This window comes from Coptis chinensis, chromosome 3 (genome assembly GCF_015680905.1).
Source record: "Coptis chinensis isolate HL-2020 chromosome 3, ASM1568090v1, whole genome shotgun sequence".
Taxonomy (NCBI): domain Eukaryota; kingdom Viridiplantae; phylum Streptophyta; class Magnoliopsida; order Ranunculales; family Ranunculaceae; genus Coptis; species Coptis chinensis.
Window position 1 is genome coordinate 88,519,468 of NC_141458.1, and position 70,126 is coordinate 88,589,593.

At 37.6% G+C, this 70,126-nt stretch overlaps 7 protein-coding genes, 3 long non-coding RNA genes and 1 pseudogene across 37 annotated transcripts; 8 read left to right on the top strand and 3 right to left on the bottom strand.

Moving 5' to 3' along the window:
* Positions 1–1,717: 1,717 nt before the first annotated feature.
* LOC147511460 (uncharacterized) lies at positions 1,718–3,537 on the top strand. The gene is made up of 3 exons (XM_086598470.1): positions 1,718–2,634; positions 2,729–3,220; positions 3,312–3,537. The coding sequence occupies exons 1-2, from the start codon at positions 1,718–1,720 to the stop codon at positions 3,039–3,041; spliced, it is 1,230 nt and encodes a 409-aa protein (XP_086454596.1). The 3' UTR covers positions 3,042–3,220; positions 3,312–3,537.
* Positions 3,538–5,005: 1,468 nt separating this feature from the next.
* LOC147511461 (uncharacterized) lies at positions 5,006–5,685 on the top strand. Its single transcript, XR_015216996.1, has 3 exons — positions 5,006–5,090; positions 5,193–5,478; positions 5,559–5,685. It is a non-coding gene; the product is annotated as an uncharacterized LOC147511461 (long non-coding RNA).
* Positions 5,686–9,702: 4,017 nt separating this feature from the next.
* On the top strand, positions 9,703–10,966 carry LOC147511462 (uncharacterized). Its single transcript, XR_015216997.1, has 3 exons — positions 9,703–9,836; positions 9,938–10,038; positions 10,685–10,966. It is a non-coding gene; the product is annotated as an uncharacterized LOC147511462 (long non-coding RNA).
* A 7,755-nt stretch (positions 10,967–18,721) lies between these two features.
* On the top strand, positions 18,722–21,994 carry LOC147511463 (uncharacterized). 3 transcript variants are annotated; one of them, XM_086603164.1, is made up of 3 exons: positions 18,728–18,939; positions 19,857–19,932; positions 20,034–21,994. In XM_086603164.1, exons 2-3 carry the CDS (start codon positions 19,904–19,906, stop codon positions 20,953–20,955), a joined length of 951 nt encoding a protein of 316 aa, XP_086459290.1. In that variant the 5' UTR covers positions 18,728–18,939; positions 19,857–19,903; the 3' UTR covers positions 20,956–21,994. The 3 variants fall into 3 exon arrangements, 2 of the variants coding, with proteins under 2 accessions (XP_086459290.1, XP_086459291.1); XM_086603165.1 differs by having other exon boundaries at positions 19,875–19,932; XR_015219384.1 differs by lacking the exons at positions 19,857–19,932; positions 20,034–21,994 and adding an exon at positions 19,270–19,605 and having other exon boundaries at positions 18,722–18,939.
* On the bottom strand, positions 19,629–24,774 carry LOC147511464 (reticulon-like protein B1). 10 transcript variants are annotated; one of them, XM_086603169.1, is made up of 8 exons: positions 23,529–24,549; positions 23,360–23,412; positions 23,052–23,127; positions 22,811–22,891; positions 22,634–22,732; positions 22,029–22,098; positions 21,888–21,929; positions 19,629–21,388 (listed from the first exon to the last, which is right to left on the bottom strand). In XM_086603169.1, exons 5-8 carry the CDS (start codon positions 22,720–22,722, stop codon positions 21,311–21,313), a joined length of 279 nt encoding a protein of 92 aa, XP_086459295.1. In that variant the 5' UTR covers positions 22,723–22,732; positions 22,811–22,891; positions 23,052–23,127; positions 23,360–23,412; positions 23,529–24,549; the 3' UTR covers positions 19,629–21,310. The 10 variants fall into 10 exon arrangements, 6 of the variants coding, with proteins under 6 accessions (XP_086459295.1, XP_086459293.1, XP_086459292.1 ...); XM_086603167.1 differs by having other exon boundaries at positions 22,634–22,722; positions 23,289–23,412; positions 23,529–24,535; XM_086603166.1 differs by having other exon boundaries at positions 23,289–23,412; positions 23,529–24,534.
* Positions 24,775–26,167: 1,393 nt separating this feature from the next.
* On the top strand, positions 26,168–26,743 carry LOC147511465 (uncharacterized). The gene has a single exon (XM_086598471.1). It carries the CDS (start codon positions 26,168–26,170, stop codon positions 26,741–26,743), a length of 576 nt encoding a protein of 191 aa, XP_086454597.1.
* Positions 26,744–26,864: 121 nt separating this feature from the next.
* LOC147511466 (uncharacterized) lies at positions 26,865–27,626 on the top strand. Its single transcript, XM_086598472.1, has one exon. The coding sequence runs from the start codon at positions 26,865–26,867 to the stop codon at positions 27,624–27,626; it is 762 nt and encodes a 253-aa protein (XP_086454598.1).
* A 1,748-nt stretch (positions 27,627–29,374) lies between these two features.
* On the top strand, positions 29,375–30,241 carry LOC147511467 (uncharacterized). The gene has a single exon (XM_086598473.1). The coding sequence runs from the start codon at positions 29,375–29,377 to the stop codon at positions 30,239–30,241; it is 867 nt and encodes a 288-aa protein (XP_086454599.1).
* Positions 30,242–34,460: 4,219 nt separating this feature from the next.
* Positions 34,461–35,131, bottom strand: LOC147511468 (uncharacterized). Its single transcript, XR_015216998.1, has 2 exons — positions 34,843–35,131; positions 34,461–34,743 (listed from the first exon to the last, which is right to left on the bottom strand). It is a non-coding gene; the product is annotated as an uncharacterized LOC147511468 (long non-coding RNA).
* A 1,623-nt stretch (positions 35,132–36,754) lies between these two features.
* Positions 36,755–43,897, bottom strand: LOC147511469 (sugar transporter ERD6-like 7). 17 transcript variants are annotated; one of them, XR_015219401.1, is made up of 14 exons: positions 43,641–43,897; positions 43,507–43,555; positions 43,331–43,392; positions 42,756–42,821; positions 42,409–42,486; positions 40,830–40,906; positions 40,304–40,413; positions 39,750–39,837; positions 38,878–38,978; positions 38,321–38,781; positions 38,153–38,208; positions 37,874–37,925; positions 37,636–37,753; positions 36,755–36,792 (listed from the first exon to the last, which is right to left on the bottom strand). XR_015219401.1 is itself a non-coding variant. In XM_086603173.1 (12 exons), exons 8-12 carry the CDS (start codon positions 38,388–38,390, stop codon positions 36,774–36,776), a joined length of 315 nt encoding a protein of 104 aa, XP_086459299.1. In that variant the 5' UTR covers positions 38,391–38,781; positions 38,878–38,978; positions 39,750–39,837; positions 40,304–40,413; positions 40,830–40,906; positions 42,409–42,486; positions 43,507–43,555; positions 43,641–43,897; the 3' UTR covers positions 36,755–36,773. The 17 variants fall into 17 exon arrangements, 2 of the variants coding, with proteins under 2 accessions (XP_086459299.1, XP_086459298.1); XR_015219405.1 differs by lacking the exons at positions 42,756–42,821; positions 43,331–43,392 and having other exon boundaries at positions 38,321–38,440; positions 38,617–38,781; XR_015219402.1 differs by lacking the exons at positions 42,756–42,821; positions 43,331–43,392 and having other exon boundaries at positions 38,321–38,457; positions 38,617–38,781.
* A 5,255-nt stretch (positions 43,898–49,152) lies between these two features.
* LOC147511470 (large ribosomal subunit protein eL6 pseudogene) lies at positions 49,153–50,003 on the top strand (annotated as a pseudogene).
* The last annotated feature ends 20,123 nt before the right edge of the window (positions 50,004–70,126 follow it).

Below are 70,126 nucleotides of genomic sequence, written 5' to 3' on the forward strand. Positions count from 1 at the left end.
TAATGCCTTCAAAGTAAAGCGTTTGAAATCAGTCCACACTTAATCCTTCAAATTGCCAAAGTAGTTCAGTATCTAATTGTGTTTACCAATTGAAGTACATCCGATCATGTTTAGCAATTTAATGGTTAAAATGTAGGCACCATTTAGCTTGTTTACCTAGATAGTTCAATATTTATAGAACGTTATGCATCAAATTTTCATAAACAGATAGTGCTAAAAGCCGGGCTAGTAGGAAATGACATCGACCCTATCACTTGTTCCTTTTGTTTACTTGATGTGCTACTTGCAGGATGTCTCAACCAATTCCAAAAGATTGGATGAATGAAAATGACAGACTTGGGAGTGTGTATAGGCAGGGGGTTTCCGATTTTATTCTATTCGCTAGTGGCAAAGATGAAACGTCGACCACGTGTCCTTGCCCATGTAACAAATGTCGAAATAGGAAAAGGTTTGCATATGATATAGTTAGAAAACATTTGATTCATAACGGTATAGAATCAACATATCGTGTATGGGTTTTACATGGTGAGAACCCATATAAGGATCAAATGGTAAACCGAGTTGAAGAAGAAAATAGTGAGGAAGGACTAGGGATAGGGAATTTTGTTGATGTTGCTTATGGCATGCATGAAGAATTAGTGGGTGATTTGAGTGGAGGCGATGGAAGTCAAGCCGAAGATGTTGAACCACCTATTGTTTTAGAACCTGATTTGGGTAAGAGGTACAATGAATATAAGAAAAAAGCAGAAGAAAAATTATACCCCTCATGTGAGGCTCTTGTCACAACCCTTTCAACAGCTGTGGACCTCCATCACTTGAAGAAACAATATAATTGGTCGGGAAATAGTGTGACCGCGCTTTTGTCTATGTTGAAAACATGGTTGCCAGATGGAAACACTTTACCTTCTAAATATCCTGCAATGAAGGCAATGTTGAAAGATCTTGGAATGAAAGCTGAGTGCATAGATGCGTGTGAAAATAAGCGTATGCTATATTATAGACTGAAGCTGATTTGACGGTGTGTCCTCAATGTGAAACTCCTAGGTACAAAGTAAAGGAGGGGAAATCGGGGAAGAAAGAAACAAAAGAGGCGAGAAAAGTATTGAGACATTTCCCTTTGATTCCTAGACTCAAAAGGTTGTACACTATACCATGGATAGCTTCGTGAAATGACATGGCACGAGAGAAGGCGACACCTTCTTGGAATTATATGAGGCATCCAATCGACTCGCTTCAGTGGAAGACATGTAAAGATGATTGGCCAGATTTTGCTAAGCAAGGGCGTAATGTTTGGCTTGGAATTGCAACTGATGGATTCAATCCACGTGGTGTTCAATCCACTGGTTATAGTTGTTGGCTTGTTTTCGTGGTGCCTTATAATCTACCACCGTCTTTGTGCATGAAATCTGAGTTCTATATGATGTCGTTGTTAATACCTGGGCCAAAGGCACCGAGTCAAAACATCGATGTATTCCTTAGACCACTAGTTGATGAGTTACAACAGTTATGGAAAGAAGGGGTGGCGACTTATGACATGCACAAACAGGAGCATTTTACTTTGAAGGCTATGTTGATGTGGGGCATTCATGATTTACCAGTGTATGGCAATTTATCAGGCTGTGTAACATATGGTTACAAAGCCTGTCCTATTTGTGGTGATTAAACTCCGTCTATGCATCTTCGGAACGTAAGGAAGATCGTCTATACAAATTACCGGATGTTTCTTAAATCTGATCACCCATTTAGGCAAGGCAAGTATTTAGGACTTAAGACAAAAGAGTTAAACCCTCCTCCGCCAAGGTTAAAGGGAGAAGTAATTGAGAAAATGTTAAGTCGTGTCCATTATGTACCTGGGAAAGTATTAAAAGGTACTAAACGGAGTATAGATGATGTGGATGTGGTTGCTATTGGAGATGATGAAGATGATGAAGATTATGAAGTTACTGAAGCATGGTATAAGAGGTCTATTTTCTTTGAACTGGAATATTGGCCGAAGCATGAAATTCGACATGTTATTGACGTGATGCACTATGAGAATAACGTGGCAGAACACATAATAAATGCGATTCTTGACAAGAAAGACAAAACAAAGGATGCAGTTCAGGCACAAGAGGATTTGAAGAAAATAGGGATTCATAGTGGTCAATGGATGCAAACAGACCCAATCACTGGGAGATCTGTTAAACCTAAAGCCCCATTTGTCTTGAATAAAGATGAGAAGCTTGAGTTCTGCACAATTTTGAAGAACTTGAAGCTTCCTACAGGTTTTTCATCGAACTTAAAAAACGTTGTCACTTTGAATCCTCCTGGTTTGCTTACAATGAAATCACATGACTATCACGTGATTATGTGTTACTTGCTTCCAGTTTTGCTTCAACACGCTTTTCCAAAACACCGCGATTTGCGTCTGACTATTCATCAGATTAGCTTATTTTTTAATCTTCTATGTTCGAAAGTCTTAATCCGAAAGGAAATCCAAGATGCCAAATACATGGTTGCAGAGGCATTGTGTGTATTGGAAAAGTATTTTCCAACTGCTTTCTTTGATATCAGCATCCACCTCTTGGTGCATTTGGCTGATGAAGGGCTGATTTGTGGACCTGTGTATCCTAGGTGGATGTATCCATTTGAACGGTATGTAAAATGCCTTTACTTTTATTTCTTATTTAGTGGCAATTATTACCGACAAAACTACAAAGTACAATTTTGGTTTTGTTTATTTTAATAGGGTAATAAAGGAGTGTAAAAATATTCCGAGCAATAAACGTTATGTTGAAGGCTCCATTGCGGAGTCCTATATTGTTTCCGAGTCTGTTAGGTATGCTATGGAGTACATGCCAAATTCTCGGGATGGAAATCACAAAGCTACTCGTGAGGCGTTTCTAGATGAAGATGGAGAGTATAGTGATGAAGGGCCTATACTTGAGGGTAAAACTGTGATCCTAGGCAAGGAACAATGGATACAAATCCGTAGGTGGGTTCTTTTTCGACTCGACATTGAAAAGCTTGATGAACATTACAGGTTTGATTTTTTTTTTTGATAGATTTGACTCAAACATTTACTAGTCTAAAAAGTTGTAATAAATAGTCGTGTCAAACTGCATAAACAAATTGTAGTAAATATCGTGCCTTGCAAGCAACTGCACGTGCCAGAAGAAAAGGGGTAGCAAAAATAGAAGTGGAGATACAGACTGAGTTTATTGTGTGGTTATATGACAAGGTATTGTTTTATATATAATTTAGTTTTGTAGGATATTACAATTAGTATTTTAATTTTATCTTTCTAATTGTCGTTTTTTTTTACTTCACAGTTGTTGGCTGCAAAAGACACAGATTGTGACTTATGGCGATTTGTCCAAGGACCATTGTTCAAAGCTAAAACATATAAAAAGTACCGTGTTAATGGTTTTGTGTTCTCTACTAGGTCGCATGACGAAACAGTTTCCACACAAGATAGTGGTGTTTGCATGAAAGCAATCACTACGTTTATGTCGAGTAGGAAAGACAAAAATCCCATTGATGCATCGACTAAGTGGTATGGGGTTATCGAACAGATAATTGAGTTGGACTATACGACCTTCCAGAATGTTGTCTTTTACTGCAATTGGGTGAGGGTGGAGGACAAGACCAATGGTTGTAAACTTTGTCCAGATTCTAATTTGGTGTTGGTTGATCTCAATAGGCTAAAGAGTGTTGATCAGTACTTTGATGAGCCGGTGATTCTTACTTCTGAGGCTAGTCAGGTGTTTTACTCGAAGGATTTGAGAAATCCTAACTGGTGGGTAGTCATAAATTCGCCTAGGCGATTGACAAGTCGAGTTGATGAACTAGATGCACCAACTGACTTCCAATCTATTCTTGATGACCAACCTAATTTGCAGCTGTTGATGAAAAGTCTAACCTGATTGTAATAGTTGCACTATTATATTGTGAGATTTTTAGTTGCATGCGAACTTCTCATTTTCTACTTTTAGATATATAAAATCTTTCTATTTTGAAGTTTGTTTGTGCAGTTGGGTGAAAGGTGTGTTTGAGTTGTTTTTTATCCTTTTTTTTTAATCAAGAATAGTCTCTATAAATGTATACTTTTGAACTTTGTCATTTTTTTGTGGTATCCTAATTTTACCTATTTGTTCTAACATTTTTTTTGTCATATAGTAGGCTATTTAATAATGGCACCAGGTCAATCTCAACCTATTGCTTCCCAGCCTTCGAGTTTAGTCCCACTTCCATCTCATAATTCAACTTCAGACTCTCACACATCTCAGCCTTTGGGAAACTCACCAACGATTACCAAGTTTCCTATAGAGTTCAATGAGGATGGCATTGCTGTGGGTCCTAACCATGCCAAATGGAATACCCAGGTTGGTATTTATGTTCGATCACATATTCCAATTCATTACAAGGATTGGAGGAAAATAGATGGAAGCTTCAAGGATAATGTCTAGAATAAATTAATGGTAAGGTTTACATGTACTTTAATTTCGATGATAGCATCCATTATTCTTGAATATTAGTATGTTTTTCAAATCCTATATCTACATGTTGTCCAGCCCTATGTATGGAAATTTACTTAATATGAAATGAACAAAAGTCACTTTGTTCATGTAGGAAGAATTTGAGCCTAATGTTCCCCAAGCAACGGCACGCCAAGAAGTTGAAAAGGACTTTCCCCAAAAGTTCAGATCAGCAAAGTATGCCCTGCGGAAAGAGATTTTGCGTAAGTGCGGGAGCGTGGAAGAAGCTATTGCAGCATGCCCAGATGGTAAGGACCCAAATCATTGGGCTGCGTTTGTTAGAAATGAGAGTACCGTTGAAGTAAGAGCTAGAAACGCAAAGAATGCAGAGAATGCCAAAAAGAACATATATCGACATACTAATGGGGGGGACACATATGCCCATAAACTGGATAAAATGGTAGGTGTCTATTCTTGCACTAATGATTTCTTATCACGTTATGCTAACAACTATTAATGATTTTTTTGTAGGATAAAGAAGATCCTAGCAGAAAACATGGATGGGTAGATAGTTGGAAAAAAGGACATGAGCGTCGTGATGGAACTATATTAGCGAGCGCTCGGACCCATTATGTAAGTTCTAATAACATTGAAGCTTAAACTTACCGGTGTGTTGGTATTGTATATAGACTATGTTGCATATTGTATTACTCATATCGGTGGTTAATATTGTAGGAACAAGTGGAGGCTTCTCATAAAAGAAGAAAAGAAGCAAGCGTGGGTGGTGAGGGCAGTGTAATGGAAGTAGACTTCGATAATGATGAGTTGTCTGAAGTCTTTGGGCCCGACAAAGGGAGTAGAACTCGTGGAATCAGCTCGAACAAGTCTAAGAAGCAATTGCAACGTCTGGTGTATTGCCAAGGCATTATTGCAGCAAGCAAGCTCTTCATCCAATTCTGAGTTGAAGGGGGAAATGAATGAGGTGAAGTCTTCCTTAGCTAATGTCATGGGCGTGTTAAAGGTGAGTTTGCAGTTTGCACTTGTGCTTTATTGCATACAATATCATTATGTATAACCAATTGTTACTATAAATTGTGTCAGGATGTACTTAAGGCTGTCAAAAACAATGGACCATCGATTGCTCAACCACCGTGCGGCCTAACAACACCAGAAACTGAAGTTGGTTCCAGTTCTGTTCGTCACTCGACTCAACAAAACTTGATGAATATGTTTGCTAATTTGAATCCTCCTTCTGGGACGCTTGGTTCTTCACCAAATGTATCTTTATTAGATAGGGATGGTGTAGTGATTGCTAAGGGGTATGTCATAATAGAGACAGCTGGAGATTGCAATGGCAGAAAAATTCTCGCAGGTGAGAAAAAGGTCTACATAGAGGAAGTCTTGGTTGGTGATGCTCTTATTTACGATGGGCCCCAAGATGGAGTTAGATTTTTGGATGGCTTTAGTGCAGGAGGTCCTTTAATTTGGCTCAAGTCAAGGATGCAGTTTTCTTAATAAGTTGTTTGGGATATGCAAACTTTCTGAACTTGGAATTTTTCAGTATGGTTTGGTTACTTTATGTTTTGAATGTCTGTTTTTTGTTTAATATGGATGTCATAGTGACTTGACAAACTTATGGTCTTTTTTTGGTATGGATGAGTATTGACGTTAATATGTTCATACTATATCTATTTATTAAATTTGATTGCAGTATTTGTATGCTTGTTTGCTTAGCAGGTTGAAGAAAGTACTAACCCATTTTTAACTCCGCCTGTGCAAATCAATATAATTGGTTTGCTTTTCGGCCGGTCCCAAGCCCGGATAAAGGAGGAGGGAGGATGGTGGAGCCTTGGACTGTTTTCCATTGAACATTGGGATTCTCGAACTAAAGGTGGAGTCAATAGAGCTGATGGAGATGAGGAGGTTACTGTTGAGTTTTGTTATTTTCCCTACCTTCTAGACTTTTTAGAAGCTTGTGTAGCATTTGAGCGATAAGCGTGTTTTCTGGCTATTTGATTTGTTTACTCTTATGGTACATTTTTCTATGTTAATATAAAACTTTATTTCATGATATTTTCCCTTTTTGTAGATTACTTTGGAGGCTACCCATCACGGACTTATAAATCGATTGCACCAACGATGTTTTTGGAGATTGGTAAGCCTCGCATATCTACTGAACAAGTTTATCGGCTATATGATTAGATACCATCCTTTATATGTGTTTTCACCTTCGTAATTTGAGGGACAGTAATATCGGTATATGGTTATCTTAAACTTTTCGATCATTAAAGTTTCACAAATCAAAGTAAACGCTGATAGTCAATTACTCAGTCAAGTTGGAGTTTGAGTTTTGAGCTATCACTATGGTATTTAGATACTTATACCGACTCATGTTCAATTTGTTTGAGGTAGTACAGAGGAGTATTGGAAGAGGCGGGGATCTTTGCTCAAGCAATGGCTCTAGTTGAGTGTCTATTAATTATTAGAATATTTGGTTGCTTTTCGTACAATTATCTCAGTCCGATCCTCTTTGTACATTTTCGATACCATGATAACATAGAGTACTAACCACAATCCCAGAACCAAGAGTAGCATATACAACCCATCTCTTTGTTTTTTTAAACTTAATATAGTCTTGATTTCGTTCTACATTGTAATATCTTTGAAAACTAGAAGTAGTAGGCTTACAAGTAGGAATAATAGTCTTACCATAAAGTTGAGTAGTTGAAGTGAGGTTGTGAAATGAGGTGATTCCAATCATTGCTCTCCTGTACCAACTCATGATTCTGATGTTTAAACTTAAAACCCTTTCTTTTGATGTAGGGTTTTACAAATATTTGTGGGTTGTTGGCTTGTTGCTGACTTGCTCTGTGTGTCTAAACAATGAAAACAACCTTTTCTTGTTAGACATCATAATGTGCATCTTGCTAAACCTGAATCTTGATTCGGAGGCACACATGACCTCTACATCCTCAAACGTCAGTCGAACATGCTGCTGCGTACTTGGATTAATTCATTAGCTCAACCCATTTCCAAATGCCAATGAACTACCCTGACAATATCATTTTACTTGTACATGTTAGTCCGTTATGGCACGAGGGCTGCCGGGTGCGTGCAACAACTCTTCAACGTGGTAATTTCGTACTTTTTAGCATTATAATATCACTTTTACCATCGCCAGAGAGGTACCTTTTATTGATAGAGTGCTTCTTTGAAAAAATTGTGATGGGGAAAATCCCGTGCAAATTATTGAATGCTTTTACATTATTGATTCTTTTATAGCTTCACTAAGCATTACATAAACCGTAAGTATAAAGAAGAGTTTGTTGCATTGTGCACCTGTAAATCTCATTGAAAGAATCTTGAAGCTAAATTTTATTTGGAAAATAGGCGAAAATGCCGAGAACGTTCTTGATGTTTATTGGAAGTTCAGGTATAAATGCGAGCTCATGTTGCTTGGCACTTTTAGTTAGAGCCAAAGAATTTGGAGATCAATCTTAGTTGGAAGAGCTGGAGGCACTACTCCGGGGAATCACTGCTTTCGGATGAAAAACAATCCAAAATGATCAACGTTAATTGGCATGGTCCTACTTGGTTGAAACTTGAAAATAAATACCGCCATTGCTCAACGTTAATTATCTCGATCCGATCCTCTTTAGTTTTTTTTTATATATTTGTTTTGTTTTTATGAACACTGGTTTTAAGGTTTCTAAACAGATTGCATAGTCTGTTATTCTTCATTTCAAAGGACATGGACCTCTAGTTCCCTGCATTTCACAACAGAGAGTTTATGAGGTATACATTTTACTTTTTCTGCATGTTTTGTATGCAATTTTTTCATTTGGCATCTGTTTTATATTGTTTACTTGTTAAATCTCAGGATTTTGTTAAGTTTCCGTGGCAAAATCAATCAAGGCAGAGTTCAAACACTGTACCTTCTTCGCCCCCGCTGCTTCTTACGGACTTTTCATGGGTTACGGTTTGTCTCGTGCGTATGGCCCTACCTCTGGACAGCTCAACTCAGGCATCTATTATGGTATAGCAATTCAGAAGGTGGGTGCTGTTCCCCTATGGTCTAGTATCTGAGGGTATGCGCAGGTTCAACTTAGGCATCTATTGTGAAGAGGACATCTTGATGCTTCTTGTTGTTACTTGACGCAGATCATGTTATGTATGTGCAGGTTCATCGGGCATGTATCGAAAGGGAAATAATATCACATCTAGATCATCCTTGATAACAGATTTCTGTCCTGGTGGGGAGCTCTTTGCGTTGCTTGACAAGCAACCTATGAAGATTTTCAAAGAGGAATCTGCGAGGTACCTTTAATCTTCAATTGATTTTTCCTCATCTCTATGAATGCCAGTAAACATTCATTTTGGAGGTATGCCCACAAATGATGGTCTTTGGCCATAGATTTAGTTAGCCGCGGAACTGCTCTGAGAAAGCAGATTTTACATTTTAAATGTAATAGGTGCATGAATGGTTCCAAACTTGCCTTTTTTTTAGGTTGGATTAGGAGAATGCGCAAGTTCACACAAAGCATGATCAGTTCACTGGAATTGATATAAGATAACTTCGTTCAGTAATATGTCCTGAAAACTTGAATATATAGTATCTAGTCTAAGGCTGTCTTGAATATGTGTGTAGGGTTGCGATTCTGCTACAACCAGTTAGCCATCTTTCCGTGTAAGTTGTTCATATAGAATGACTACTTGTTTGACGGGGATGTTTTCAGTAGAATACGACACCGTCACTGTTATAGCTGATTGCATCACTTGAAACCTTCTAGGTGTGCGTACTTGTACCTATGCTTTTAGTAATTGTTTGGTGGGGGAGAAGATATGTATCTGTGATCTTTACATAAGCTTGATGCTATTTTATGTGTTTGTGATTGTTTCACGTTGCATTTTATGCTACGCTTTCTGCATGTCTCGAAATATTTTTCTGCCTTTGAATCTCTGGACTCGTGCGGGTTATCTTGAATGATCCTTTCTTGGGAAAGCGTGTTGAAGAAGGCAACTTTACTACTGATTACCTTTGAGGGATGAGTTTCGAAAATGCCCGTCTTTTCATATTTGAAACTTAGTGCAAAACATCGATGCATTGATATAGGGTAATTAAAAATCGACTTGAAGAATCAGTTTTATATGTAAATTAGTTTCACTTTGTTAGATCTAGTAATTTGTGGCGTGCAGAAATTCGGTGTCCATTCATCCGTCTTTTCATTTATATCGGCGAGAACACTTGCGGAAAAGTTGAATATGACTTATGACGAAGGCTGAAAGATGGATAGTGAATCTTGTGCGAAATTCAAAGCTTGACGCAAAGATTGATTCCAAGTCGGGAACTGTTGTCATGGAACCCAATCATGTGAATGTGTAAGTGTTCAACTAGTGTTCCTCCTGCTAAGCATTCATTTGCATCTTTGTCGGCTAGCCCTTTCCAACTCACTCCCTTTCTTCTCTGATCTGACTTGCAGGTATGAACAAATTATTGAAAACACCAAGGCACTCTCTTTGCGTACTTACAAATACGCTAATCTCGTTCTAGAATCTGCTCAAGTACAAACTGCTGTATAAGGTGTCGTGTTTGCGAAAATTTCTTGAAAGCTCCAAAGAATTGTTGTGAATGATTTTGTTTGTTTTTGTTTACTTTGTTTAGCTATTTAACCTTAAAGAATTGTTGCAAATAGTATGATCATACCCGTAGATACACACTAGTAGTGGTGGTAATCTTGACATATAGCTTTTTGGACTCCATGAGCTTCTTTAGTAATAATCAATAGAACTGTTCTCTTACTCTTCCCATGGAATTAATAGAGTCTGTAGGGTTGTATATGAGACGAGAGAACACCTCCTTGCGTCAAATATTTTTCTGGAAGGCACAAAACAGTGTCAAAAGTAGGATCTTTGAAGACTGCTCAAGTGGAACGGTTTATTGGAGTTTGAATTGCTCATATTGTTAGGAGTATGAGACCCTGTTGCCACATTTTTTTGTGAGTTTGGTTGTTGGACCGGTGAAAATAAATCTTGAACTTTCCAATCTCTTGGAAGGGACAAAACATACTTTGCTATTTAAGAATTATGCTACCATACTGTTTTCTGAATTCCGTAGTTTGAGTATAAGGAGCTACTACTTAAGAATAGGATATAAGTATATATCTATATATACATATTTGTTTTCTCTTGCTTTCGACTCCTTTTTATTTATTTCTATTGGTGTATAGGATGAAAGGGACTTTTCTGATGATACCATCCCAAAGTCATCCCCTGATGCTTACAACTACTGAAGGTGCTAGTTTTGTACAAATGATGTGAGAGCTTGAGTTTAAGGACAAGTCCCATTGATTTGGAAAACAGTGTGTATTTCATTCGTGGCAAGTCCTATTTATGAAAGACGTTTTGGTGATGTTATTTTAATAAAAGATTATGTGATTGGATGTACTTGTAAGATTTATTGTTTATATTATGGACGATTGTAAAATACCCAATAAGTGGGGGCATCTTTATGCAGGTTAAGTAGTCTCCCAAAAAGGGAGGGGGGGTGGTTTTGGGGATTTTTTTTTTTACATATGAAATAGTTTTGTAACGGTTCTTCACCGTTACTAAGCTTTGCAATAAGTAACACAAAAAAGCGTTACTAACTTTATAAAAGCGTTACTAATGTTAGAAAAGAGTAACACAAAAAAGCGTTACTAACTTTATAAAAGCGTTACTAATGTTAGAAAAGAGTAACATAAAAAAGCGTTACTAACTTTATAAAACCGTTACTAATGTTAGAAAAGAGTAACACAAAAAAGCGTTACTATTTTTATAAAACCGTTATTGATGTTAAAAAAGAGTAACACAAAAAAGCGTTACTAATGTTATAAAACCGTTACTGATGTTAAAAAAGAGTAACACCAAAAAGCGTTACTAATTTTATAAAACCGTTGCTAAAGAGTAATACAATTGAGCAAAGAAAACCGTTAGTAAATATTTTAGTAACGGTTAGAAACCGTTACAATAAATAATTATGTAACGGTTATAAACCGTTACGAATATTAATAACGAATTAGCAACGCCCAAACTGTGACACATAAAAACCGTTACAAATATTTTTAGTAACGGTTTCTGACTGTTAGGGATGTCCTGTTTTGGTATAGTGGTTCATACCCCAAATAGGTATTGTTCATACTCCAATAAGTGTTCTCACTAATCATACATGCATTATGTTGAGATATATATGAAAAATGACTGTTCATTGCTCTTGTTGAGGTATGAACAATGATTATTCATAGCTCATGTTGATGTATGAACAGTGAGTCAATGATTGTTCATACTACATACGTCGGGTCGTTTTGGTTTGGCGGTGCCATTTTTTTTTATTTTGCATTAATGTTAAACTTGACTTTTTACCACCCCGGGCCATTTTTAATTTCGCGTCAGGGGTGTATACTTGACCATGAAACTACCCAGTCCTTGTGAGTGTTATAAAAAAAAAATGGTTTTGAGGGTCATTTCAGCGTCTCTTTTGTCCTTTTAAGTTTCTCTTTGTTTAAACAACATCACAAACATATTTCAATTAGCACGTTTACAAATTCAATTTCCACTGCCTCCTTTAACAACGTGTAACATTACATGGGGTTTTTTAGGTTTTGGTCTTGGGCGCTATTAGTTGGTTTATTAGGCTTTGACCTAGAAAAGCTAAAATATTATTAGTCTTTAGTCCTACTTTCGGTACTTGACCATCAATCTACTCAATTGACCATCAATGCATATAAAGACAACAACCAACTTGACCATAGTCAACTGTTGACGGTCAAATACTGGAAGTAGAACTAAAGACTAAAATTTAAGTTTTTCTAGACCAAAACCTAATAGACCAATTAATATTATTACCAAAACCTAAAAAGTTGGTACCTTTTATTTTTTACTAGATAAGATGGAATTTGTATTACTATAAAAGATTGTTTACATGGTCGGGTAGAGAAGCTCAGTGCACATGTAGTGTAAAAGCTTCTACTTTTCATTTTAAGTTCCTCTTAGCATGCATGAAAAAAAAATAGAAAAAACAAACACTTTAATATCCTATAAATGGCTATTTGACAAATATAATCCTGTTTTACATCACTTTTAACTTAAATATATTAATTTGAACCAAGCATATCATTTGATTTTTGGTTGGTTTCAAATCAATTTCGATAATTAGAATATCAGTTGTAGAAAATTACCATAATAGAACGGTGGTGGTGGTGGAGCACAACGGTGGTGGAACATCAGTTGAGTTATTTGGAGAGTGAGTGGTAGTTGGAGTTATTTGGAAAAGAAGATATTGAAAAGGGAAAAAGTGAGAACTGGGGCTAAGGGTATATATGGCAGGGGCATTTGAGTTATTTTTCAAGTTATAAGACTTATAAAATTGAAGTAGATCCAATTTTGGTGCTTATAGAATTATATTAGAGCCTTTTATGAGAATTTTATAGTAGCATGCCTCTCATAAGAGGCTAAAAATAAAAAAAAAAAAATGTCCAAAATCAATGGCCCATCTTATAAGAGGCTATAAGACATCAATACATAAGAGGCAACAACAAATGTCCCCTTAAATCGCTATAAGAGTACTTCATTAGAGAGAGCGCACACAATAACAATAGGGTCACGATATTTACACCCCACTTTATGGGATTGACACCCTTTTGACCAATTCCAAGGTATTGGCACCCATCTATTAATTATATAAAAAATCACTCATGGTAAGAAATTACCGCGAAAAGATAATGCCCACAACAAGGAGTTGCCACGAGATGGCAAATCCATGAAAAACTGTTAACGTGAGTATTTTTTTTTGTTTAAAATTTTTTTTAATAGCCACCGCAAAAAAAGTCAATTGCCACGAGATGGTTGTGTTCACCAAAATGGAGTCTTTACTTGTATTAATTATCAAAACTCTTATTCATCAATTTGATCATAAGTTTTTCTTAGAGCGTATGAAAAAATTTGCCGCGAGATAGTAAGACTATGCCTCGACTGTATTTTTTATTATTATTATTTTTCTATGGGTTTGGTATTGTTCTTGGAATGTATGAAGAAGCTCTAAAGAAGAAGATGAGGTATCCGTATGTCGTGTGTGTTCAAAATTTGAAATGAAAAAAAATAATAACAAAAAAAATCCTCTGCGGCAACTCGTTGCCGTGGAATGTTGGTCGCGCGGCAACCTGATGCCGTGGATTGTAGGATCTCTTGGTAACTTGATGCCGTGGAATGTGAGATCTCGCAGCAACTCACTGCTGTGGAACTATCGGGCATGTGGGGGGTGTAAAAGGATATATAGGGAATAACCATTATTCATGTATCCTTTTGCCAAAGGGGTGCCAATCTCATAAAGTGTGGTATAAATACCGCGACCCTAAAAATTACCCTTTAGCATAGAGGCCTTACAATTTAGATAACTGATCAAGCAACCCCGAAAAGGGAGCAAAACAAAACAAAAGCTAAGGAAGACATGGTCTAACCCACATCATAATCTCAACCCAGATCAATGGATAAAACCATCTCTCGTACCCGTAAAACCAAACTAGTAACAACTCGCGAGTTGCGGAATCGAAACCAACACCATTATAATCTTCAACCTTAAACATCGAACTAATGCCAAGCTTCAAACTTCATAACCCACACCTTAACCAATAAATCACACGTAGAGTGTGGATCCCTAGCAATGATAATAACAGTAATAATAACCATTAAGAAAGCATAATAATATTGAATTAATCACAATCAACCCAGAATAAGATTTTCTTGAAATAAAATCACATGCATTAGAGCATTGAAATTTGAATGATTCCAAAGTTGTTTATCCATAGGTACCCACTCCTTCCCCTTCACGGTTTTACTTGAAACAACCATTTGAAATATACTAGTTTTTGAACCCGTTCTACAAACGGGTGCCATTATATAAATTATTCTGAAAAATATTTGCTATTATGCAAAGCTATGAGATATGAATATTATATTGATTGCTTATTTAAATTTCTTGTAACGTGAAAACTCCACTCTCCATAAAAAGAAAAAACTCATCCATGAAAAAACCATTCAACTTCTTTTTGTTGTTGGAAAATAGAAGTTTTATTGAAATCTTATGTGAGCTACTCTAGACTCAACACTTAAGTTGGATATCATGTAGTCATGCTTAAGCACTGAATACCATTTTTTTTTTTTGCAATTTATCATACCTATGAACTTTAAGATAACAAATAAAATAACTTCCATCCTCATTTAATTTTCTATGTCTTGCATGCTTGAAGGGATAAATGCTCTTGCTCTTAGAACCTCTTTAAACATAAGGGTTAGACTTTAATCCCATCAAAACCTATAAACCAATAAACGCCTATGTTAATAAGTTTCAAAAATAGCATCTATATGATCCCATTTCATACACACTAATCTTACAAGTCTCCACTCCTCGATTTCTTACCGAAGATGAGAAATAATCGCAATTTGAATTGACCAGCTGAACCCATTTTGGTTGCCTACGTACCCCTTGAGCCCTTCTCGGAGGATCAAGCTGTGCTGTAGTTCTCCTTTCTCTTTTCACCTCTTGTCTCCCAAATCCGCCCCTTTTTCTCCTTTCTTCCTTCTTTCTCCTCCTTTAGGTCAATCCCGGACTGATATTGGGTCCATCTCTTTGGCCAATACCATACAAGGTCCATTTGTCTCTCTCTCACTCCTTGCTGGGTTATATTCTGGTGCTTTCATTTTCCCTCAGTGTTGTACTCTTGGGCCTCTTCTACATATGATGTCAGTGGTCATGAATATGGTTACTACAGATGCCCCATCTTATGTCAGCCGACAAAGATGGGGGCCTCGAGAAGACCTTGACCTCTCCCGTATTCGTACTTGAATTCTAAACCTTCACAGTGCCATATGACTTGATCTCACATTTTTTGAGTATTCCTTTGACACTAGCTGGATAGTGTGAAACATATCCGCGAAGGGTTCATCCCGCTCGCGGTCTTTGGCAGTTAGGGCCAGCTCAGTTTGCCCCCAAGTTGATTCCATGGAGGGCTCATCCCCCCGCATTTCAATGAAGGATTCATCCCCCCCACGGTCTTTGGCAGTTGGGGGTAGCTTAGTTTACCCCCAAGTTGATTAGGACAAATCAACCGCGAAGGGATCATCCCCACCGTTGTCTTTGATCAGCTGTGAAGCCTGATGGGGGCAGCTTAATTTGGCCCCAATTTTGATTCGGACCTCTCGTCCGAAGGCTCACCCCCGATGTCTTTAACCAGTTGTGAAGCCTGATGGGGGCAACTCAATTTGCCTCCAAGTTTGATACGGATCTCTCGTCTGTGAAGGGATCATCCCCCCTCCCCACCGTTGTCTTTGATCAGCTGTGAAGCCTGATGGGGGCATCTTAATTTGGCCCCAATTTTGATCCGGACCTCTCGTCCGTGAAGGGCTCATCCCCCCCGATGTCTTTAACCAGTTGTGAAGCTTGATGGGGGCAACTCAATTTGCCTCCAAGTTTGATACGGATCTCTCGTCTGCGAAGGGATCATCCCCCCTCCCCGCTATCATCATTGATAAGCTGTGAAGCCTGATGGTGGCAACTCAATTTTCCCCTAAGTTTTGATTTGGACATCTCGTCCGTGAATGGCTCATCCCCGCGAAAAAATTACTTAGAAATACGATGAACAGATATTACTATGACTGAGATTACTAATCAGAAAGCTATTACTACAATGAACAACTTATATGCAACTTTAAGAAGAACTGACAGGTAAAGCTTTCTATATTGCCATGTACAGAGATAAATATGTTTACACCCCAATTCAGTCTTCATAAATTCACGAAAACAAAAGAAAAATAAATTTTTCTGATTTTGCAACAGAGTTAGTCCAAAACTTGAGAGTACTTATTCATTAGCTGAAGAGACTGAGAGTATTGAAACGGTTAATTTGCAACTGTGGAAAAATAGTGAAAAGTGTCTCTTGAATGGGAGGCCTCTACAAAATGCAAATGCTTTCGAAGTTTTTTTTTTTTTTTTTTTTTGGATAAGTAATATTCATTAATATATGTTTTTGAAGTAGATATATGAAAGATAGAATAAAATAGTCTTTGTTATTCAGTAAACAAAACAATTAAGAGTTAAGGAGACCCCAACCTATATTAACTTGGTAGTCTTAAGATCTTAAGTACATTTTGCATCTGGCACCCGCTTCTACTAATACAGAAAGAATTTCCTTAAGTAAAGGTATGTTGAACAATAATACATTTTCGATCAGGTCAGCTGCTCTATTTACTTATCTAAATACATGAGAGAAGTGTGGATGTTATGGCAGTACCAATTGTATAACTCTCTTGGAATCTGAATTCACTAGAAATCACGTGTCTTGGACACGATCGAAGATGTTTCAAAGTTGGTGTTCTTCAGAATTTGTTATGCGTGTCAACAATGCCAACCAATTTTTTGAAAATTTTATATCGAATTATCTCCTTCGGGTCATTGCAAAATAGGTTAAATAACCATAGTCCCCTTCCATGTATTTATTTCTTTGCTTGTTTGGGGAAACCTATCAGTATTCGGCTAACTTTTCAGATTTTAATAGGGTGAATAATAAGTTTTAGTGTAGAACAACTATCTCAACTACTTCATTATTGACTCTTTAAGCTTGATGCAGAGATGTTACATATAATCAACATAGTGATAGCAATAAATAGGACCTGAGCACTATGACCAAACTATGCAATACTGCGAAATTTGAAACGATGCTTCACACCTTAGCTTCATGTCCATTTAGGTAGCTACCTAGCCAACACTGTTCCATATTTTCCAGCTTGCATTGTCCCGGTCATGTGCAAATGAGATTCCATCTCATGAGCGAATTGTGGATGTTTTGAACTTCTTGTCAATTTTGGCGGAGCTCATCAAGTTCTTTTGGAAACTGTATGATGCCATTCCAGCCAGTTCCTAAACATTGTAACTCATGAAGTTCTTTGAGTATCTAACATTAATGAATCCAATTTCCATATGGCCATATTGTCATTATATCCATAAATAATAAGACAAACTCACAGGCATGCTGAGAATAGTATAAGTGGTCAAAAATCACAGTGCATTATTGTAAGAATAAATTAAGATCTACATAGGGTTAGGGACCAACTTCAATTCTTTTCATTGAAAAATCAAGTGACAATATATGCAAGGTGGAGTAGCATAGTTTCCTGTTTTATCCCAAACACTACAATGATGTATGAGGTTATTGAGATAAGAAATCTGAAAATGAGAAAACCTAAAGCTATAATAGAATAATAGATGACAATAAGCTCAAATCTGATTGCAATTATGTGATAAGCTCCCAAATGTGTGTTTTATTATCTTTATATTACTGTATTATAATCCTTCTTACGCATAATGAAAAGACAACTCATAGCTTTTATTGCCTTTTTCAGGTTATAGAGTATTTCAGATCACTTACCATAAAAGCTACATTTTAGCTAGTGCCAAAAGGAGCCTAATTAACACTTATTATGAAGACTCAAAGCTGCTATAAAAAAATGTTGAAAAGATCAAAGTCAAAGTCAAAGATCAATTACTCAAAACTAGAGAACTGAAAGTCATGTCCTTAACTCAGAAGACTAGAGATGGATGGCCTTGCTACAAAAAAAGACTTGCTAAAAAACCTAACTTGCTTAAGGAGATATGAAAAAGCAAAAACAAAAGCAAAAGAAAAAGCATAAAACAATATAGTGAGGTGTCTTGATTGTAGAGGGAGAGGGCAAATCAGTCTTTGGCAAAAGGTGTAGTAAAAATGCCAAAAAGTTAGAGGAAAGAAAGCACCTAGACTTAATATATTTTAATTTCAAGTATTTATTTTGTAGGAGTAGAGTACATTTTAATTTCAACTCCTTTACATTTTCAAGTATTTATTTCTTGTTTACTTTTTGTTCTTCATTTCAACTTTTCATTTCAAGTTTGTTATTTAATCTTCAATACAAGTGTTTTTCAATATAAGTTACATTCAAGTTTGTCTTTCAATCTTCATTTCAAGTTCAATCTTCAATACAAGTCTTTCATTCAATGTTGTCCTGTTTTAATAGAAGGTTGTTTCAATTAAAAACAAGTCATGAACTTTAAGGATATACTACAAGAAAAACTACTTTCAATAGCATTTATATAATAGCATTAGAAAAATAATGCTATAAATGTTTTTCCAATAGCAATATACCATCCAACGTTATCAATTAATTGCGTTTAGGGCTATTTTGATATCATGTACCCCCTTACTATTTTTTTCAGTTGACCCGCCTATGAAATTGAAATCCCCAAATAACCAAATTACAATGGGCGCTTCTTTTTTCGTTTCCCTCTTTATTTTCCCCAAAATCTCTTATAAGAAATAGACGAACATTTCTTCTCTCCTCCATCAGCCACCTTTCTTCACATTTCTTATCTCCTACATCAACCACCTTTCACCATCAACAACCATTTGTTCTCCCCATCAAGGTATACAAAATTCTTTTTTCCCATTGATTGTTTGTGTTCTTTAAGTCGATTTAATTTTTTGAAGGCAAATTTTAATTGGGTTTAAATTTTCCGATGGATAAAGTTTTCAAAATTGGAACTTTTTACAGCAACTATAAAACTCCCGATTAAATTTTGAAACTTTTTGATTAAAATTTCTTTTGTCCGTTTATTTTGATAAATTTGTCCATAGAACAAGTGTTATGGTTCAACTCATGTGTATTCTTTTCGGGATGTATTGACCAAGGTTTAGTAATGGAATTGTTGAATCAAGGTTTAGTAATGGAATTTTGCTGTGAATTATCCTTGTAGGTTGCTTAGGGATTTTGCTAAAGACTAGACATATCCTTTTACACATGAACTTTCATTCTACCTATTTGAGCGTTACATATAGATTTATCAAATGTTATGTGTCATGCTATTGTATGATTTTGCTATATTTACTTGTTTACTTAGGAACATGTGATGGAAATAATAGTATGCCGTAATGTCTGCTTCATCATATCATGTATGATTGTATATACTTTCTATGCATTGTTTGGGGGTTTTGAAGTAAGAGATTTTAAGTGTGAACTTGTTACAAAATGGGTGTTGATGTCATGTTAATGACATTTACTTGTTTTGGTTGTAACCTTATTACTTCCTTTTGTTACTAGTGTTAGCTAGTATTCTTTTCTTTAATTTGTTTAATGTGGTTGTTTATTGCTTTTACTTTTGGTGGTTGATGTTTGTTAAATATTTGATTGAAGTGTTGGTGGTTCCTGTTTGTTCAAATATTGTTTCAACATGGTAGTATAGTGTAATATTATATGCACATGCAAGAACATGGAGTGAGAACTTGAAGCCTTTCCACCCTGAAACATGGGATTTTAATGTAGGATTGTTTTATGTTGTCTTAGTATCTTTGCTTTGGCCAGGATTGAGATTAAAAAGCGGTACCAATCTGATGGATAAAGCTTGGGTTCATTGGAAGAGGTTTTGAAAAATACCCTATAGTGCTTTTGTATAAATTTACCTGTACGACATGCTTAGGATATATATATATATATTTTTTTTTTCTTTTTGTTTTTTTATAGAAATACAGTAAACTATAGGAAAGCAGCCGAGAACTTCGTGCGAGTTGCGAAACATAAAACAGGAGAAGACAACTTGAGATGTCCTAGTAGGAACTGTCAAAACCTTCGCCGTGGAGATGGGAATTTGGTAGTAGAACACTTGGTCATAAAGGGTATGGACTTGACGTACACAAACTGGTTTTGGCATGGGGAGCCATTAGATTCAACAAAACCTAGTATAGAAACCGTAGAGACAGCTGAGTTATGCAAAGCTGCTTATAAGCAAGACGATGCATTTCAGCAGGGAATTACTGATGAACAACCAATTGATCCTGAGTTCCAAGAGTTCTTAGAGAACGCTGACCTCCCTCTGTACCTTGGTTGCACCAAATACACAAAGTTGGCAGCAACGGTAGTGTTATACAAGCATAAAGTAATGTATGGTCTTTTTGGTAGAGCTTTTGATGCACTTCTGAAAATATTGCATGATATGTTACCTGAGGGTAACACTATACCTGATTCTTCATACTCAGCAAATTCTCTAATCAAGGAGTTTCAGCTTGAAGAGAAAAAAATACATGCTTGTGTCAATTCTTGTTGCCTTTTTAGGGATGAGAAAAACGAGGTATGTCCAAAGTGCAAATCCTCGCGATGGTTAGTTGACGAGCATACTAATGAGATTAAGAAAGTCATTCCAGCTAAGGTGTTGAGATATTTTCCAATTATTCCTAGGTATAAAAGAATGTTTCAAACTCCACAGTTGGCAGAACTTTTAAGGTGGCATCACGATAATAAGAGTGAAGATGGAAACATGCGACACCCACCCCCATTGATTCTGAGGCATGGGCTACAATTGACAACAATTGGCCTTCATTTTCAGCTGAACCACGCAACCTTAGACTTGGTTTTGCTGCCGATGGAGTTAATCCATTTCGTAATCTGAGTTCAACACGTAGTTGCTGGCATGTTTTGCTGGCATGTATAATAAGTCTTTTATCCTAAAAAACCACGCACAAAAACTGTCGGATGGTGACCCGTTTATAAGCATGTCTTATATTTTAAACCACGCTCTACAAAGTGTCTTTTTCCTTGGAATACACACTTGCCACTTTACGAAAGAGAACCACTCCTAAGACAGCGTGGTTTTTTGAACAGTCACTTTTGGGGCGTGGTTTTTGGGTTTAAGTTTTTTTTTTTTAAAAAAAATGGACGTTTGACCTGGACATTCAGGCTCAGCAGAGCTTCCTGGTGTCACCCAACTGATGCCCTATTTGACCCCACTGAATATGCATCACAATTCAGCTGAGGGGGAGTAAAGAAAACAACCCTGGATGTTCAGCTCTGTGCACCTTCCTGGAATCCCTAGTAAAGAGAACCTACACTACCATTCAAACACAAAGCAAGAATAAGACAAGAATCCATGCAAAACTCAAAGTAAATAAAATATTTCATTATTTCAAAACAATTAATACATTCGATAGATTAAAACCAACAACAATAACAAAAGAAAATGACTTTTTCATCGCACAACTAGAAGATGAACATTGTTTTCTATGAATCATTCTTAGTAAAGTATCAATCTGCCTGTTACTACTACCCACATTAAAAAAAAAAAACTAAGTAGACGATTTCCACAACAAATAAGGTCCCACCAAGTCAATGACCTGCAACATTAAAAAAAACAGGAGAGAACAAATTGAGTAACATTCCAAGACATAACTGTATATGAACCATACATTAGAACAGAAGAATCACCACTCATGCCTATTGGTATAACTGGACTCTTACTATTAGTTAAACTAATCAGCTGATGTGTGGCCAAGTCTAATTGAGAGTCAAATATTCAAACAAGTCAAGATGAAACATCAATCATACCGCAATGTCGTCGTAGTGGTGAAGCTTCATCAAAATAGTACGCTGAAACACAAATCAATTTAACATTTTATCAACTACTCACACATATTCACAAAGCCTTCAATATCATTAGTGCAACAAAAATGAATTATTGGTTGTTACCCATGCAGCAGTTGCCCCTCCAAGCACTCCAGCAGAAATCTTCTTGTTCCTCCACAAGAAAACAATAGCACTGCATAAAAAACAGCAAAGTAAATAAAAGTCAAGTTCCCAAGCATACTATGACCCTTTGCTGGTGTCAAAGGACTCGGAGCTTATTCACAAAACCATTTACAGATTTGTATTCCATTAATATACTTGAAAGCTAGCTTACATCAAAAACATTAGCAACCATACAAACTCCATATACATCCATGTATTTTAATACACTACGAAATTTAAACACATACATTCTAATTACTAAAGCACTTTCTTCCTGCAACATATGACAAGGTAATATCTAAAGAACCGTGAAATATAATAATCAATTGCCTACTTGATAAGCTAATGTGTGCTTGGTTGTCATATTATAGGGTCAAATCTAAATGGTCGTGTACACATGTAACTGCTATGTCATTCTAAGGACTCAAAAAGTTTAAATTTCCTCAAATTTTACCTTGTATAATTAGTTATCCACGCATGGCAAGTAAATCTCCACGATATGGCAAACATCTTTCCATTCATTTTGTCAAATTGACAATAGATTAAATGGTTCTAAGTTTACTCACCCTAAGCAGTGAAAAGCTGCAAGCCTACATACGTGATGTGAGGACTCTGTAAAGGCGTGTATATATATAAACCCCCGAATATCCAGCATCTATGGTGTTCTACAAATAGTGAAACTTCCCTTAAAATTGATAACAAAAAAAGATTGAAATATCATGTAAAGCAACCCAAAAGCTTACCTGAAATGACGAGATGATCACAAGCAACCTAGATTGACTGAAACTGAGCTAAGAATTTTGCCAATATCACAAGAAATGAACCTATACAAAAAATCAGTGTATAAATGAGCATTACAGTGACAATTTCAAGAGAGCAAAATACATTATTTGACATTTTGACATAATAAGGCTTTATAGGAGGAAGTTTCTTCATTCTCATAAGACAACACTAGTTCTAAATTAAGACATTTATGCAAGATACCTGAGACTGAGAGAACATTGCCCACCTCATCCAATCCTCCTAGGTTTCTAGGACTGACAACCCATAGAGAAAATATCTGTAAAAGAAAATTTAGCCATCGGTGAACAAGAAAAGACAACTAAAATTGTAAAAAATCAAGGCTATCATTTTGAAAAGTACAGCTATGGTGCTGTTGTAAACAGCTAGCCAATGCAAGATATTAAAACAAGTGCGTGGAATAAGTTAACATGGAATTACCTTTGAGTAGGCCATATCATGAAGAGAGAAAACACGAAACTAAATCATCGCTGACATCAAAATGGCCTCACCTTGTGTTCATGTACAACAACAATGTAATAGAAAATACTGGATCCTGGCTACTCTGCACATCAACAAGTGACCCAATATAAAATGGGTACTCTGCTAATTCTATATCATTTCTCCACACACCCAACATCCCCAACAATAAGTGAACTAGATTTTGAGAAGAAAATTCACCTTTCTTCTCCATTGTCGATTCACTATTGAATAATCACGCTTTGCGAAATCTCCATTCTCGAATTTGAGGATCAACAAATCTCCATCCTCAATTTGGGTGGAATCGTCAGAGAGAGAGAGAGTGGTGGTTTTTTTTTTTCTGTTTTTGAGAAATGGGGACGAGAGTGGAGGAAATCTGGTTTTGGGCTTTTCTTATTTGGTTGTGGGCTTATTTTTTGTTTTAACGCAAAAATTGTTTTCAAACGAGGCGGCTTTTGTGATTGAAAACGGCGCCTTCTAAAGCGTCCGAAGTTTCCACACAGAACACGCGTATTTTATGGTGTCTTATGTTATCCATTTTGGTGTAGTGCTTGGCTATGTATGTGAAAAGAACATTTGATGATAGCGTTATTAATTCCTGGAAAAACACAACCTGGAAATGATATACATGTATTTTTGCAACCACTCATTGATGATTTGATGGAGTTATGGAGGAATGGAGTGGAGGTTTATGACGCATATACAAAAACCATATTCAACTTGAAGGCGGTATTAATGTGGAATGTAAATGATTTTCCCGCTCTTGGAAACCTAGCTGGTTGCACTACAAAGAGTAAAACAACATGCCCAATATATGGTGTTAATACAAGTTCAATATTGTTGCCATTTAGCGCGAAAACTGTTTACATGGACCACAGGTGTTACCTTCCACCAAATCACTCATTTCGAAAGAAAAGAAAATGGTTCAATGGAAAGCCTGAGTATTGGGAGAAACCAGAAATAAAGTCTGGTTCAGCTATATTTTCTGAGGTAAAGAACATTGTCAATGATTTTGGAAAATCAAAAGAAGACGTAAAGAGGAGAAAGAGGGAAGAAGCTACAAAGAAGAGAGAGAGGGAAGCATAACCAAATCTGATGTGGAAGAAGAGGTCAATATTTTTTGACCTGCCTTATTGGGAGGTATTTACTAGTTATCTTGCCTTTCATTTGGTACTATTTTTTTGTTTGTCCATAGCTAATTGTGTAATCAATGATTCTTTTCTTGTTTTCAGTATTTGACTTTACGTCACAATGTGGACGTAATGCACACAGAGAAGAATGTGTGCGGAAGCATAATTGGGACATTACTCAATGTGAAGTTCAAGACAAAATACCATCTTAACTCTCGCCAAGATTTAAAAGAAATGGGAATTAGACATGAGTTGCACCCAGAAGATAGAGGAAACAAAACTTAATTGCCACTAGGACCACACACACTATTGAAAAAGGAAAAAAAAAAAATTGTGCAAGAGGTTAAAAGATTTGAAACTACCTGATGGTTACAACTCAAATATAGGGAAACAAGTAGTTGGGGAAGAATTTAAGATAGCAAGTCTCAAGTCTCATGATTTCCATGTTTTAATGCAACAATTGTTATCTGTTGCATTAAAAGGACTTCTTCCTAAAGGACCAAGGACTGCAATTTTCCGACTATGTGCCTTTTTCAATGAGTTGTGCCAAAAAATCCTCAATAAGAAAAGACTAGAAAAACTTGAGGAAGAGTTGGCAGAGACTTTGTGCATGTTTGAGAGGTACTATCCTCCATCCTTCTTTGACATATGGTTCACTTAGTAGTTCATCTAGGACGAGAGGCACGACTTTGTGGATCAGTTCATTGTCGTTGGATGTATGTGTATCAGCCCTTTTTCGGATCAGTGAAGTGGGAGGTCGCCTGGCCCGGTGTAAGATAAGTAGAGGAAAGCGCGAAGTACGGTAGCACGGCTGCGGATCCCTAATGACGTGGCACCCGGCAGGACCCCTGAGTCAGCCAGGACGTGAGATAAAGAACGAAGGAGGGGAGTATGTGATCAAGGCCGCGGAACCCTAGAAGGACAGATGTCTCGGTAGCTGTCGTGGGATGACAAGGAGATCAACGGGGCGTAGAGAAGGAGGAGAGATATAAAAGGGAATAGTAGACTAGGAAGAAGGGGGAGGAGGAGAGAAAAGAAAAAGAGGAAAAACCAAGACCTAGGATCTTAGAGGTGAGAATTTCTGTTCATACATTTGGCGCCGTCTGTGGGGAAGAGATAGGTCTACAATTTGGGAAGAAGGGAAAATTGAGGAACATGGCTCCAGCTAAGAGAGGAAGAGGTAGAGGAATAGGGAGCGAACGAGGTAGAGGAAGACCGAGGAGGGAGGAGGCCGTTCCAAATGAAACGGCGAGTGTGGAAAACATAGAGGTGGGGGAAGAAGAGGTTGAAGATTCGGTGGATGAGGTGACTAGGTTGCTTCAGGTGGAGGTAGGTAGACTTAGGGAAGAGAATGATGAGTTGAGGAGAGAAAGAGAAGACACTCAGGGGGGAGCGAAAACAGCAGTACCTGCGGGTAGTGAAGTGGAAGTGAAAAGCAAGGAACTTCCTCATGCAACCGGGGCAAATCATGCAGGAGCCATTACCATGGAAATGGTGCAGGCGATGATCGAAAGAGACAGAGAGGCTAACCGCGCGGTGGAAAAGGAGAAACACGGCGCAGCTAAGAAGGTGGTGGATAACTTGAATCAAAATCCACTTGCTGACTCGGTATAGAATTCTGAGGTACCCAAGAGGTTCACGCAGCCGCGGTTTGAAAGGTACGATGGAAAAGGAGATCCGGCTGACCATTTGCATCACTTCAGGCAACAGATGCCGCTGTGGCAAGAGGCGAAGTATGACGGACTCCGTTGCATGATGTTCTCTGCTAGTCTGAAAGGGGGAGCATCCGATTGGTATTATCGGTTGGCGTCGTGGAGTATACAAAGGTTCGAGGAATTGGAACAAGCTTTTGTGAATCATTTCATCCATCAGAAGAAGAGGGTAGTTGATGTGGCGGATCTCTTATTTAATGTCAAGCAAAAGTCCGCCGAGACACTCAGAGACTTCTTGTGCAGATTTAAGGAAGAGACGCTGAGAGTGGAAAATTTGGATGAGCACACCGCGGTCATAGCATTCCAGCATGGATTGAAGCAGGGAACCCGGGTGCATGAATCAGTATCTAAGATTGAAGTTACCACCTTGCATGCTTTGTACTTGAAGGTAGAGAGATACATTAGATATGAGGACATTTTGCAGAGAAACAATAAGGAACACAAGAAACCTGATAAGTCAGTGAACGTCGTGGCCGCGGAGGACAGGAGAGACAGGGACAGGGCCGCGGCAAGAGATGGAGGAACCTACAGAGGGGAGACACAGAGAGCGGAGAGAGGCAGAGACCAAGCCTGAAGGGAGTACAGGGAGAGAAAGCCTTACTGCGAAAGACTTAACTCCACTGAACAAGCCGTTGGAGGAAATCCTGCTGCTGATCAAGGGACAGCGGCATTATGAAGAATCGCGGAGCTCGCCTATGGAGATAGAGGGAAAGCCGTTTTGTGCGTATCATCAGGTCAGAAATCATGCTACCAATGAGTGCTTTGCTTTACAATGGTTAGTAGAGAGAATGATTGGGAGAGGACAGCTGAAGGAGCATGTCAAGGAAGTGCAGCCGATTGAAAGGGTTCCTGCCGCGGCCCAAATCCTGGGCACGATAAATGCTATTTTCAGTGGTGAAACGCTAGGAAGGAACGCCCACCGAGATAAGGTGAGGAGGATAGCTAGTCTGCATCAGATAAATAAAGTTGTGAGCAGTCCGCGACCAGTTCCAGGAGGTAGCAAAAGGAATGACAGGATAAAATTCACTCTAAAGGATCTGGAGTCGGTGAGCTCGCCTCATGAGGATGCGCTGGTGATTACCATAGCGATGGGGAATTACATGGTGAAAAGGGTGCTGATAGATTGTGGGAGTTCAGTGGATTTGCTATTTCAGAGCGCGATGGAAGAAATGGGCATAGAAAGGAAGCAGATGAAGCCCCCTCAGACCAACTTGTTTGGGTTCAACGGCAGCATGACTGAGCCATTAGGAGAACTAGTACTGCCGGTGACCGCGGGGCCGGTGACCACTTTCACCCGATTCCTGGTAGTGGATACTAACTCACAATACAACGCGATCCTGGGAAGAAAATGGATTTATGAGATGAAGGCAGTCCCGTCTACTTATTACCAAGTGATCCGCTTCCCGACGAATGGAGGGATGTACGAGATAAGGGGCGATCAAGTTGTGGCAACGTAACATCCACCGGTGACAATAGGGTCCGGGCCGCGACACCTAGTAAAAGAGCCCGGAGACAGGGGACAAGCTAGCATAGCAATTACAGACCACGACCGGAGAGAAGAGGCCGCTCGTCGGGGGCAAGACAATGGACGAGATTTAGGTCGTGAACATCAGGGTAGCAGAGGAGGAGAAGTTTGTAAATGTAGGGACAAGTTTGTCAGAGGATTGGAAAAGGAAATTGATTGCCTTGTTAACTGAGAACAGCGATGTATTTGCATGGACGATCGAGGACTTGGCGGGGCCAGAGTTCGCATGTCACAGATTGTATATGCGGGAAGGTGCCTGCCCAGTCCAACAGAAAATGAGGAGTATGAAGCCTCAGTATGCACAGAGAATTCGAGAGGAGGTGAAGAAGTTGAAAGATGTTGGAATCATCTGCGAATGCAAGTTTACTGAATGGCTGTTGAACGTGGTAGCGGTATCGAAAAGGAATGGGAAAGTAAGAATGTGCGTGGATTGCACGGACGTTAACAAGGAATGTCCGAAGGATTGCTACCCAATGCCGCGGATAGATGAGTTGGTGGACCGGACCGTGGAGTATAAGTTCTTTTCATTTATGGACACGTCCATGGGCTACAATCAGGTGGTGATGTACGGCCCGGACCAAGAAAAGACAGTGTTCATAGTGGAAGGAGGAACATACTGTTACACTAGAATGCCTTTTGGTCTAAAGAATGCGGGGGCAACATTTCAGCGAGTAGGGGAGAAGATGTTTGAGACTAAAATCAGAAAAAAGATGGAGATCTATATAGATGACATGGTAGAAAAGTGTATGACTGAAGAGGAGCATTTGGAGGGTCTGAAAGAGACATTCTCTATATTGCTGAGACACAAGCTGATGTTGAACCCAGAGAAGTGTACATTTGGGGTAACATCCAGAAAGTTTATAGGGTATATAGTCACATACCGCAGCATAGAGGCGAACCTAGACCAGATTAGAGCCTTGTTGGAAATGCCATCTCCGCAGAACGTGAAGGAGGTTCAGAGGCTGGCTAGTAGGGTCGAGGCACTCAATAGGTTCATATCCAAGTCCTCGGATAAGTGCCGACCCTTGTACCTACTGTTAAGGAGGATGACTGACTTCCAGTGGACCGAGGCATATGAAAGGGCTTTTCAGGAATTGAAAGAAAATTTGGACAATGCCCCGATCTTGTCACGACCAAGGCAGGGGGAGAAGCTATATTTATACCTGGGGCTGTTAGAGTGTGCAATTAGTTCAGTGTTGATAAGGATGGTAGGTAAGGTAGAGAGGCCGGTGTACTTCCAGAGCAAAACAATGTTGGACGCCGAAACAAGGTATAATAGGATTGAAAAGTATGCCTTGGCTCTGATCTTCTCTGCACTCAAGTTGAAACCTTACTTCGATGCTCATTCGGTGGTAGTGAACTTGCCACTCAAAGCAGGCACGAGAAATCAGGGAGAATGTTGAAATGGGTTGTGCTGCTTAGTTCGTATGACATTGGGTACCAAGCCAGGACCGCGGAGAAGGCCCAGGCAATAGCGGAATTTCTGGCCGATTTTTTGGCCGAGGACCCCACCTGGGGGGAGGAGATGATCATGGAACCGGAAGCTGACCAAAACCACGACCCCCTGGACCCTTGGGACATGCAAAATGGATAGAGAGTCTTCGCAGACGGGTCTGCTACCGACATGGGTAATGGCATTGGGGTGGTGCTGGTCCAGAGAATACTCGCCTAGAGTTATCAATGAAATTGGGTTTTGTGGCTGCGAACAACGAATCTGAATATGAGGCAGTGATAGCGGGGATGGATTTGGCCAAGGACTTCGGTGTGCATGAACTAACAGTATATTCTGATTTGAATTTGGTAATATGTCAAGTCAATGGAGGATTCGCGGCGTGGTGCCCTAGGATGGCAAAGTATCTAGAGGTATTGCGGAGAAAGGTAGGAGAATTCGAGAAAGTCAGTTTTGCTCACCTAGGTAGAGGAGAGAATAGACGCGTCGACGCCTTGGCGTATGTTGCCATGGTACTCCCTGGGACAGAAGGTAGATCTATTGAAGTCAGGGTGCTGAGCAAACCAAGCACCGTGGAGGACGAGGGGGTGTGCCTGACTACTGAGCAAGAGCATGGATGGATGGAACCTATCAAGAGTTACCTATCGGGGATAGAGATAGAGGACAAAGGTGAAAGGAGGAGGATGGAACAGATGTCACTGAGATACGTTCTGTCAGATGGGGAGTTATATCGGCGGAGCGTCAGCGGACCGCTCTTAAAATGCCTAGGACCGCAGAAGGCGCGAGAGGTGTTGGGAGAAGTTCATGAAGGAGATTGTGGAAGCTACTCGGCGGGAAGGACGACTGCACACCGGTTACTATCACAGGGGTACTTCTGGCCCCACATGAAGAAAGATGCGACTAAGTATGCCAAGAGGTGCAAGAAATGCCAGACTTTCGCGCCGCTGATACACGCGCCCGCAGAACTATTGCACAAGGTCTTTAGCCCATGGCCATTCGCTATGTGGGCGTTGGATGTTGTTCGGACCTCTGCCTATGGCCAGTGGCAAAAGGAGGTTTATGCTAGCCGTGAAGGATTATTTTATAAAATGGGTTGAGGGTGTGGCTCTGTAGCAGGTGAAGGAGGAGCAAGTGAGAAAGTTCTTGTGGGAGAATATAATATGCCGATTCGGGCTACCGCACACCATCATCGCGGACAATGGTACTTAGTTCACTGGGGGAAATGTGAGAGCCTTCCTCCAAGCCTTCAAAGTGAAGCAAGGTTTTTCAGCCCCTTACAATCCAGAGGGGAATGAACAGGCAGAGTCTTCAAACAAAGTGATCATGTATAATCTAAAGAAAAAGCTGGAGGAATGCAAGGGATGTTGGGCAGATGAGTTATACCATGTATTGTGGGAATACCGCACAACACTGCGAACATCTACAAGAGAATCCCCGTTCGTGATGGCTATGGGGTAGAGGCCGTGATCCCTGTGGAAATGATGGCGTCAACAACTAGAACCAAAGCTGTGGAAGCAGGGGTTAATGAGAAAATATTGGTTGGGGAACTGAACCTTACAGAGGAAGGGAGAGACGCCGCGCGCATTAGACTGGAAGAGTACCACCGGAGGTTGTAGAGACAGTATAACAAGCGGGTGAAGGTGCGGAAGTTTAATGTTGGCGATCGGGTGCTTCGGAGGGTGACCCCAGCCACTAAGGAAGAGACAGACGGGAAGTTGGGACCTAACTGGGAGGGACCATACACCGTGGTGGAGGCTGGAACTTCCGAGACCTATAGGTTGCAGACGCCCCAAGGGGAGAGCATCAAGCGGCTGTGGAACATCAGGATGTTGAAGGAATTCTATGAGTAACTTTGTCATTAGTGTTTTTAATTAAAGAAGATTGTATTTGCTTCATTCAAGCCTTGTAATGGTATTTTGAGTTAGCTACTATGTTAATGGAAGCAATAGCAAATTTCCTCCATCTAATAAGTGTGCATCCGTTCATGTGTGGATTAGGCCAGGGGCAGCGTAACAGTGGGTTCCAAACTCAATAGCAACTCCTTAGTCAACTTGGGAGCAAGCTGGGTGGCCCGGGCATGCTCAGCGGCCCTCAACATCTCCACGATCAACTTGGGGGCAAGCTGAGTGGCCCGAGCATACTCAGCGGCCCTCAACCTCTCCTTAGTCAACTTAGGGGCAAGCTGAGTGGCCTAGGCATACTCAGTAGCCCTCAACATCTCCTTAGTCAACTTAGGGGCAAGCTGAGTGGCCTAGGCATACTCAGTAGCCCTCAACATCTCCACGGCCAACTTGGGGGCAAGCTGAGTGGCCCGGGCATACTCAGCAGCCCTCAACATCTCCACGGTTAACTTGGGGGCACGCTGAGTGGCCCGGGCATACTCAGCGGCCCTCGACATCTCCCCGGTCCACTTGGGGGCACGCTGAGTGGCCCGGGCATACTCAACGGCCCTCTACATCTCCACGGTCAACTGGAGGGCATGCTGAGTGGCCCAGGCATACTCAGCGGCCCCCAACATCGCCAAAGTAAACTTAGGGGCAAATCGAACGTCCCCAATCCTTTTACGAGAATGACAGCAGGACGCTTATGACATGTGCAAGTGCCAGTGTGGAACAAGGCAATAAGTAAATAGGGAGAGATTGCAACACAATTACAAAAGATGAATGTATTGATTGCAATGATTTTCCACCAAATGAGTGTTGAACAAGAAACTGAGGCCCACCGTGGTCTACTCGAACTACCAAGAAATCCAGACCCGGGGTTTATAACAAAAAGTCAGATCATCAAAGATCATATTTAAACTGTGCAGCAGGCTAAGCTAATAGACAAAGAGAAATCCAAGTATGCTTCATTTCAAATCGCTCGAGGCGTCCGCTTGCAGGCCACCCTCCTCCACTGCTTCGGTGGATTTGTCCACATCAATGGGAGACGTTGACACCCCAAGAGTAGCAGCGGCTTCCGTCTCAAGAGTAGGGGAGATGGCTGCGATGTCGGTGGGAGCCAAAGTAGGAGACTGTTAAGGGAGAAGACGTCCGGCGGCAATTAGAGCTTCCAGTTGTTGGTTCAGTTCTCGGGCGATCTTCTTGGCGGCCAGGGCCTTGAAGTGTTCAGCGACATCTTTCAACGACTGCTCCAGGTCAGCCTAAGCGGTGGCCCTATCGCCTTCCCTCTAATTCTCCAGCTATGAGGTGACGCCGACCACATAGTCCCTATGGACTTGCTCTGTGCGCTGGAGCTCCTGGTGATGATTGAGGGCCGCGAGACGGGCGTCATCTCTTTCCTTCTCCAGTTGAGCATATTTCGCTTTCCACCCCACCGGCTCGTGGATCTCAGCCTTCACGGATTCAAACGCGTCCAGGGTGTTGGTTAAACCGTGAATCACGTAACCCACGACCATGCTCAGCTGAAGATAAAGGCAAAGTTAGAAAAAAGTAAGCAGCAAAGAAGGAAAGGAAAAGAATGGGGAGCATACCCTTTCCTAGCCAATGTAGATCGCAGCCCGGTGGGAGGCGAAGGAGCCAGAATCCTCATAAACTTGATCCCTAGGGAGATGGGAACTGAAGAAGAGGGACGCAGCCATCGTTGGATTATCCAGTGCGGAGTCGCGAGTGGTGACATCGCGGTCTCTGGCCTTGAATTGAGGATGCCAGATTTCTGCAGGCCCTGCGAGCAAGGGACCAATGGGGACCGCCTCTTTGCCAGTATGGCGGGAGGATGGCCGCGGTGATGTTGGTCGGGAGGTAGGAGCGGGGGCACTAGGGACGGCGGTCTTGGCTTTCTTGGCAGGAGGGCCCTTAGCCGCTGTGTTGTTGGGCGCCTCACCATCAGAATCACTTTCCCAAAGCTTGAGTTTGGAAACATCCATATTGCCAGAAGTGCCTGCATGGGGGGCAAAATCGTCTTCCCAATCAGCTATGGAAGAAAAAGACCTGGGGATAGTATCAGGGGGGATTGAGGAAGAGCCAACTAAGGGCTTACAAGTCTGAGAGGCGGCGGCCTTCCGGGTGAGAGCTTGGCTATGGGAGATATTTGTGGTATACCCGAAAGACCGATGGATTGGGGCCTTTACTTTCCTTCTTTTGGGGGGAGATGGTTTGGGTTTCCTCTCTTTGGGCAGGGGTAGAAGGTATAGAGGGTTGGTTTGAATGGTTGATTGGTGACAAAACAACTCGGTAGGCTACCAACTGTTGAGTCTCGGCTCGTTAATCTGTGTAGATCCGCAGCCCGAGAGGGGGCATTTGTATCAGCCTTTTTTCGGATCAGTGAAGTGGGAGGTCGCCTGGCTCGGTGTAAGATAAGTAGAGAGAAGCGCGAAGTACGGTAGCACGGTTGCGGATCCCTAATGATGTGGCACCCGACAGGAACGTGAGATAAAGAACAAAGGAGGGGAGTATGTGATCGAGGCCGCGGAACCCTAGAGGGACAGATGTCTCAGTAGCTGTCGTGGGATGAAAAGGAGATCAAAGGGGCGTAGAGAAGGAGGAGAGATATAAAAGGGAACAGTAGACTAGGAAGAAGGGGGAGGAGGAGAGAAAAGAAAAAGAGGAAAAACCAAGACCTAGGATCTTAGAGGTGAGAATTTATGTTTATACAGTATGCTTTTGAAAAGGTGGTTATCTACTTATATTCATTTAATATTATTTATTTCAGGACAATCCCTTGTCCAACTTAATGTTATTTGGTGTCTTTAGATATATATATGTTTTGAAAGGGTATGTTAGGACCGGGCACGACCTGAGGGTTGCATTGCAAAGTGCTATCTTGCAAATGAGTGTATTAGATTATGTAGTGGATTCATGAAAGAAGCAGTTGAGATAAATAATCACCAAGGAAGAAATGAAGGCTATGCAAAAGATGCAATACTTGAGGGAAAGCCAGATTAGATTAAGCAAAGAAACACTACACCATATCAGTCTATTTGTAATGGATATACATCCGTTACAAAAATATTAGTAACGGTTATCTTGAGTTGACAAAAAAGTGACAAATATTAGTAACACTTAATATACGTTAGAAAATTTACTAACGGATATAAAGTGTCACTGAAATTAATTTTAGTAACAGATACATAACCATTAGAATGCATTAGTAACAGATACCAAAAATTTTAATTCTCCATCAGTAACGGATATAAGTGTCACTATGATTTTATAGTAACGGATTCTGTCTTAGTGTTAGAATGTTTGTAACGGTTTTCTATCCATTACTAATGATTCATTGTTTTTAAAAAAATTACATTTCCTATACTCTATTTTGCTGGCACACCACCTGCAGAATTTTTCTATTCATCCATAAATCTATCAATCTCTAACCCGAATACCATTTCCAACATAGTACAATCACAAATACATTACACGCCAAGATGCTAGTAACCGGCGTAACATTATAAAAGAAAACAGGAATAAGATATACTCATATCTATCTTAATTAACATATTTGAACTACTAAGAATTGACAATTTCCATTAAAGTTCATAAAATACAAGATAATAACATAACTACATAACTTCAATGGTAGATTTACATACTAATTAGCCACCAATTGCATATGAACTATACATTGGAACATAAGAATCACCACTCATGTTGTAGTTCCACATCTATTTCCAATAAAAAAACAAAAAACAAAATATTACACTACAAAAAAAACAAAATGGCCTTTGATATTGGAAGATTAAGATCAGGTTTGAAGACTTTACTCTATTAATCCTCATTTGTTGACTGCACAAGGATAAAGTGCAACTCCACCTATATTCCAATTAATCTCACTCGATGCTCTGCGATTCCCATTTCTAGCCCGGTCTTTCCTCGCATTTGCAAACCTCCTTCATAGATCATACAAAATATCAAAAACCCATATTCTTAATTAGGCTTTATAACTAAAATTAATATAATCAAGACCAAGTCTCAAAATTAGAGCAAACTTTTCTAACCCGAGTAAATTTACAATCAATGACCAAGAAACAAAAATATACATCAAACCAGTGTAGTAAAAGTTAAAAGCACCTAAAACTGCTAACCTAAGGAAAGTGGCACGCCTTTGATTGAAGTGAGGCGCGTAGTAATAAGAAAATAGATATATCAAATAAAAAATAAAATAAATATTAAATATGACATGAATTATCACTAATTTGCTTAGCCAAACTTTAAAATTAATTTAATGTGATTGTAAACATAAAACCATTGTAGTCATTTAAAAGAAAAATCTTAAACAATAAGTAAAGAGCAAAATAAAACTCGTATCTCTCAATACAATCTAGCTCAACTTCAATAAACTAAAATAATGAACCGATCGAATTGAGCCAAATGAGTTCTTCATAAAATAGAACACGTGATTCAATTTTAGAATCCCATAAACCTTTGTGTCTTCTCTCAATCCATACAACTTAACAAAAACTAGTCAAAATTAAATTTAAAGTGTACTCCACAATGAAACTTACTAAATTTGTACAATTTCTTATATCATACAACAATTGGATCGAGTGTAAATGTGTCACGTATAGCAAAAATTGTAAAAAAAAAATGAAAAAACTGTAAAAGTTGATAAATGGCCTTGTTAGCCTCGCTACCTCGACAAAAGCACAAAAACGCGCCTTTATATATTACCTCGCTACTTTAGTCAAGGCGAGACACTGCATCAAACTAAACTAACAAGAGACCACAAAGAGTTAAATGACAAAGCAAGTACTATGGAAATTAATACCAATCTATTTGAGTTCATGTTGATTCAGTAAATACATATATAGTGAAGTGTATGTGTTACAAAGATCAAGATCTCTTGTTTCATCGTCACACTTGATGACTATCACTTGCATTAGTGGAAACAACAGTTAAAAGAACACAAACTCCAAAACTACAATAAGAAAATAAAATAACAACAGTGATTACCATGCCAAACAAAAAAAATAGGCAGAAAAAATGTAACGCCTCCAAATCCAATTCATATGTCGAGGACATGGAGATGTATATCGAGGACTTACTCATATCCAAATCCAACTCATATCCCACTAATAAACTTGTGCGATGATTACTAACTAAGAAACTAGCTTTTAAAGTTCCTATGGTTCCAAACAATAATTCTAAAATGGTACAAAATACCCAAGCTTCACACTTCATGCAATTTCAAGTCCTAGGCTGCTATAGGCCACCTGTTGGGTTGTTGCAGGCTACCCTAGGCCAATTCTAGGCTCTGACAGGTCACTGCAGACCATATTTCTAGCTACTGCAAACCCATCCCTTGTTCCACTCTCAAGTCCCTAAAACTTATGCATGATTGTTTATGTATAGACCAATATGCATGTTGACATACCACTGAGCCACGCACTTTGTTATTAACACATTTACATCAATCCCTTAATGCGGCCAATGCTACTCTTGAATCACCGCTTTTTTTTTTTCTATCAATTATTAAGAATTGTTTTCCCTACTGACATCAAAAACTAAGTCGAAGTTTCTAATAAAAATTGCAATTCTAGTGAGCTTTGTCCCCTTACATATAATCTAAGGAAAACCAAAAACTAATCAAGAGAAGACTTCTTCCATTCTTTTTCATATAAAATACTAGAAAGTTGCACTTTCTCACCTTTTCGACAAAGATCGCACCTTCGCCCAGCCCATTTTCAGCTTTGCATCACCGGTCTGCATGAGCACTACAAAGTAGAGGGAGAAACAACACCAAAGTTCATTACAAGGAAACCGATTAAGTCTAAAAGAGGTTTTAAGTCTAAAGAGATTTTCAATGTGTACTCAGTAGCTATAGGATCAAGTCCCAACACTCTCGAATCGAATGAATGCTTATATAATCTATATCTTGTCCCTCAGATGTCGCCGCCACGGTTCCTTTATAATCTTGTTTATTCCCTCCATCTTCATTGAGTGAAAACGATTAACTTGAAAGTACTTCAACTTTTAAAATGCACTCATGCACATAACACTCCCTCTCGACGACAAAATCGTAATCATTGGGGACGCTTAGCATCTCTCCCCTTACGACATTATTACACAAATAAATTTGCTAACAGTGGACCGGTAAGAGGGTCCGGCTTATTGAGAAAACATTTAGACACAATCACACAAATTTACAACTTGTGTTGAAATCATGCTACTCACATTCAGCAGAAAACATTTAAAACTTTAAAAAAAAATAAAAAAATAAAAAAGAGAGGCAGAACTGGAGAAGAGAGTGGAGAGAGGCAGGAGAAGAATAGAGTGGAGAGAGGCAAAACTGAAGAAGAGAGTGGAGAGAGACAGGAGAAGAAGAGAGTGGAGAGAGGCAGAATTGAAGAAGACAGTGGAGAGAGGCAGGAGAAGAAGAAAAAAAGGTAGGAGAGGAGAAGTGAAGTGAAGAACAGAAGAAAAGAGTGGAGAGAGGTTGGTGAAGAAAAAGAAAAAAAAAAAGATGTAGGAGAGGACTAGAGGAGAAGTGAAGAACAGAAGAAGAGAGTGGAGAGAGGCTGGAGAAGAAAAAGAAAAAAATGAGTGTAGGAACATACCTTGAGAGTGGAGAGAAGACCTGGAGAGCTAGAGTGGATGCGTGAGATAGTTGAAAGTGAGGAACGATCACCAGTAGAGTTCCCTTAGACATTACAACCCAATGAACTGCTCCCATTCCTATTGAGAATGAACCAATATATAGAGCTACTGAGTTCAAAGAAAAGGTTTTCAGTGTACTATTAAGCTGAATTTTGACTTGTGGAAATGAACTTATCTAGCATAGTATAGTTCGATTACCAGTGCTAGTCACGGCAAGTGCAGGGACTGCTTCAAGTGATAACTCATGGCTCTGTTCCACATAATTATGATGCATTATATTAGGGATCTCAAAGGCAAAAAAGTAAGAACATAAATAACTTTAGCACCAACACCTACAAATAGAAGGAAAGAGTAGCTATCAAATAGCAAAGGACCACCCTGGTCTAGAAGTCTACAAGTACAAATCATCAGGCCTTATATTCATCAAAGAGTGATACTTTAAAATTCTGAGCTAGAGGCTATATTACTACCACATACCACAAGAAGGGATCGTCTTCCAGCTCTATCGACTAAACTTGCACCAATTGCAGTTACTACGACACGTAAATCAGTATTAGACGTACATCAACTTTGAAGATAAAGAATGGTATGGGTATTACAATGAAGGGATCTACTTATAACAAAGTTTAGGAGGTATATATTTACCTGCAGTAGCAAAAATTCCGCTCGTATAGAAACATACTCCATTTATTCCTCCAAATTGTTGGCAAACCATTAATATTCCAACTCCAAATAGAGTGTTACTGCACCTTATATGCTTAAGTCCTATACAATATCCAACCCTTTCACATCCATCAAACAAAAAGTCAGGGGCACAAAGCCACAAACAACTCTTTCACATCCATCCATCCAACAACCTTATATGCTTAGTAAAAAGAAATGTCGTAATGCAAGCACAAAGCCACAAACAGACACAAAGTTTTGGAAGAAAATAAACGTACAATGAGGCTTATTACAGCCTTGGGGTCCAGATGTAATCTAGCTTGTTTGATTTCTTCTTAAAGTTCGAGCGCATCTAACATTTGCCCACATGAAACAAGAGCGGATACACACGCGCTCTTAGCCTCATTCATGCTTTTAGTAGGTAGGCCTTTGTCCAAGACCACCTGTAAAAATAAAAAAACAATTTAGAAAGAGAAAATCAATTTAGGCAGGTTCACATGGATATATATATATGTACCTGAACCTTACTATTTTCTTACTTTTTAATCTATGTTGGGATCAAGGCAACTACTCTGATAATAGTAGAGTGTGATTGACCAGGAGAGCTTACATGCCTGCACACCTTTCGTACATATTACATCTGAATCCCCACAAATAACAATTTTACATACCATATTAATTTATATATAAAAAGTGGATAATAAGATCCTAATCTCCACAAGTCATGCTCTAAGCAGCCCAAGAAAACAACAACAACATCATGATGTAAAACAGCCTGGATTTAAATAACCTCAACACTAGAACCAAAATTTTAATTTGCTAAGGGATGATATGAAGAACTCGCAAGCAATTCGACGCGTAGAATCACAAGCATGCATACTTATGAATATGTGAATATACACAAGAATGTTACATTGGATGCAATGTTTTCTCCCCCTTGTACTTGTAATTACCTTAGCCAATTACATTTACTTATTACACATAAAATTGTTTCTGAAAACACAGTATGCAGAAATGGAATGGAAGTAGAAGGTCGTCAAGCTAATGAAATAAGAGTTGGTGGTGGGGAACTTGTGTGGGAGTGTTTAAATGGGTGTTTATTAGCAAAGACATAGTTTCCACTGCTTTTTCTGATGCTGAGGTGCCGAGGGAGAGCAAAGGAAATATGTCATAGTGCACTACAATTTTAGTTACTAGATAAGATTTTATATCCAAAATTCTACAGTGAACCTCAAATCGTCAGACTGTTGTGTTTTGTAATGGAGGTGCATCCTAGTACAAATCAACAACAAATTATAGCTTTCAATGCTATAATTCCACACAACAGTCCGCATTATATATAACCATGAACAAACAGGATGCATTATCTCCGAATATATGTTGATAATTAGTAGTATGCATTGTAGCTTACCATTTCCATGCCCGAAATATATGAAGAGATCATGGTTCTTCAAGTCTAAAACCAACTCTTCTATTGATGGTGGAGTTTCCGCTTTTCCCTATGCCATAAGACAATGATATGCACTTCAGCCTATGATAGATAGAGATATATAAAGCAAACTTTATTTAAAAAATTCGAAATTAAACAATAGATATGATTTGTGCCCATTTGAATGACTCAATCTTACTTGAAATTATCTACGTAGAGTTGGCTTTTGTAAGATATTCATGGTCTAAAGATAATGATTTGCGAAATTGACCAAGGATTTGAAACGGCTATTCTAGAATGCGTCGTAAATTTTTTGACGCTTACCAAAGTTACATCATAATTTGAGCACAACCGTCATAAACAATTTCTTAAGCTAGTGAAAACTCTCACCTAGTTTCAGTCTTTCAGATCATACTAAACAATTTCTTAAACTAGTGCAAACTCTCACCTAGTTTCAGACCAACAATTTTATTTTCGATAGATAATAAGACTTAAATTAACAATTTCCACAATGTTAGGGATACCTAGTAATATACCTAGTACATCAAGGACAACTTGGGATTAAATAACTTCCCCCCTACGATAGCCAGCTTGAGTCGCACCAATAAGTAAGTTCAGCAATTCAAAAAACCACAAACCGTCTCACCTAATGCAAAAGAATGAAAAAAAAGTATAAAAAACTATGACCAATGCTACAATTAGTAAAAAGAGCTAAAGAGCAAACAGGGTTCAATTACAATGATATACTAACTCAGGTGTAGAACCCAGTGTCGTGACAACTATAAGAATGACTATGATATTTCTACATGCTTCTAGTTGACATTAGTAGGAAAGAGCTTTAATATTGGCCCAAGTAAAAATTTAAAATGATAATGCTATCAGTAAAAAGAGAATGTTACAGACAAAACATCCCACACTTCACCCTTGATGGTTGGATCCACAAGCGTGAAATCCCCATAACTCAATTGAATGGCTACTCCAATAAAATGCCCTAAGCGGGTTGCAAATTTTGCATAGCAGTGTCTTTAGTGGACACCAAAACAAGCAAATTTTCTGCCTTACCAAAAGATAGTGTTGCTTGACCTGAATGAGGTGTCTGCATCCTGATGATTGACCACTTGATGCCACTAAAATATATCCTGCAAACAGTGTGAACTGAATGCATTAAGTAGGTATTGCATATTACATAAAGATCAATCCATCCAGTCTTTTAATTAGTTCATTCCCCTTGAGATGACACTTGCGTTCACTTTCAAATATTTAAGTTAATCAAGGAATTTATGACAACGAATAAGTAAATATGTTAACAAACACATGTAGAGGGAGGGGACATACGCGTATGCGTACCTAATGTCCAGTGTTCAGTGTTCAGTGTCCTGTATGTATACGATATAATAATATCTAGCCCTCAAGAACTTATATATTTTCTAGAACATGCTCCAAATACAATGTACATTATCTTTTCAAGTTGTGCTGATTTTTTACTCTTCCAAGTACAAGTGGACAGTTTTCTAGACTAGTGACAATCTTGCTTTATCATTCATAGATTTAAGATATGGTCAAAACTCAAAATTAAATTTCCAAGTCCTAAAATAATTTTATCTTTTAATCTTTTATGTGCCTACGCAAAGCTCAAGGCATTTATCAAGTTCCACCTAACTACTTTCGTTCACAACTCGTTACTCCTTATAAGATTTTGATTCATTCGTTTAACGAATTTGGTTGACATAAGTTTAGTGGGAAATACAAAGTCCAATTAGATTTATCTAACAATCTACAACCAGAGCGAGTTCTTACACTAGGGATGACAAAAGATTTGTCCCCCCAACTCTTTTTCCTTCCTTCCAATTCAAATCCGGTGCAACATAAAACAAAAGCTACCAACAAAGTAAATCCGATTTGCTACCATAGCTTAAAATTGTCCAAGTTACTTAAAAATCTACTCAAGTGTAATGGAAGATTTCTCAATATTAGTGCTGGTTACTAAAAAGCAATATTAAAAATGAGACACACCTCCATGAAACAAGTGACTATTGAGCAAGGTCAGGGTCAGGGTCACTCAAATTCATGGAAATTATATAACTAAAATTAAACCAACTTAAATAAAGATTTGATAAAAAAATACCAAAGCAATTGAGCATTCAAAATTCGGCAACTGACCGTAGAAAATTCCAATCAATTAATTTCATATCAATACTTTGCAAGAGAAGCTTGCCAAAATAAAAACATACCAAGGCAAAACTATTTTACACTATTTCACACATGGCAAATAACCAAGTTTCTGAAAACATACTAGTGTAACTGTTTGCTTAAACTTCCCATCGATTGTAAGCCTATTGTTTTCGAGCAGAACATGCAGAAAATTATCCAATATATAAGAACTTCAATAATTCTAGTAATGTGTAACACTTGCTGGATTAAAATTGTGTCATTTAACTCAATAGTGTGTATGTCCCTTCATCTGAAAAAACTAGAACAACATGGGACAAACTAGAACAACACACATGCCCTCTTCGATATCAGTCGGAGAGACTTTGTCACCAAGCCCGACAACAAACAGAACAATACCAAAGAAATATTCCCTTCTTTTCCCAAAAATTCCTCCAAACATACACACAATTAATAATTAAACATAAATTACCTTTCCAATTTGCTTAACATTCATAACATATTTGGCGTATTTAGTATTCGAGTTAATTTTCCTCGTGCATCTTGCAACCTGGTCGGAACACACACAAGTTGAGAGATAGGTACATAAAAGCACTTGAAATTGCACTAGAAAATATAGTAGAGACAAAAAACTTGAAGAGGCTGCTCCTCATGCATGTTCAAGTACATTCAATGAATTAACTCGGAGCAGCAAAACCAATGTCAGACTCCTTAATGCATGTTCAAATGAATCACCTTCATTACATGCTCAATGAATTAACTTTTAACAACCTTAATTAAATAAAGAAAAGAGACATATATACAAATCATATCATTGACCTTCTTGGCCATAACCTTCACTTCCTTCTTCGTTCTCTTAATGTTGGCCGAGTACGATCCAAGAGCCTAACATAAAAGAATACCAAACAAATTGACACACATAGTACTAACAAAATAACCAGTAAGCTCACACAAAGAATAAAGGAAAGCTTCCAAACAAGAATGGGTGCCTAAAGCCTCTTGGTTATTACAATAGTATGTATTATTCAGAATCAACCCCCACCCTCCAGTTAGTCATCCATCAGAATCAACCCCCACCCTCCAGTTAGTCGTCCATCAATAACACACAAGTACAGACCCTGTTAGATAGTGAGCTTTAATGTAATTTTAAGATCCAAATTTTGTCGATAAGAATGTTCATCGTCCTATATATTTTCTACTTGTTTACGCAACTTGAAATGAACAACCAAACAGTAACTGCGTCACAAACTCATATAGACCTGGTAAACTTGTCTAATAACACCATATTGCCTATTGGAAGCCCAATCTAGCATATCATCAAACAACTAGTACACACAAAACAGAACCCCCACATTAGCAAATAATTTCAAATAACTATTCAACGACTTAATTACCTGAGCAGGAGATGTTTTCCAGCAAATTAAGGTAAGAAGCAAGGCATGACACATATGAGTATCTACAATTTATCAGTGATAGTACAATGCTAAGAATCAACACTAAACATACTACAAAATTCCCCAACACAATAACACCAATTAAAGTTTGCATTTTTAGAGAGATAGAGAGTTACCTGAGAAGAAATTTAAAGCTTCAAACTTTGATTCAATCCCGACTTGAAACTAAACCAACAAGAACACAAAATTATTTCAAGGCTTCAAAGTTTAGATTCCTAACTTCAAACAAATTTAACTTGAAATATGATACCTGAATTGAAGAACGCGGTGGAGGTATTTCGGAACGAAGAGATGAGCGCCGGGGCTTTTTATTTTCTGTCCCTTTATGTTTTCTATTTTGCTTTTACAAAAGAGGAAGAAGGGAAAATGAAGAACAATGCCGGCGACGGTAGCGGTTTTCTCTTCACTTATCTCGCCGCCTTTTCTTTTTGTTACTGAAAAGGTGTGAGTCTGAGAGCTAAACGAGAGAATGAAAACATTCCCCCCAAAGTTTTCACCCACTTTCAATTGTTTTCAATTTTTATTTTATTTTTCTGCGTAGGTAACACTTTATTATCCGTTACTTAATATCAAGTAATTGTTACAAAAAATATCATCTTGAGAATATGTAACAGTTGGTAAGTGTGATAAATTTTGTAACGGATGAATAAGTGTTAGCAATCAATTTTACTATATATATGTTGCAAAATCAGTGTTATGGTGTAGTGAAAGGTTGCAAACTGCTCACTTTTATGTTTTATTCAATACTAGGGTATGCCCGTGACTACGGCCCGCGAGAACTCGAGACGCCTGCAGTACTACCCCGACAACTCATTGCGCCTTCGTCGCAAAGCGTACATGCATTTCAGGCGCAAAATATTCGGTGCAAGACCAGCGAAACAACTCAATTTATAAGTCCAACCCCAAAGCCATCCCAATTACCCATTATCTATAAGCCCAAATCAATTGTTAGGCCTCCAATTGATGGGCTAACCTAATAATTTATAAGCCCAGCCACAATTGTTGACTTTTTGTTGATTTTTGGACAGATCCCATAGTATTGATTACACTTAACCAAATTACACAAACTCTCCAAACATTTGGATCTGCCATGTCACAATTTACTAAAAGACAATGACAACCACTAGATGGAGACCCTACGACCCCACACCATTGCTTTTTATTATATAGATTGCTGAAGTTGAGCCATATCTAAAGTAAGTGGTGATTATTACTCAAGTTAGATATTTGTTTAATGTTATATTTTACCTTTCTTTTTTGTTTTTTTAGAATGCACTTGGCTGAATTACAGCAGTCAAACAAACAACTCTCAAGAAATAAAAATTTGTTGTGGAAGAGACATGTAGACAATTTTTCTGCATGGCTACACGACAAGGTGTGTACAAGTACTTTTGTATGTGTGGATTTGTATTAACCTTGTTAAATTTGTATATGTAAGTACAGTCCTAATACTTCACAATTTGGACAGATTGTGGCTATGGGTAGCAAAAAGGGTAGTAAAAAGGTCTCAAAGATTTTAAACTGGATTGCTCATGGACCTAGAACGATGGCAATGTCATATTCTTCTTATGTAGTCAATGGTCAACGCTACCACAGAAAAAGTGCTGAGAAATCTACCCAAAATAGTGGTGTTTCACTTAAGGCGTCAACCATGTGTAGATCTAGTTCAAAGGACACAAACCAAGTCATGAACACAGTTTCTTACTATGGGGTTATTAAAGATATAATTTTACTCAACTATCATGGGTTCCAAGTTCCTTTGTTTGACTGTGATTGGGAAAACGTAGGAATTGGTGTCAAGGTTGAACATGGATTCACTTTGGTTAACCTCCATCAAGGACAACATCAGTTTGAAAAAGAACCATTCATCTTTGCATCACAAGCGAAAAAGGTCTTTTATTCAAGGGAGAGCGTAGGTTCCAATTGGTATGTCGTATTTCAAGCACCACCAAGAAAGCTTCATGGCTTGGATATGTATGATGAGAGTGTTGATGCATTTTCAAGATCATTAGATGTGTCGAGACTTGACAAGAACATTGCTGATGAAGATGGCAGCTATGTTAGAAAGGATTGTGAGCAATGTCGGCTCGTCCTTTATAGAAAAAAGGCGACCGCCTAAGGCCTCACTTTGAAAAAGACCTCGTAAGTTGCATGGTTTGTTGGAAAATCCCCAAAGTTCACCTTAAAAATAGGCCTTAATTTCGCTTATATCATAAAACCCAAAAGAAATTTCTAAAACTAAGAATCTAACATGTAAATTCCTTCCTGAAAATTAGGCCTCCACACAGAATACGTGGGAAAAAAACTTCCCAAAATTTATAGGCCTCAATTCTTTGTTTCTTACTACTTATATACCATTTTTCTTTATTAAATTGTTGAGAAAAAAAGGCCTCAATATAACAATATTATGAAATCCGCCTTAGGCCACACTTTGGTTTGAGCCGGCCTTGATTGTGAGGGTGACTATGTGTAATACTTGCTTTTGGCAATATGTATAACTATGTGTAACACATGCTTTTGACTATGCATTAAAATGTTAGTTTTGTTATTATAGAAGCTTGTAGGTGCCTGGATAACAAGATTTTTGGACTTCGTAATGTTATATATTTTGTTATGTGTGGCACTTGCTTGTTTGTGCAATTCTGTTATGCTTTGGTTATCAAAAATCATTTTCAGGAAATGTTGATTACTGTTGGAAATGTTGATTATTTTCACTGTGAATGTAACACATTTCAAGATTTTGAGAAGGAATACTAGCCATTTGCATGAAAATGTCTCATAAAGCAGAGGTAAGAAAGTTACATCATTTATTTAGTTAGTACATTACATGTTCTGCATGTAATAATGTTTTCCCGTTTGTCAAATTTCTACAGAGTTCAAAGAATGCAGCTAAAAGAAATAGGAAGGAGAAAGCATCGATAGAAGCTGCTCTTAGGAATTCTCCAACTGCTGGGATACACATAACAGAGAGAAATGAGAATCATGGAGATTCACGTGAGGACGATGATGATGTGCCATACTCAACTTCTCAAGGTAATCAATTACACTTGTCAAAGAAAAAATTCGAGACATCAAAAAGTGCTAGGACTAAGAAGTAAGAAGAATATGTTTCGTACCAAGATTTTAATACTTTCTTTTTGGTTTTCCTTGGAGCATAAAGAAAACAACTAAAAGATCTAAGAAGAATATGTTGGGTAGCCGAGATCTTAGTGACTCAAATTCTACTAATGAGGACTTGAGCGAGGATGCTTCTGACCAAGTTTCTAGTGATGGAGATGATCTGGTCTCTAATCATCAGAACAGCAGAGATAAACCTTCTTCAAATGAATCTCGCAAATCCAAAAAGTCTATGGGATGCAGCAAGAATAAGGTATTATGATTAAGTCTTTGGGATTATGTTAACCACATTTTTTAAGATTTCTTGATCGGTGACTCAATTAAAAAACTTTGCACTTGGTGTCTGGGTGATAAGTTGCTAACTCACTAGCTTCCTTAGCTTGTTTTGTGATTGCTTAGTATACTTATTTTTCTGCCACCCTTTCTTTGTTTCGTATGTCTACAAAGTACAGTTAATCTTTGCCATTGATACTTTGTTTTCTTTTAAGTGTTGTTCTATCTTAGACTACCCAAAGCATGGCTAAAAGATCTAAAAAGAATATATATTCTTCTCAAGACTCTAGTAGTGAAGATTCTGATGGTGATGAGTTTAGTGACGACAACGGAAAAGTTACTAAAAAGTCAATGATGAAGGATCTGTTGATGGAAGATTTAATTGCAAGTGAGGATGATGATGATGTCGACACAAATGCCTTTGAAAGTAGTAATAATCCTTCACCCAAAGATTCTCACCAGTCAAGTAAGACTACTAGAGGACCTTCAAGACCCAAGGTAATAGCAACTGATAGTGGATGTAAGATAAAAGTGAAGTTTAATGAGAAAGATCAGCCTATTGAAGAGAATTAAGTTAGGTTTTCATCCTACTTGGGAGGTTTTGCCGCTGAAATGGTGCCAATTACTTACAACGATTGGAGGTCGATCAGGGATGAGTACAAAAATTTTATTTGGGAAACAGTCCTAGTAACCACAAAGTTTATTTTATTTGAAACTTTGATTATTTTGCTTTTTGATTGGCTGTAAAACTATATATTTGTGTACTTTTTCCTTTGTAGCAAAAATATATTTTGGATGAAGGGCGTAAGAAATATGTCCTCCAACAAATTGGAAAGTTGTGGCGGGCGTTGAAATCAAGATTGAGGGGACAGATAAGAGCCTGTAAAAGAAAGAAAGATATAGCGCGTCTCAAGCCAGAAGATGTCAAAGACAAAGAGTGGGAAATGTTTGTTAAGAATATGTCAAAGAAAAAGTTCATTGTGAGTGCATTTTGCTATTACCGTGATTTAGGAATGATATATAATTATTATAAAAATGTTTATGCTCTTGTATTATAGATGAGGAGTCAAAAGTTTCAAGAAATGAAAGCAAAGCAAGATCTTCAACACACATGCAGCCGACAAGGTTATGCACACTTGGAGGACAAAATGGTGATTCAACTCACTATCAATCAAATTTGTTAAATCTTTTTTACATCAAGTATCTTACTAAATTAAATTATATATTTTTTTTCTTGTGAAATTAAACTTTTTGTAGAGAAAGGAAAGTTCTAATCCCTCGTCTGTAACTAGAGTTGATGTTTGGTTAAAAGGACACACTAAGAAAAGTGGTGAATCATGTTGCCAAAAAAATGGTATGTATAAATCGTTACTGTAAGTTTCAGTCTTAGATATTCAGACAACAATCGAGCTAGGCTAAATCTTGGTAGTATAACAAATGAAATTATAGAAAAAAGATGCAAGAACTTAGAGATTCAACAGTAGCAGATTCATTTACCAACTCTCTGCAAGATGATGTGCTTTCACAAGTACTTGGTCCTGATCGTCATGGCTGTTTAAGAGGAGTGGGATCTGGAGTAACACCTTCCAGACTAGGAGTTGTATCACAAGACAAGGCGTTTGTGACCTAATTACAAGAGGAACTTGCTTTGGTCAAGAAGGATATGACTCAGATGAGCAATTTGGTGAATAGTCAAAATGAAATTATAAGAACATTAATGTCTACTTTAAAGGCAAGTGACTGATCAACACTATACAATAGCTAATTTTGATTGTTTTTCAGTCCATACTTAAAGTTGCATTGTTATTTTTTCTAGGGTCAATCCGAGCAAGTACAGCAGCCAACTAGTACTCCAACTACTTCGCTTCCACAGGTAAAATGAACGTATATATACTAAATAAATTTTATTTTCTTTTTCTTATGTCAGCATTTATGAATTCTAAAATTCTTGTTTTTTTTTGGGGATGGGGGTATTTAGGATCAAGGCACGACGAGTGAACAAGTGACACATACTACCACTCCAACTACTTCACTTCCATAGGTGAGATTTGCATATGAAGAACACTGATTTTGCTCTTATTAACTTCTGCACACTTAACTGACACTCGTTATGTACGTTGTCACATCTTCTCTTTGGTAATAATTTGATATTTGAAGAGTTGTATGGGTTACAAAATGGTATCAATTAAGGGTGTTTGCTGTTGAATTTAATTTGGTTTGTCATAAAACTTTAGCGCTAGCGGTTAATTTGGTTTTCTTAAACCTTGTGGTTTTGGTTGAACACGTACAACGTACCGCTAGAAATTTAGACAAAGTGGAACTTGGAAGACACTCCTCAAATCGCCACTCTAACACAAATTAGGGTTTCAAGCCTTTCCTCATCATAAATGGCACCAAATGCAGTGAAACCCCGAACTACACGAAACCCAGAGTTAGTTAGAGGAATGGGTAAGTTTTCAAGATCGAAAATGTACCACAAAAAAGGTCTTTGAGCTATCAAGGCCAAAAATGGTGGTGTCTTCCCTCGTCATGATGCCAAACCTGATGAACAGAAACCTACTGAAAAACCTCCCAAGTTCTACCCTGCTAATGATGTCAAGAAACCTTTCGTTAATAAATGCAAACACAAACCCACCAAGCTCAGGGCAAGTATTACCCCTGGAACTGTTTTGATTATTCTAGCTGAAAGGTTTAAGGGGAAGAGAGTTGTTTTTCTCAACCAACTTGCATCTGGCTTGCTTCTTGTTACTGGCCCATTTAAGATCAATGGTGTTCCCTTACGTCGTGTGAAACAATCCTACGTGATTGCGACTTCCACCAAGGTCGACATCACCGACTTAGATGTTACTAAATTTGATGACAAGTATTTTGCCAAGGACGTTGCAAGGAAGAAGAAGAAAGGAGAGGGCCAGTTTTATGAAGCAGAGAAAGAGGAGAAGAATGTGCTCCCTCAAGGGAAGAAAGATGATAAAAAAAAAAGCTGTAGATTCATCTTTGATAAATTCTATCGAGAGTGTATAGTACCTGAACTGAAGGCATACCTTGCTGCTAGATTCTCTCTCAAGTCGGGTATGAAACCACATGAGCTAGTCTTTTAGAATAGATATCGTCGAGGTGTTAGACCTGAGTTTTGTGCCTAGACTTTGTCTAATATTCTGCATTGGTATCTGTACTGCAGCTATTTCACTGTTGTTAAAGACTTTGATACTTGTTATTTTTATTACATTATGCAAGAATTTATTTTTAAATTAAAAACAAAAAATGAATATGAGCTTTGGCTTCATGATTTCTTTTTCATGGTAAATAGTGGACAGAAGTTAACACATTTTTGTGAGATGCCATCCAGGAATTTACTTTGTTTGTCATATTTAGGTGCCATGTAAAGGGAGTGTGGAAGTGATAGAATCAACTAAGGCTGCAAATACAATTAATCCAACTACTTTTGTACAGGTAAAGTCCATACAAACTATTATTTGTTTGTGTGTAAAGTGTTTCTTGAATACAAGTTCTTTTGTTTCAATTTTTGCGTTGCAAATGTAGCCACTTGGAAGTAAGGGTACCATAGGTAGGAGCTGCAAGTTAATGAATTGGATGGTGCCAAATGAGTGTTAGTTGCTGAAGGGCGTTGGGAGACAAATGATCCTAACGCGAAGGTGCATTGTTTGCCACTTGGAGACAATGCCTCCAAAGTTTGGGTAGATGTGGTTAAGAACTTGGAAGCGCGACTTTGGAGAGAGAGTTTTGAATTGGAAATTGTCGGAGATGCTAAAGGGTCAATAGTTGCATGGCTAACAAAGAATGTCATATTTACAGATGAAAGCAATTAAGGTAAACCATTGTTTTATTAATTTTCTATAAAACTTTTTTTGTAGTCATATTAATTCTTATCTTCTTTCAGGATCGTCAAAACAATCCGTATAAAATAGAATGACCTACTAAGTATGTTATTGATTCCATTGTTGAATGCACAATTGTCTGCATCCAAATAGTTTAGGAACTCTGATAAAACGTAAAAATGATATTTCTACCTACGAATACACGATGAAATTCAAATGCAACTAAAACTAAAACTATACGAAGACAGTGTTTATCAAATATTTCTACTATCGAATCTATCGAAATAGAGTGGAGTAAAAGATTTGTTCCACTCCTAGTTCTTGAGCATTCGATGTTTTCTATGACTATCAATCCTACTAAAGTCACTGAGAGTTTTACGAAGGGAATTATACTATGATGCAAATTCAAATAACAAGATACTAATTATAGTGATTCAACTACGAAATGCTATGGAATACTACGGTTTGAATCTAGAGTAAAAATTAGGGGGGATTGAATCCACCTTGAATCCAACTTAATAAACTAGCATAAATTGTTGTAATCCAATTCTTACGTTCTTACAATAAGAATTGGTCGTTCTATTCCCTAATCAATCATAGCAATCTCTACCAAATAATGGCTAGCATGTGAGGAAGTCCAACCCATTCTCATGGTGAATCAATGACCTTTTAGAGTGGAATAGACTCTTACAACGATTCTACACTACACAATCAAGTTTTCATCAAGGCTTCATCAAACCCTCTAATGGAGGTTTAGCCTTGATTAATCAAACTATCATTTCCATATGAAATTGAATAAAACATAATATAAAGATTATAACTTTACTATATCAATCTACTCAAGAATTCAATTCAAAATTAAACAACTAAGAAATGAATAACAAACAAGAATTGAAATTAGATCTAAGCAATTTTAAATAGCAAAATCGAAATTATCAAGAACTAACTATTTTATTTATCTAATGAATGATAAACAATGATTCAAATAACTAATCTAAAACAAGGTATGAAAAACTAATTAATTAACTAATAAAAATTCTCAAACTAGATCTAGATTATTCTCTAATGGCTACCTTATATCTAACCTAAGCTAATTCTTAAGAGCTAAGTCTTGTGTGTGGAAATGGAGGAGACCAGATCCACATTTTCGTGCATGGGCTGAGGAGCCATGTTTTGGGCCGGAAAATCGAGCCCAAAGCCCAATTTCTTCAGTCCACAGAGTCTTTTTCAGTTAGCTTTGACTTCAACAGACTTTTTGTCTACTTCTGCTCCTCTGATTGGGTCAAAGTTTGAACCATTGGAAAGCTCTTTCCGATCCGGTCGTTTTGACATAAGGTACGCCCAATTCTGAGGCCTGAGTCCAAAGATACGGTCTTCGGAAGTTCTCATCGACTTATGTGTCTTCAAATTTTACGCCCGCGTTGACTTTGACTTTTTAGCTTTTGACCGGGCTTTACAAAAGCTTTTTCTTCTTGAATCTTGGCCTTTAATCCCAGAACTTCTTAGTAACCAACCCTTGCTCTTTTATCTCGCCAAAGTGGCACAATTCTGCACATAATTGACTTTAATGCCTGAAATACATAAAAACACGTAATCAGCATTTACTCTTATTTATTACTCGCATAATTGGTCTAAAAGTATTATTGTTAAAGGGTTAAAACTACATTTTTGGGCTCTTATCAAACTCCATCTTCATATTAGTTAGTTGATAATAATGATATTGTTATGGCATTATGTCTAAATCATATATATTTACTATGGTCTTTTTGCAGGTGGTAGCAAGCTAGTTAGCTTGTGTGTGTGGGTCACGTGGATGCATATATAGCCTATTTTGGATTGATGTCGATAAGGAGCTAGAAGGAAACCGAGACATTAAGCAGCTAACTTTTAATTGTCTTGTTCAGAGAAACTATTGAGCAAACTTAACTGCTGCACTTTTGTATATTTTGTTTGGGAGATACAGTTGTCTTGGAAGACATACTTCTATTTTTTTGGCACACATTTACATTTATATATATGAATGAAGTAGGGTGTTATCCTATTTTAGGTAATTAAACAAGTAATGTGTTATCTGTTGTCAATATTTTGTGTTACTTAGATGTTTGATTAGTACAATATCAACAACTTTGTAAGTTTTCATGGTGTTTTTACAGGTTCAAAGTATGGAAACAAAATGATTAATATCTATTAATGTGCATTATAAATAAATTTTAAAAAAACCAAATAAAAAAAATTAAATGATGGCATTTATAACAATATTGCAATTGAAAGTATAGCATTGGCGGATGAACACAATGAAACAAGAATAGCGGAACTAAAACACAATTAAAATGATAGCATTTCACTAAACAACGCTATCAAATACAATAGCGCTAAAGAACATCCGCTATTAAATATCCTTAGCGTTCGCTTCCAACGCTATTAATAAAGATAGCAAAAACGTAAAAACGCTATAGAACAATTGCGTGTTTGGGAAAAACGCTATTGTCTAAAGGATAGCATACTAATAGATAGCGTTTGACAAAACGTTATGCCTCTTATTTCATAGTGTTTTTTGGAAGCTATCTATGATCTTTTGTGTTGTAGTGATACTACCTTCCCCTCTTCATAAACTCCTATCAATCAACCTCTAAAAATCAATGGTGAACCTCATCAAACTTAATCTTTGAATACTTACCACAATACACCTACTTCAAATGGCGCCTCCGTCATGGATTGGAAGAAGTAGATTCATGGTTAACCTTTAAGGAGGGAAGCAACATTCTATCCCTTCCATTTCTTGTTTTTCATTTTTTTTCGTCATTTCATTTCGTTTATTTTCAATACTGATATGTTTTGTTTCAAATCCAGGCACGTAGTTCGAATACTAGAGATGAGTTGGACCTGCTGACGGAAATCGATGAAACTTCGCCAGAATCGGAGGGGCGACCACCCGTTGACCAGGCTGCGACCTCCCGGTCACCAGCGCGTGACCGCCTAGTCACCTCCAGATACTTTGCTGTGGTGTTTTCACAGTTTGATCCTATTTGTCTTGTGGTTTCAACTACAGATCTAGAGTTTGTAATAGAGTAGTATAAATCAGTGAACTTTGTTGTGATAAATATAAAAGAAAAAAAAACAAAAAATATCAAAAATATTAGTTAATATTAGTTATGTTATGTTAGAACGAGTTGATCACTTGGTTAAAGTAGTGAAACTTACAAGGAATTAGAGTTTTCATTGCCTTGAGAAGTTCAAGTGTGCAAGGCGAGTTGTGAATCATACGCTCGCGCACTTTGAATCCACTTGGTAATCAACACTCTAATTATAATTAGCTCTAGTTAATCTATTAGTATTAGTATTAGTGCTAGCTTTACTTTTATGTTTTGGGCCCTTGAAGGCAAAGTTGTATAATTATTAAAAACCCGGATTGTGGGCTTTTTAAGTAGGATTTTTCGTAACCTAAAATAGGGAACGCTCAAACGGTTGGGCCTAATTCTTAGATCACGCGCCAACCAACGTCGCCTTCACCTTAAGCAGCGTGTAAGCATGGCTTGAGAGGTAAACTCTAAACCTCCTTGAAACCCATGTAAGAGGATACTTTGAGTGTTACAAGCATGCTTACATGATTGTTTGATTTAATTTTTCACACTGTAATTTCAATTCACGCATAAGGCTGAACCCGAGCCACATAACAACCATTGGGAGGTCATTACTCAATGTAGATAAACTGGATGTTGCTTGTTACTTGAGGCCCAACCAAACAAACAATTTAAAATCAATCAACTATAGCCTAAAGTAGTCACGCTCCTCTAGAAAAGGACAAAAATATAGCCACGAGGATTTAGAGTAATCAGTTACCAGATTCCGGTGGACCAACTACCTTCCTCACTCCCCTCCCCCAGATTCACCATGAGCGAGATTCTTGGTAGCACACCACTTAGTGAAGTGATTGCTTACTCTTCTGAGCCGTGTAGTAGATCCATCCTAGTTTCTAGCCCAATTGTTCGTTTGAACAGGGCATAGTAATCTATATACCAAGCAAACATTTTCAAAACTCTAATTTGCAAAAACGAATTTCGATTGTTTGAGCATCCACTGCATCGTTTGCGCATTTTTAGGTAGTATTGCTAAAGTGCATGATACTACGTTCAGGCACTACAAGGTTTAGCGAGCATAAAACTTACTCATGTAGGAGAGCACGTCGTCCTAGACAATCTCTGATTTCTCGTCCCCCACCTTCTAAGATGGTTGACGAAGTCGTGCAAGCTGAAGAGTCTCTCTTCAACTTCTACACACCGTTGCAAGATGGACCTTCATCTTGTATACAACTCACACCGCTCACGAGTGATTTTCGCATTTCACCAAACGTGTTCAATCTTCTAGATCTACCCATCTTCCATGGGTTTGAGCATGAGTTACCGTACGAACATCTACGCCGAATACATGAACTATGCAATACTTTCCACCATTCGGGTGTCACCGATGATCAAGTGAAACTACGAGTGTTTCCTTTCACTCTAGCTGGTAAAAGTCACACATGACTTCTTTCTCAAAGCCCGATTCCTTCAATACATGGGAAAAGGTTGGGTTCTCCTTCATGAAGAAGTATTTTCCACCGAAGAAAATAGAAGAGATAAGAAGTAAGATACAATTCTTCAGACAGAGTCCGAGTGAGACATTTTCCCAAGTATGAGATAGATTCTCTGACCTACTCTATTAATATCCTCACCATAAACTATAAAAATCAACTCATGTCCAATGTTTCTTCAAAGGTCTTCTCCAAGAACACAAAGTAACCCTCAACATCATGAGTAATGTTAATTTTTTGGAAAGAGGTGCAACCAAAGCTTTAACCTTTCTTAAAAACCAAATTGAAAAAAGTACCCATTGGGGCAATATAAACAATTCCAGAACAATCCAACCCAGTACATCTAAGGCTAGTGGAATTTTTGAGGTGAAATCCAAACCAGAAATAAAAACTTTAATTGAAGACCTCACAAGAAAGATAGATGCCCTCATAACCAAATAAAAAGACCAAACTCCTTATTCTGTCATGAACATAAATACCTCACCATGCAGTTTTTGTTTAAGCTTAAATCATATAGATACCACTTGTCCCTTGCTCACAAACATATCATCACTTCCACCAGAAGAAGTCTGTGCTTTCAATATACCAAATGCACCATGGAGACAACACCCCAATTTTGCATGGACTAATAATCCACAGACCTAACCACCTCCAGGTTCTCGACACATCAATAGTCATGTGATTTTCCAAAAACTAAACGGGCAATAGATTCTACAAAGACCAACCCTTAGAAAAATGCAATCTAGGGGTGGTTTGAGATCAGTCTTGCTTATTTTAAGGGTCAACTATATCACCACACTATTTGCATGGGTCAAGACATTCCATGTTTTGCGCAGTAAATCCCCCAACACGCATAGCTGAAGCTCTGTCTGTCTAGATTGGGTTCGCCCCAGATCCGACACGAAAGTTGCCTGAGATGACCTGTTATGGTTTGTTTTAAAAAATTAGCGTTTAGAGTCACGACTTTTGAGTACGAGTATCTTAAAATATCTGTCCATAGTTTTCAAAACTAGAGAATATAAAAATGAAAATTATACTCCCCGGAGTAACCAAAATGATACCGGATTCACGTATAATTTTATCTTCTTGTCAAAACCTCTATATGGTTAGAGATATCTTTTGCTTGAGAATATCAAGTTAAAAAAAAAATAGTTTAATTCTATCTTTTGCCCAAAGTGATACTATACTCTGTCTAATTCTATCTTTTGCCTCCACCTCTCTATTTGTCTCAAGAATCTGACGTTAAAAGACTTAACCTTATACAAACTTTCAAAAAAAAAAAAAAAAAATTCAATTCAAAATTTTAGTATTTTAAATTCTCAAAATTGTTCCCTTTCTCAACCTCTCTTTCTAAAAACTTTTAAAAAAATGTCTTCTGTTAAGAACAAAAACCCTCCACCTAGCAAGACTAGATGGATCAGTTTGAATGATCGTGTGCAAGCACTTCCTAGAAAACTGCAACTGAAGATATGAACACATATACCAAAAACCATTCCTGGTTTAGGTAAGAGTTCATACGCACGTTAGAGACGCGCTATGAGAGAAGATGATAATCTAGAAATTACGCTTTTATCCTACTTATGCTAAAGACACTAGGAAGAAGTAAACTATGTTTTCTAGATGCTTATATCAAAGTTCTACTCTCAATTAATCATGTCATATAACAAGAGTAAAGAATTTGTTTCACTCCTAATTGCTTAGATATTAACTAATTCAATTAATGGTGAACAATATAATGAAACAACGTGAGAGTAATGATTTTTAAATAGAACTAATATGGTGAAAACTAATATTGAATATATTCTAAATTAAACTATGGTAAATAAATATTAACTTGTGAATAAGAAGAAGGAATTAGAGAGATTTGAATCCACCTTGATTAATCCTTAGCATGCCAGTATAGAGTTTTTTGCAAACCTTAATCTTTATGTTTTCACACAAGGTTCAAACATAAAGGTTAGGTCTTTATTATCCCTAATTACTCATGGTATCTCTAGCCAAATAATAATTAGCATGAGAGAAAGTTGAAACCCATTTTCATGGTGAATGAACTACCATTTAGTCTAGGTTAATTTTACTTATTGCTAAATAGAAAAACTTAGACTTTAAGTTCTTTAATACAACTACTCTATACTAAAATACCAAGTCTTCATCAAAGTTTCAATCAAAACCCTTCTAATGGAGGTTTAACTATGATTCATTAGACTATCATGGAGTAAATAATGAGAAGACGAAGACATAATTAAAGGAATAATTATATTAAAATAACTTGAAGTGTTTAATGGTGCAGGCTAGGCTAATAACATAAACCCTAAAAACTATATTGAACTAAAAGAAAGAGGTAGGAGAGTGATCATTAGGGTTTTTCCTTAGTCCTCTTTATATAGGAGAGGATTAGATTTACAATTTCGTGCATGGGCTTTGGAGTTGTATTTTGGGCCACTAAATCAAGCCCAAAACCTAATTACTCAAGTTTAAAAAGGGTTTCTCTGCTAGAATTTAGTGCAACACCCTTTTTGTTTACTTTTACTACTTTTATTGGGTTGAAGCCTAGACCATTAGAAAAGTCTTTCTGAGTCGGTCGTTTTGACATATAATAGGCCCCATTCCAAGGTCTAAGTCCAAAGATGCGGCTTGCGGAGGTTTTGTTGACTTTTCTGCTCTATTTCTGCCCGCGTTGACTTTTAATTTTCAGCTATGACTAGGCTTTAGAAAGGCTTTTTCTCCTTGAAACTTGGGCTTTAACCATATAACTTCTCTAGCAAGCAATTTGACTCCTTTCTCTTGCAAAAGTGACGTATTTCTTCACATAGTTGACTCCAAGACCTGAAATACACAAAAGCACGTAAACAGTACTTACTCTTATTTATTATAAACATAATTGGTCTAAATATAATACTATTAAGGGGTTAAAACTACAGTTTTGAGTTTTTATCAAACCACCTCCAAACAGCATTTTACTTGTCTTCAAACAAAAATGAGAAATTAAAATAAGTGACCAAAAATGGAGTTCTAACTAATCTCGTTTCACAGAGTGCGATTGTATTGACCATATGCAATAAGGCCTTAAACACACTAGGATTTCCCTAATGGACGAGTTATAGCCTCGTGAGAGTTTTATAGAGAAGATACTCACAAACTTCATTTATATTACAACGACTAAGAAATAAAATTAATGTTTCCTTATTTAATCTCAGATATCTATACATCTCACTAGCAATGAATAAAAACTAATCAATTCGAAATCTAAGCTAATACGTACATAATAATCAAATCATCTAAGGATAAACATATATACAATGAACTATGCTATGAAATGCAACTACATATTCGTTTATGAAATTTTGGAATAGTGTCCTTAAGTAAGTCCTCACAAATGTATCAATACAAATATACTCTAATTTTTTCACTCAAGTTTCGCTCACTCCAGTGTGCAGTGGGCACACTTTTCCTTACAATCTCAATGACGTCTAAGGGAGCCGAGGTCGATCAAACATATCTGCCACTTACTATCACACCAACCTATTCCTAATTGAGCTAGAGGTCTTTATTAGGTGTTGTGGGGATTAGGTGATGGTTTAAGAAGGAAGGAAATGGATATTCAAATTGACAAATCTGAGATAATAAGGTCTTCAAAATATGTAATTAGATAAAACATTGTTCTTACTTTGTTTCTACACTTTGTTTTTATCTATAGTTTTTTTTTTAAAATTAATTAATTTTTAATTTTTAATTTTTTGGCTTTTGACTAATTTGATTATGTTTTTGGAGTTCTAACTTTTTATTTTATCTCTATTTATTTTTTTTTCTTTGGATGAAAACTTTCTTTTTTTTTCTTATTTTGAAGCAACTAACTAATTCTTGGTTTTCCACAGATCTTTCTTTTTTCTTTTCTCCATTTCAAACTCATTCAAGATGGGTAGGCTGATTTTAATTTTTATTTTGTTTTTATAAAAGGGTCAAGGATTTGTGGTTTATGAAAATGCTAAAGAAAGGCTCAGAGGGGCGACAAGTGGAAAATAATTTCATATATGTTTGAATTTTTTGCTATATCGATCCAAAGATGGCCTAAATTCTCGCTTAGGATATGGTATGATGATCAAGCAAGTGGACGCATGATTTCTCTATTCGGAATTTACTTCTCCCTTGTGTTATCACTTAGATATTTCACTCATATAATACTTTTAAGCTAGATTCTCACAGGATTTGTAGCATAAGTATTCTAACCTAGATTTCAGAAACTTACTACCAATACAATCATAGATGCTCATGCAATATATTTATAGAAAGATGCAATAACTATTACCTACATATTAACCTAAGTTTCAAAAATTAAATCCTAATTTAAGTACTACGTGAGATTTCTAGATTAATATCATCATGGAGAAGGGAACAATACCAATATTCTTAAGTGCATAGTATAAATACTTTTTATTTATATCTTTATTTTTTTAATTTTTTTACTAGAAAGCAAAGTGCATATTATACATATATATCTTAATAGGTGCCTTAAATTACGGGTGTTTCTATGCCACCCCCAAACAAAAATATGCTTTGTCCTCAAAGTATAGAAAGAAGAAGGATAGAAAATACCATGGAAACGCGTGAGAATATTAGAGCACTTGCAAAACAAATTTAGAACATACTAATATAGGTAAAAAAAAAAACACAACGCAACTCCTATATGAGCATGATCAGCAGTTACCAGTAGAGGCTCCTATCAGCAGTTACCAGTAGAGGCTCCCATCCTAACTGCATAATCCTGTCGCGGAACAAGAACCCATATGTGTCACTCTCGAGCAATTTTTCAAAGGACTTCTCCGGTATGATTCGCCGAGATTTCATAGCAAACAAGCACAATACTAAACTCTTGGAATTGACCGTTCCCAAAAAAAAAAAACTGGATGTATGTCGAAGTAAGGGTGCATGCGCGCTTAGAATAGCCTATGTCAGAGGGCGGGCACGCTCTCTCCTAAGAAAAGAAAATTATAGTGGCAGTGGACTACAACATAGGCACGCTCTGAATTAGTGTAATATAGGGGCGTGCGTGCTCTGAGTAAGACTTGTGATATGAACTTGAATGGTACAAAGTAAAGTACATGGCGTGCCATGTATTTATATAACACATGTTACTTAATCAAAGTTCCCCAAGGTTCCCAAATTGTTAAGGAAAGTGATGTAATTAGAAAAAGGGTTAGTTAGAGTTACAACCCCCACCTGATTTTCAAAAATATTAGTGATACCCCCCATTTGTAAGATCCAACGGTCAGATTTCTTCTCTGAAAAAAAAATTCATCTCGTAGCCGTTGGATCTTGCAATTGGGTGGGGGGGGGGGGTATCACTAATATTTTTGAAAATAGGGGGGTAACACTAATTGTAACTATTAATGGGGGTGGGGGTTTAAGTCTAACTAGAAACAAGGTTTCTAAATCCAAAATAGAAACAGATGAGAAACAGACTCCAGAATCAAACCGATAGGTTTTGAGCTTGGAGTGAAAATAACAATCATAATATTTCTAACCCTTGAGGTTTGCACAAAAAAAAAATGAGTGGCTAATTCTAGCTACACCATATTAGCATGATGCTAATATAAAATATAGTCATTAAGCATGGCAATAATTTTTCTAAAAATATGTGGATATGGTAACATGAGTAGACAAAAATTAAACTAACTTGCAATTGAAATAATAAACAAAAAACAACTTACACAATCCCATATTAACTACTTAAATTAAACAAAAGGAAATACTAAAACTACTGAAAAGGGAAATTTGTCTCAATAACAATAATAAGGAACTAGCCACGAGAGGAGGAAGGGCCAGAGCCATCCGTCCTACATCGACGATGCTCACGCCTTCTAGGGTCAGAAGATGATGAACCACCATGAGGTGGCAGGCGTCGTAGAACTTCGCCCTGAAATGTGCGTTGTTGTTCCCATAAAACATCCATGGCATCCCAAACACTCATTCTAAGTTTGAGAGATAATCTCCATGTTAGCATGGAGATCCTGCTGACTATCATTGAGCAATTGAAAATTTTGTTGAAGAGCAGTTTGGTTGTGGATGATAGAACTTTGCCTAGTCTGGATGGTCTCATAGAGTTCACTGAGAGAACGTTAGCCTGTTCGAATCATCTCATACTAGTTATGAAGAGATCGTAGGCAACAATGAAGTAATGAGAAACGGGCTACATCCATAGTAGCCCTTTCTAAGGCTTCCGTAGCAAAACAGGCTGCATCTTCCTCCTCCTCTGATTCTATCTCAGCAGCCAAAACTTCAGGCACATTCCACTCCTTCTGAATAGACTCTCTATAAATACGTGGATTCTCATGGGACTTCAACATAATCCTACTAGAGTCTCGAACACATCCCGAATACAACATAATCTTTGTGATCAACGAAGGAAAAGGTGCAGTAGTTTGACCAATTGCTAGAATCTCATTTAATACAAATTTAAGCATGTAGAACCCATACCTTCGGTTCTGAAGGATCCAGAGAATGTGGAGACAACTCAAATTTATGTCACTGGCTTTCATGGTGGCAATAATGTTTCGTCTAACCCACTAAGCAACCACCAGTTGGTTTCTTCTCAGAGACGACTGACGAACACAATGCGAACCAGAATTGTAACGTCCTTCCAACACCGTCTCCGACATCAAAGGACCTATACCCCTAAGCTGAGATTCTTGCATGGTGACTACAATGGCTCTTTCTTCAATGCCAGTAATCTTAGCTAACACAGCTGTAGTCAACTCCCGATGACTACCATTCACATCCATAAAAATCCAACGATTCATAACCACCCTTTTCCAGTAAAAAGCGAGTACCAAATCAGTATGATAAAAATCCTCTGTAGAGTACCATAACCCTTCCCACTTCCTAATACGCATTTCTATATAAAAAAAGGTGCAAACTATAAACTTGATGAAAAAACTTGTTCTGGAAGAAATTTCAGGGTAGGAGCCATGGGGACCTGGAAATTGGAAAATGTGGTGATGGTTAAGGTGTGGGAGAGTACATAAAAACTTGGTGAAAAATGGAAGGGTTGGTGTGTGGAGGTAAGGGCGCGGGCGCACTCAATATGACTTAAACAAGGGGGCGGGCGCGCTCAATCTTGAGAGCAACAGGAGATGTTCTTGAGTGGAGGCGAGGAAGAAGAAGAAAAATGCATGGTGGTATTTAAATAGGGAGGCACATGCGTTGTATGTGCCCTAGTAGGATTTTAAAATTTTAGGTCCAAGCCCAAAACAATTTTGTAATATCCATCCTGTCCTTTACCTCATATAACTTAAAACTAAAATTTTCGATTCGTTAACGGTCCAATTTTGGCGAGTGAGCTATGAAAATGATCAGCATAGAAGATACATTCCAATGATCTATAAAAAAACTCAAATCTAACCATGGGTGACACATAAGGAGATGGAAAATGCCTCGAAACACGTGAATGACATAAGTTATGTGATCGAAGAAATCTAAATTCATAGATTGTGTCAACCCGAATCAAAGTACGAAAAAATGACAGAAGGAACAAAAATATGAAGTTGAGTGATCAAGAATGGAAAGACCAAACACCCCACCCCCAAACAAATTTTTGAAAACATGGTTTAGAAAATTTGCTTAAAACGTGGGTCTTTTAAAGTCAGATTCCCGAGACTTACTAGACTAATGTTTATCAGATTTAAATATTTTTTTACTTTTTATGATTAAGGTTTAATATAAAAGAAAACAAAAAACCAATACGAACATAATTAATTCCATAGAGAAACACGACTCAAAAATGAGAAAACATGCAAGAGTGGAAAGCGTGAATTACATTAAACATGGACTTAGGATCCGGTACTTACATCCACACACTCCAAAGGGAGGGCCCGGTTACCTTAATGGTGCACTACCAATATATATGGAAATGAAAGGAAGTACACCAAACATCAAAGGTCAGTCCTCATAGACAAGGTCCTGTAAAAGGACATTCTCCACAGCTTGAGACCTTAACTAGTGAAAAAGTTTTAAACGTTGGCCATTGACTTGAAAAGTACTGTTGTCCTTGGGATTTACCAAGGTGATTGCCCCGTGAGGGGTGACTTCAGTAACCAAAAAAGGACCAGACCAACGGGTTTTTAATTTCCATGGGAAAATATGCAAACATGAGTTGTAAAACAAAACATTTTGACCACTACAAACTCTTTACGCAAAATCTGTTTGTCATGAACACGTTTCATGTTAGCTTTATAGTCCTTCGTGAGATCATAAGAATTACTACAAAGTTCTTCCAGCTCATTTAACTGTAATTTGTGCTTGACACCAACCTCGTCAATATTGAAGTTTAGGCTTTTTATAGCCCACATAGCACGGTGCTCCAACTTAACGGGCAAGTGACAAGGTTTTTCAAACACAAGTATAAAGGGAGACATTCCTATAGGAATTTTAAAAGCTATTCGATGTGCCCATAAGGCATCTGTTAGACGTTTAGACCAATCTTTCTGGTCAGGATTGACTTTTTTTTTCTAAAATCTTTTTCATTTTCCTATTAGAGACTTTTACTTAGCCACTAGTTTGCGGATGATAAGGAGTTGCCACCTTATGGGTAACTTCGTATTTCTTAACTAAAGAAGCAACAACTCGATTGCAAAAATGAGTTCCGCCATCACTGATGATGGCTTTAGGGATGCCAAAACGAGAGAAAATGTATTCCATAACGAAAAACACAACTGTCGTATGGTCATTGCTACGGAAAGCTATGGCCTCTATCCATTTGGAAACGTAGTCCACGACAACGAGAATATAAATAAAATCGTGGGAAACGGAAAAAGAACCCATGAAATCAATGCCCCATACATAAAAAATCTCCACTACCATAATGGGATTTAAAGACATCATATTACGTTTAGTGATACGCCCAAGTTGTTGGCAGCAAACACACGTCTTGCAGTGTACTTGAGCATCCTTAAAAATGATAGGCCAATAAAAACCACATTGAAAAACTTTAGCTACCGTTTTTATACCACTAAAATGGCCACCACATGCTTTGTCATGGCAGAAGGATAAAACCTCATTATATTCCCACTGGGGAATACAACGATGAATAATCTGATCCGCACAATACTTAAAAAGGTATGGCTCATCCCAGTAGTATAACTTAACTCTGGCAAAAAATATCTTATGTTCGCTTTTTGACCAAATAACAGGAATATTATTAAAAGCTAAAAAATTCACAATGTCGGCATACCAAGGTGCAAAAAAAAAAAAAAAAAAATGGAATAAAGGTGATAATCAGGAAAAGAATCAAGTATGGACTCAGAGTCACTACCACTGTCATTGGTTAGTCTAGATAAGTGATCGACAACTACATTTTCGACCCCTCGTTTATCCTTAATTTTGAAGGTAAACTCTTGTAAGAGAAGGATCCATCGGATCAATCTCTGTTTAGCATCCTTCTTGGCGAGAAAGTACCTAAGAGCTGCATGGTCAGTATACACTAAGGTCGTTGAACCAAACAAGTAAGAGTGGAACTTATCTAAAACATAAATAACAGCTAAAAATTCCTTTTCCATTGTAGTATAATTTTTTTTGAGCATCATTTAAAGTCTTACTAGAATAATAAATAATGGTGGACTTATCATCTAGTTTCTACCCTAACACAACACCAATAACATAATCACTAGCATCACATATAAGTTCGGAAGGCTTAGACCAATCGAGAAGCTGTATAATCGGTGCAGATGTTAAAGCAGTTTTTAATGTTTCAAAAGCCTGTTTGTAGTCATGATTGAAATCAAAGATGACATTTTTAAAAGCATATTAGTTAAAGGCCTAGCTAATTTGGAAAAATCCTTGATAAAACGCCTATAGAAACCTGCATGGCCTAAAAAGGTTCTAATATCATGGATAGTTTGTGCTATAGGTAGAGATGCTATTTTATCTAATTTAGCCTTATCTACTTCTATTCCGTCACTAGACTCAATATGACCTAAAACTATCTCTCTTTTAACCATAAAATGACATTTTTCCCAATTTAAAACCAGATTCTTGCGCTCCACCATGTCACTAAAGATATGAAGCATACACCGCTGAAAGGTACTAGGAGCATTACAAAGGCCGAAAGGCATTTGTTTAGAGGCATATGTTCCAAAAGGACATGTGAAGGTACTCTTCTCTTGGATGTCAGGATCGATAATGATCTAAAAATAGCTATAGTAGCCATCTAAAAAAATAGTAATAAACATGACCAGCTAGACGTTCGAGCATCTGATCTATAAAAGGTAAAGGAAAGTGATCATTTCGTGTCATGGCGTTTAGTCGTCTGTAGTTAATACAAATCCTCCATTTCATAGGAACTCGTGTGGAAACATATTCACCATCAGCATTACGTACAATGGTAACACCCGATTTCTAAGGAACTACATGAATGGGGCTTACCCATTCACTATCGAAGATGGGATATATGATACCTACATCGAGTAACCTTAAGACTTCTTCCCTGACCACCTCTAAGCGATGTTGAGGTTCCCGTGAAGTCTTTGCATTATCCTTCAAATGTATGTGATGTGTGTATACGCTAGGGTCAATCCCCTTAATGTTGTCTAGGGACCAACCAATCGCAGAACGATGTTCCCTAATCACCCTAATCAAACGTGCCTCTTCATCAGCAGACAACTGAGAAGATATGATCACCGGATGACTACCATCCGGATCAAGATGGATATACTTCAACTCAACCAAAAAAGGTTTAATCACAGAGGTGGGAGGAATGGGTAGAAAGGCTTCCGGAGGGTCTTCGTCCTATGTAGTAAAGACTTGTTTAGGTAAGAGGTCTTCAAACTAGGAAGATGGATCTACAGAAGGATCTAAGATAGGAGTAGACTCTAAAAGGGCGTTGACTTTCTCTACGTAGGAGTCATCGTCAAAGTTGGAACTTCTAAAGGAAAGAAATTAATGTATTTGATTATCAGGAAACATGTAGTTGAAATAATCTTGAGCTAAGCTCTCGATCATACTAACTTCTCCATCGATAGTCGTATCGGGTAACTGTTGCTTCATTTTGAAAACATTTACCTCAACAGAAAGGTGTCCAAAGGAAATGAACATCGAACCATCACGACAGTTAATGAGCACATTGGCGGTTGCCAAGAAGGGACGCCCTAAGATGATAGTAACAAAGTTGTTAGCGACTTCTGTGTTGAGGATAACGAAGTCGGCTGGGTAGTAAAAATCTTGAACTTTAACAAGCACGTTTTCAACGACACCCTTGGGATACTTAATAGAACAGTCAGCTAATTGCAACGTCATTTTCGTTGGTTGCATCTCGTGTAGACCAATTTGCTTATATAGGTAGTAAGGGAGTAAGTTAACACTCGCCCTCAGGTCTAATAGAGCAGTTGTCATGTGTGTATCCCCTAAGGTGCATTGTATAGTATGACGACCAGGGTCCTTGTATTTAATGATTCCATTATGTTCAGATAGAGAGGGAAATTGTTCAGTTAAAAAGGCATTTTTTGGAATGTTGGTTTTCTTCTTAGTAATGTACAATTCTTTTAGAAACTTAGCATGTTGTGGTAATTTTTTAATAGGTTCAAGAAAAGGTAGGTTTATCGTTAGATTTTTAAAAACTTTCCTAATCTCATCAAAATTTGTATCATTTTTTAACATGGCTAGTCTCAGGGGAAACAATGGTTTTTCTTTATATTTAGCATATGGGTCAATAAGATTATTAACCTTATGTTTATCTTTGTCCGCTTTCCTCTTGGGTTGTTGTTTAATTGGTACCTCTACAGGTGTAGGATCTTCAGTTTTTATTTTGGTAACTAGTAAAGTTTCATTTTTAATGACCACTTGTGGTGTATCAACGGGCAAAGTTATGGCGTTATCAACCACTCTACCAGAACGGAGGGTGGTGACGACATTTAACTCACCTACGTTTAAATTTTTGTTACTAGGATTACTGGTTACTTCAAAGGATGTGTTTGGCGTTTTAGGATTAGGTATAACTTGACCTAGAAACACACCTTTTGGTTGGGCTTTATGTTGGGCTAACTATTGTATGGATTGTTGAATGGATTGTAGAATGGATTGTAGAATCTGTTGTTGAGCTTGTATGTAGGTATCAAAACGATTCGGTTGTGAAAGTTTGGTGGCCACAAGTGGTGTGATAGAAACTATCTCACGTTGATTATTAACAGGTGGGTTGTGATATGATAAGAGCCCAAAAATGTAGTTTTAACCCCTTAATAGTATTACATTTAGGCCAATTATGTTTATAATAAATATATAAAAGTTAGTAATGTTTATGTGTTTTTGTGTCTTTCAGGTCTTGAAATCAATTATGTGAAGAAATACGTCACTTTTGCAAGAGAAATGAGTCAAATTTCTTACTAGAGAAGTTCTATGATTAAATCCTAAGTTTTAAGGAGAAAAACATTTTTAAAGCTTAGTCAAAGTTGAAAAGTCAAAGTTAATGTAGGTAGAAAAAGAACATAAAAATCAATAGAACTTTCACAGGCCGTATCTTTGGACTCAGATCTCGGAATTGGACCCATTATATATCAAAACGACCGGTTTGGAAAGAGATTTCTAATGGTCTAAGCCTCAACCCAATCATAGTAGTGAAAGTGGACGAAATGAGTATTGTAGTAAATTCTAGCAGACAAACCCTTTTTGGACTTTAGTAAATGGTTTTGGGCTTGATTTAGTGGCCTAAAACACACCTCCAAAGCACATGCACGAAATTATAAACCTAACCCTCTACTATATAAAGAGAATGAAGGATAAACTCTATTATATCTCTCTCCCATTAGTTAGAATAATTTAGGGCTCTCCTCTCCTAGCTCCATTTTCTTTTGTTTATTATAGTTTAAGTAATTTGGGTTTATAATTATAGCCTCCATAAAACCTCCATTAAAATACCTTCAAGTTATTATTATTCAATTAAATTGTTTATCTTTCTATTATGTATTCTTCTCATTCTTTTATTCATGATAGTCCCATAAATCAAAGCTAAACCTCCATTAGAGGGGATTGATTGAAGCTTTGATGAAGACTTGATTTGTTAATATAGAATTGTTGGTGAGAACCTGAAGTTTAGGTTTTTCTTGACTTAGTAATAAGAAGAGTTTAATCTAAACTAGAGAATTGTGATTTTTTCTATGAGAATGGAAATCAAACTTTCTCTCATGCTAATTAGTTATGACTAGTGATATCATAATTGATTAGGGACCATTTAAGGCCTAACCTTTATGTTTGAACCTTGTGTTTAAACGTAAAGATTAGGGTTTTGCAACAACTCTATGCTAGCATGTTAAGTATTAATTAAAGTAGATTTCAATATCTCTCTATTCTTCTCCATATTTTATTCAAGTCATATTCAATTTCTTTAATTAAATTAGTATAAGTTAAATTTATATATTTAGTTCCGTAGTATAAATTCACATCCATAAATATTGTTTTCACCACTGTTTTCTTGTGTTTGATTAGTTGAATTTGTTTAAGTCTAGAGAGTTAAGAGTGAAACGATTTCGTACTCTATATATTGCATGAATATATATATGAGAGTAGGAAATAAATAATTGATAATGTAAGAATAAGTTAGAGAAATCTAGTATTTTTTTTACGTTTATCAAATGGCGCCGCTGCCATCTTAAACTCTTTCAAGATAAGAATTCAATTGCTTGAATCCAAGGGGCAATCCCCCATTCTCTACCCACCCACCCTTTTAATTTTACATTCTTGTTTCTCACATTTTTATTACTATTTAAACTTGATATTCATTGTTTTAAACTAACTGCGTGCCCGCCCTCCCTTTTGCCTTGCACAGAGCGCCCCCGCGCCCCCTTAAGACTACAACATCACAGTGAAGAATACTGCAGTAAATGTATTTTTAAATTTAAGAAAATTCTGAAAATTTTCAGGAATAATCTTTATGGTGTTATTGATTTACTGGAAAGTTTTCAGATTTCTCCTAGTTGTTTTACCTAGTGAACCACTACCATCTTTATAGTGCTACATTTCAGCTTTCAAACTGTAAGTTTCTGGAAATACAGACGAGTAGGGTTACTTAAGAATTCCAAAAATTCTAAGACTTTTACAGGAGTATCTATCATAAGTCAGGATTTTGTAGTAAAAATTTGAAGAGTTTCTTATTTGTTTTGACCACATAACAAGTGGATTGTTTTCAGTGTGTTTCTACAATTTTGCAACACTTAATTTCTGGAACAACAGCCGATAAGGAGGGTTTGTAGAACTTCAATTGCTCTAGTATTTTTACAGGAACACGTATGATCTGTCAAAAGTCTCCAGTAAATGTTTGGCGATTTGTTGCTATATTTTGATTGGTTAACCATTATGTTGTTTATATTGTGTCAGAAAACTGTTTCACAAACTTTGCAGGGCAATAGAATGACTTTTCTAACTGCGATTGTTCTGAAATTTTACAGGCTACTTGCTGGATGTCTTAGCAAACTATTGTAAAAATTGTAAACTTTTTGGAGCATGTACACGCCCTATTATACCTATATTGGAGCGCGCCCGCGCTCAGACCTCCAGTAACCTAAGTTTACGTTTTCTTTTACAATGCGTACGCGACCTAGTAACTTTATATTTGAGTGTGTATGCCCTCTGAAGTAAGCCCGATTGCTTTGCCCTTTTATAGGTTAGTTACAGGTTATATTTTAGTTCGAAATATTTGCTGGTTCGGTGTTCCAAGCTTTTACAGGACACTGAGATTCGTATTGAAGACGTTATTCATAAGTGTAGCAAGGAAGCATTCGGGTTTTCCTTCTTTCACTCCTCGTTTTGTCTGTCAAAGGAGTATAATCAGGCTTGTTTGACTGCTGTTATTTTTCATTCATATTGAACTTAGCCTTGCATGAGATTAAGGTCTAGTAAGAAAAAACCATCTAACGTTATATATTGTAAACGTCAACGCACACACCACACCTGTAACAATGG

Excerpts from the sequence above, each read along its gene's own strand:
- LOC147511467 (XM_086598473.1), top strand. The coding sequence starts at position 29,375 with ATGAAATTGGGTTTTGTGGCTGCGAACAACGAATCTGAATATGAGGCA.
- LOC147511466 (XM_086598472.1), top strand. The coding sequence starts at position 26,865 with ATGGAGATAGAGGGAAAGCCGTTTTGTGCGTATCATCAGGTCAGAAAT.
- LOC147511469 (XM_086603172.1), bottom strand. The coding sequence starts at position 38,390 with ATGGTTTGCCAACAATTTGGAGGAATAAATGGAGTATGTTTCTATACG. Across the intron at positions 37,926-38,152 it reads GAAGACGATCCCTTCTTGTG|AGCCATGAGTTATCACTTGA; the intron begins GTATGTGGTAGT and ends TATGTGGAACAG. Across the intron at positions 37,784-37,873 it reads ACTTGCCGTGACTAGCACTG|TAGCTCTATATATTGGTTCA; the intron begins GTAATCGAACTA and ends CTTTGAACTCAG.
- LOC147511465 (XM_086598471.1), top strand. The coding sequence starts at position 26,168 with ATGCCGCTGTGGCAAGAGGCGAAGTATGACGGACTCCGTTGCATGATG.
- LOC147511464 (XM_086603170.1), bottom strand. The coding sequence starts at position 22,722 with ATGCTGGATATTCGGGGGTTTATATATATACACGCCTTTACAGAGTCC. Across the intron at positions 21,930-22,028 it reads GAGGGGCAACTGCTGCATGG|CGTACTATTTTGATGAAGCT; the intron begins GTAACAACCAAT and ends TTTGTGTTTCAG. Across the intron at positions 21,389-21,887 it reads ACCACTACGACGACATTGCG|GTTCTCTTTACTAGGGATTC; the intron begins GTATGATTGATG and ends ATGGTAGTGTAG.
- LOC147511463 (XM_086603164.1), top strand. The coding sequence starts at position 19,904 with ATGGATAAAGCTTGGGTTCATTGGAAGAG. Across the intron at positions 19,933-20,033 it reads GCTTGGGTTCATTGGAAGAG|AAATACAGTAAACTATAGGA; the intron begins GTTTTGAAAAAT and ends GTTTTTTTATAG.
- LOC147511460 (XM_086598470.1), top strand. The coding sequence starts at position 1,718 with ATGTTTCTTAAATCTGATCACCCATTTAGGCAAGGCAAGTATTTAGGA. Across the intron at positions 2,635-2,728 it reads TGGATGTATCCATTTGAACG|GGTAATAAAGGAGTGTAAAA; the intron begins GTATGTAAAATG and ends TTATTTTAATAG.